General features: G+C 50.7%; 1 protein-coding gene across 1 annotated transcript; it reads right to left on the bottom strand.

Annotated features, from left to right (window-relative positions):
- Positions 1-28,005: 28,005 nt before the first annotated feature.
- CA6 (carbonic anhydrase 6) lies at positions 28,006-58,450 on the bottom strand. Its single transcript, XM_059137382.1, has 10 exons — positions 58,388-58,450; positions 53,047-53,185; positions 50,739-50,918; positions 44,306-44,454; positions 43,546-43,638; positions 39,943-40,012; positions 35,448-35,605; positions 34,464-34,587; positions 28,324-28,386; positions 28,006-28,043 (listed from the first exon to the last, which is right to left on the bottom strand). The coding sequence occupies exons 2-10, from the start codon at positions 53,123-53,125 to the stop codon at positions 28,006-28,008; spliced, it is 954 nt and encodes a 317-aa protein (XP_058993365.1). The 5' UTR covers positions 53,126-53,185; positions 58,388-58,450.
- Between the last annotated feature and the right edge of the window lie 4,000 nt (positions 58,451-62,450).

The following is a 62,450-nucleotide window of genomic DNA, read 5'->3' as shown; positions in this document are numbered from 1 at the left end:
GGAGGTTGGTGTTCAAAGCTTTATTACTGATGGAATAGTCCTGTGGGCAAGGTTTGGAGACCACAGGGGGCCCATCTGGCCACCAAGAGGAGCAAAGATGGAGAAGAAAGGGCCCTTGGGAAAATTGGAAAGTGTCGGGAGGTCGGAGGTTCTTCGGATGCTGACCAAGGTCAGTCAAGGGTAGGGCAATTAGCAAGTGAGAGCGATGGGGGTAAGGAGGGCCTCGGGGCTCACTAAGTGTTTTCTGAGTGGCTCAGTCTTGCTGGGAGGAGTGGAGGTTCTGAAGGAGCAGAGCGAGGCTGAGCTGACTGGGGAAGGAGCATCCTGCGGAGAGGTCACCGGCCCCGGGATGACGAACGCGCTCATGACCCCATCAGGCAGGCGGCAGGTGGCTTTCACCAGCAGGTTCACACTGCTGGATTTCACAGAGTAAAATTTAGCGGACGAAGGGTGCCTGGCCGGTTCAGTCAGCAGAACATGGGACTCTTGGTCTTGGGGTCATAAGTTTGAGTCCCACATTGAGCACAGAGATCACCTAAAAATAAAATCGTTACATGTGCCTGGGTGGCTGGCTCAGTCAGTTAAGCATCGCCTTTGGCTCAGATCATGATCTCAGGGTCCTGAGATCGAGCCCCATGTTGGGCTCTCTGCTTCTCCCTCTCCCTCCTGCTTCCCCGGTTTGTGCTCTCTTTCTCATAAATAAATAAGTAAAATCTTTAAAAGAAAACCCACTCCTGGTAAATAAATAAAATAAAATAAGATCAGTAAAAACAAAATTCAGCTCTCAGCCCACAGGTTCCTCCTCAGAGACACAGTCCCTGTGGGCCCCACTGAAGCCGACCCCTCGCCACCCACTGGCTTCCAGCCCATCGCCTGGTCTCAGTCCTCATGTCCTTATTGTTATTTGCATTTCTCGTATGTGTGCAGTTTGGGGGCGGGGGGACTCCTCTCACTCAAATGCAAGCTCCATGAGGACAGCAGGCTGCTGGACCTTCGTCCTCGAAGCAGCCCCCTGTGGCCCAGGGCCAGGCATGAAGGAGACGCATAGACAGGTGTCCCAGGAGGAAGTGGGTGTGTGGGCAGCGGTCCTCATCCTCCAGTCATCTGCCGCCTCCAGCTGGGCTCGGCCTGGGCTCTGCTGCTCCCCATTTTCAGGGGCCATAGTCGCTGACCATAGCCTCGTCTCCCACAGAGGCTCCAGCTCATGCTGGGGCTAGTGACTCTGAGGACAGCCTTTGGCTTGGCCTTCCAGTATGCTTACAACATCATCATGGTCAACACACCCAACAGGGCGGGCACAGGGCGGGTGGGAGGCAGCTCCCACCTTTCTTCCAGCCGTTCGCCCCTGGATGCCCACCTCTGGAGACCGGGGCTGATTAGGGTTGCTCCTCCCCAGAGTGTCATCCTTTCCAGGCATAGTGGGACAGAGGGGTCGGGGAGAAGATCTGAGTTCGCCATCTGTGGCTTTGAGTCTTCCTCCCAAGTGCCCTTCCTCTGGGAAGGCCACTTGCAGATGGCAAAGAGAAAGGGGTCAAGGAATGAACTACGGAGGTTCAGGTTCCTCCCTGAACCATGGAGCATCAAGGGTTTGGGACCAGGATGAGGGGAAGCAAAGGAAAAGGAGAAGGGTCCATGTCGGGTGGGGAAGATCTGGAGGGCAGTGTCCCCAGAGCCTCGTAAGTAAGACTCGTATGTCAGACATACGAGTCAGGGGGGAGGGAGAGCCCCTGCTGGTGAGCCTAGATGAGGAGCGAGAACTGACTTTGGCTTTGACCTCATGGAGGACATGCATGACCTTGACAAGAGCAGCCGAGATGAGAGCTGGAGGCCAAAGCTTGACTGGAGCGGGCTCGAGGGACCGTGGGCGGGATGGAGGACGGATAGCGAGGACAGGCAGCTATTTGCAGGAGTTTTACTGAATAAGGGGGTGAGGGAGTTGTGTTAGGTTTTATAGGGCAGGAGTCTTGTTTGTGTACTGAGAGGGAGTAGGCAATAAAAAAAAGGAAGGAGCAGTGATACAGGACACATAGGGGACAACTGCAGGGAGAAAGTCATATACCCATTCATTTGGGTATATGAGCTCTGCCCTACTTTTACGATGTCATTCATTTATAGCTGTATTTTATTCACAAATGTTTCATAAGGGGCACTGCCCTAGTGGCTCATGGCGGGTGTTAATACACCCACAGTGATCTTTTCTCGGTCATGAATGCACCATCACCATATCACTCTGTATATGTCATCTCCACAACCGATGAGGAAACTAAGGTTTATAGGGAGGTAGATCCCTTGCCTAGCGTCACACAATTAGTAACAGCATTTCTTGTTTTTTTTTTTTCCTTAAGCATGATTTTTTTTTTTAAAGATTTTATTGAGAGCATGGGGCGCCTGTGTGGCTCAGTGGGTGAAGCCTCTGTCTTCGGCTCAGGTCATGATCTCAGGGTCCTGGGATCGAGCCCCACATCGGGCTCTCTGCTCAGCAGGGAGCCTGCTTCCCTCCCTCTCTCTCTGCCTGCCTCTCTGCCTACTTGTGATCTCTCTATCAAATAAATAAATAAAATCTTTAAAGAAAAAAGATTTTATTGAGAGAGAGAGAGAGAGTGAGTGTACAGGGTAGGAGCAGGGAAGGAGAGGGAGAATCCCAAGCAGACCCTCTGATGAACAGGGAGCCCACTATGGGGCTCGATCTCACAACCCTGAGATCATGACCTGAGCCCAAACCAAGAGTCAGACACTCGAACGACTGAGCCACACAGGCATCACTAACAGTGGCTTTTTAGCAACTTATTGTGCAGTCTGGCTCCTCGTCTCACCCCACATTATAGTAGGCTTTAACAACAGAGAATCCATTGTGTCCTGGGGTACTGGCGGAAACAGCCTTCAGTACAATGACAAGGGACCACTGAGAACATTACATCGTCATCTCTCCTGAGAAGCCCAGTGTTCTTGGCTGCAGAGGGAGCAATGTTTTCCAGGTCTTAAAGTCATTATGAGGTTTCATCATATAAACTACTTGGGGAGACACAGAACATTCAAATCCCGATGCTTCCATGCTCTTACACTGTCCATGTTTCTTCTCGGTAGCTTGCTGGGGTCGTTGATAGTTGGCCTGCCGGTTGACAGGTGTGGCAGGTAGAGATGTGCTGCTGTCACTTAAACCACACTGTTCTCTAGGCAGTTGTGCATTTGGTGGGGAGTTGGTGTGATCTTGGAAACCAAGAAGCCTGAAGCCTAGTCCCTGCTTGGCCTCAGACACCATGTCCTGGAAGCAAGCACTTGAATTTCTCGGGATTTCTCCCCATGTCCCTTGAACAGAACAGCATTCCCTCCATCAGCTGCCCCATGTAGGCAGCGCAGCCTTGGAGAGCAGAGTGCTAGATGGCACTTAGTGCATGCCTTCCCAGCACTTCCAACAGGTGTTCAATAAGTGCTTGACGACGGGGTTGAATTCCTGGCCAGGTGCCCGGGGGCTCCGAGCTGTAACAGCCTCAGCCCCTCCCTGAGCAATCTCAGCAGCATTGTGGTTCCGAGGTTTGGGGTTCAGACTGAGTCACTGCACATGCCCCTGTCTCGTGCCTCATGTGAGAGTGAACAATAGTTCTTTGTACTTTGGTTAATGCAGCTGGGGCTGCTGCAAGGACATGACTCCGCAGATAAGGAGGGATTCCTAGGTCAAGGTTCCCAGAAGGAAGGGCGTGAGCTGAGGTGTCAGGGGAGGCACCAGGGCCTTCCCTTTGGATTCCACTCTTTGTTTTTGTTTTTTCAATACTTTATTTTATTTTTTAAAACATTTTTGAAAGATTTCATTTATTTATTTGACAGAGACACAGTGAGAGAGGGAACACAGGCAGGGGGAGTAGGAGAGGGAGGAGCAGGCTTCCCCCTGAGCAGAGAGCCCGATGCCAGGCTCAATCCCAGGACGCTGGGATCATGACCTCAGCTGAAGGCAGACGCTTAAGGACTGAGCCACATCGGCGCCCCTTAATATTTTATTTTTAAGTAATCTCTACACTCAGTGTGGGGCTCAAACCCACAATGGCAAGATCAAGATCACAGGCTCTCCGGACTGAGCCAGCCAGACATCCCTCCAACCTACTCTTCAAGGTTCACAATCACACTTGGATTTGATGTGCCAAGGTTGGCAGTTCTTAGGAGGGAGTAGAAAACACTAAAGAAAACTATCACTTAACAAATTATGGCCATTCGATTTTCACACATAAAAGAAAATATTGCCAATTGAAAATTAATTCTTTATCATAGCAGGACCATAGGACCTCTTCCTCTAAGCACCTGATTAGCAATCTGCCCGATGTTGTGAACTTGAATGCAGAAAACAGGCAGCATAGTGTAATGATTCCGTAACCAGGATTCTTTGTAATTCAGGCCGTGCTGGTCTCAGCTTCACCAAGAGTGACTGAGCTGCTCTCGAAGCCCAGGCTTGGCCGCCGCTCCCTTGCCTGAAGCCCACGGTCTCAGAACGCGGGATCTCGGTGGCGGTCTCATCACTGCCCTCATTTTACCATTGAGGACCCTGAGCCCCAAAAGGGCGGTGGTGTCAGCCTTGTCCCCGTAAGGTCTGGACAGCCCTGAGCCGAGCTGAGGCTCTCTGGTGCTCGGAAAGGACCCGGGGTGGGGCAGGCATGCGTGGGCTGTTGGTTCTCTTCCGCCCGGTGCTGGCTGGTCACCTACTCTCAGGGTTCAGGCCCTGATGGCAGTTCTTATGGGGGTGTGGCCACCCCAGGTGGTTGAGAAAACCGGTGTGCATACCTGGTGAGCCTTCCGTGCTGCCTAGCAGGTGATTTTCGCAGCAGGAGGGGTTCCTAGGTCTCTGTTTGGAGACACCCACACATACACCCCCACACACACACACACACACTCCTGGCAGCAGAGCACGCCCCTCCACCCTGCTGCTGACTGACTCAGCGCACCTGTGTCCATCAGGGTCCTGACGGTTCTCGAAGGTGGGCAGGGAGTAGGGAGACCACAAAGGTTGGTGCAGAGCCCAGCGCCACCCGAGGCTGGTGCTTTCCCTCCCTTCCTGACCTTTGCAAGACCTTCGTCAAAGCTAGGGGTGTGCGGTAGGCAAGGACACCATTGTTGCGAGTCAGCATGGGGCATGGAACCGTCTGGAAGGGGGCGGTGGATCCTGGGGGCAGCCAGGGAACATCCAGTCCCCAACATTTGTTTTCAGACACTCCCCTTCACACACTCGTGACTTTCTAGCCTTGAAAGGCGTCTTACGGATCCTCTAGTCCAACTCTGCCTCGCATCTGCTGTGGGAGTCCCCTGTTTGGCATTCCTGACGCTCTGCCTCTAGCCTAGTCTCTCTTGAATACCACCAGTGATGGGAAGCTCCTTATCTACCAGAATGGCCATTCCTTTCTCCTTCCCTGCTGTTTCCAGTTAGCACCAGCTGTCACCATGCCCCGACACCCCACTCCACCCCCCAGGTCACCCCAAAGTTCCCTTCATGGGACTTCTGCCCACTGGTTCTTGCCAGCCAGCAGCCTCTGTCGGGCCCATTCCCCACGCATCTGTAGTGGCCGACCTGGAGAACCTCGGGTCAAAGGAGCTTCACCCACCTCAGCCCCCTGCTCTCTGAGCCCTGCTGTCTTTGCAGAAAGGGAGCTCTGCTGCTCAACAACCTCCTGCCATCATCCCTGCCATCCTGATGGGAGTCAGCTCTGTGGCCAAAGCTTTTGAGCTAATCATCTTTTCTCAAGTGATGCTGGGGGTCTATGCAGGCACCGGGGGTAACAGGTGCAGCCCCAAGGCCACGCTCAGGTTCAGCCATGGGAGGAAGGGTCTAAGTCCTACATACCCTGCTCCATTGGCCAAGGCTGGAAGCAGGGGAGCCAAGGGTCTTCTGGTCACTGCAAACCTTGAGCCCTCTCGCTTTCCTTGATGTAACCAGACCTCCTACCAGGGAAGGAGTTCTAAAAATACACTTTGCCTGGAAGCATAAATAATTGATGAGGTTTGACACTGTATCTTCTGAGGTGGTTGTACAGTTTACACTGAGGAGAAAGGGCTTCGAGCAAAAGGAAACCAAATTTGAAGCCTCAGTCAGCAGGGGAGGGAGGTTTCTCTGCTAGAGTGATTTTTTTCTATTTAGAAAAAAAAAATGACACAAGTCATCTGTGCGTTAGAAAAATCAGGAAATAAGTCAGAGCAAAAGTGTTGTCTTCAAGTCCTGCTACCTAGGGACACACTCCTCATGTGCGACAGGTGGCCCAGGCTCTGTTGCTGGGAAGGAGACGTTGCCCTCATGACACCCTGGTCTGAGGATCCTGTGAGGGTTTCCTTATCAGTGCAGGTGACACCGCCCACATGGCCCAGTGCCATCTCCATGGAGGGGAGGTGGGGGGGTCCATGAGCTGCCGGGAAGCCAAGGCTGGCGCCACGGGGAAGATGAGGCTGTAGCAAATGGGAATGAGCCGCAGCCCGGGCTCTGGGTCTCCGGAGGCTGGGACTGCTTTTCCTCTCTGATCTTTGTCTTGCTAGAACCAGGCGTCTCCTACAGTGCCTTCCCAGGCCCCTGGGCGAGGGGGCTGCCAAGACCCTTAGGGGCACTCTGGGAACCTTGACGGATGTTCTTGTCATCTCGGGACTCTTCCTAGCCCGGATCTCCCGGCTGCCGGTTGTCCCGGGCAAGCCCTTGGGTACCGCGACCCGCCAAGGTCAAAGGGGAAGTGGGTGGCCAAAGCGTTCAGCTCTGCCAGGTTACTGGAGGACACCCACGAGGCTGCAAGAGGACGTCTGGTTGTGTGATGAGCAGCTTGGGGGACGGGGGTGAGGAGGGCAGCTTTGGTGAGTGACACGGACAGACGAGGCCTGGCAACGGAAGGGGGAGACTCGGAGACAAGGGACGCACAGCTCCGGGGCAGGCGCGGGCTGGAGGGAAGAGAGTTTCCCGGCAGGACGGAGGCAGGGTGCTCGGCTGCCGGCGAAACAACCCGGGCCGGGCAGGGCCGTGGGTGCAGGAGGAAGCGGCGGTGGAGGCGGCCCTTGGACGTTTCCTTCTGTTTGCTTCTATTTCCTCAGGAAATAGGAGGCAAGGCGTTGTGGGCGGGGTAGGGGGACAAAAAGCGTACAAGAACACAGTGGAGGGAGGCACCGGGGTGGGACAGTGGGTTAGGTATCTGCCTTTGGCTCAGGTCATGATCTTGGGGTCCTGGGATCTTGGGGTCCCGGGATGCAGTCCGGGATAGAGTCCTGGTGTGGGACTCCATCCCAGGACCCCTGGTGAGAGGGGAGCCTGCTTCTCCCTCCTCCTGTCCCCAGTACTCATGTTCTCTCTTGCTGTCAAATAAAGTCTAAAAGAAAAAAAAAAAGAAAAAAGAACACAGTGGGGTTTGTTTCGTGTTGTTCATAAACTTTTCAAATTCCACCCGGTTTCCTGGAAGGGTGGATTCACCCCTAGGGACTTGGAGGAGACTCAGAACCAGTAGGTGCTCAGTTAAAGGTCATTCGTGGTAAGGATCCCAAGCGCTGTGCGTGGAATCTGGGAGGGGGCCATCCCCGACAGGAGTCCCCGCCGCCCTTCTCCTCAACCCCACACCCCCCACCCCCCGCCCCACAGCGGCTCATCTTTGGTCCCAGAGACACAACGCCCAGAGGTTAGCCGGCTGGGCCTGGTCCCCATCCTGGCTCCCAGGGCTTCCCCGATCCCTGGCAGCATCCCGTACCCCAGACCTTCCAGAAGGGGCTCCCACGTGCTGGGTCCGCGCTGCTCCTGACCCCAGCCTCCCGTGAGGTGGAGCATATGCCATCTTTAGTCATAACTTTGGGAACAAGACGCAGCTTTCTTTCTTTTAGGGCTCAACCTTTAAATTGTGTGATTATGAGGAAAAACGATGCTCTTCCTGCAAAGTGAGTTAATAACACCTTTTTTCAACTATAATGATTTTCTACAATTTAAAATGTGGAGCTCCTTTGTGGCTGGGTCTCAGGCAGCCCCATCCTGTCAAGGACTGGGTCCTCGCTGCCCTTGGCTCTCATGGTTGGGGGGGTGCGGAATGCGGGAGTGGGGGACAGTGACTTTGTGAGAGAGGGAGTCCGGACACGGGGAGGTCCGAGGGAGGGCGCCCAGTGCCTCCAGGGGCTGTTCTGAAAGGTGATGAAGAAACAGTTCGGCAAGATGGGGAAGATTCCGGCGGCTCTGGAGGCTCTCCGGCCGCCCCCGAAAGTCGGCAGGCGGCCCTCGACTGCACCCAAGCAGAGGATCTGCTGCTGCTGCGACGGGAGAAGTGCTCCAAGACACAGGCACCTGTGCGGCAGGGTGGAGGGGCCCTGGTACTCGCGCATTTGCGGCAGCTCGGGGGTGTTGCCAGTGGAGATCACGGTCAAGGTCAGAGTCGGCCTCAGGGTTGGTTGGTGTTGAGGGCTGGGAGCTGGGAGCTGGACCCAGGCAGGTGCGGTTGTGGCTGGCGGGCACCATCACAGTGTTGGGGACCCAGCTGGGGTCCAGCGAGCACACCACACCAGGAGAACAGTGGGCTGTGGCCAGAGGTGGACCTGGGGAACAGCCCCTGCGTCCCGAGGGCGGGCGAGCTGCCATCAGTGGTCAGCGACGTGGAGGACCGGGCGAAGGCCAGGGCGGCCTGACTGTGCTCAGCTTCCTCCCGCTTGGGTCTCCGCATCTCTCTGGGATCAAGGCGCTACGTGGGCGGTGAGGGGCGGCAGGCACACCCAGCAGCCGGTGTGGGGGGGTGAGCAGCAGGGGTGAGGCCTGCGGGGGCTGCCTGCCTGTCTGTGCAAGGCTGGCCTGAAAGCCATCTGATTTCATCAGACCCTCCAAACGCTTCCTGCGCCCCGCAGGGCAATATGGTTCTGCGCTCTGGTCCCCTGCAGCTGGGAATCCTGTCCCCTGCTGTATGGGTCCCCACCGCAGGGAGGAAGCCGGAAGGTTCTGTCTCCCAGATCCGCCTCCCCCACAGGCCAGCTTTGCTTTTCTCTGGCGACAGGAACCTTTTCTTTCCTGCTCAGTCCCCAAAAGCCCCCAGTCTCTTACCAATCGTCCTCTCCTGCTTCTGCAGGAGGCCCGCTGGGCTGGAATGAGCTGGGGGTCAAACAGATTTCAGGCTCCCGGGAGACGGTGGTTCGTTGACACAGGTTGGGTCAGGAGCCCACCATGGACTCACGCCATATGGCCAATGGTGGCCGATGGTGGCTGATGGTGGCCGATGGTGGCCTCACCACCAACATGGTTCTTTTGCTAGGACTCCCTCCGTGGTATGGCAGGAAGGATGGAGATCTAGAAAAAAGAGGGAAGAGGGTCGCGTCCAGAAACATCGCAGGCTGTTTGGGTAACCTAGCTGGTGTTCGAGCAGCGAGTCAGGACGAGGTGACATCTGGCCTTCGGGGACTCGGGGATGTTTCCTATGTGACGTTAGGAGCAGTGGACAGCCCGGGCAGGAGCCACCAACAGCACATGTGGCCTTCAGAAGCGCAGTGTGCGCCCATGTCCTGGGGGCTGGGCCGGGGGGCCCTGAGCCCCGGGTTGGGGGACCCCAGACTGAGGGGTGGAGAGTCTGTGGAGAGGCCTGAGATGTAAAGGAACAAAGCGACAGAGTCTGGTTCGGCTCCCATTTCTTTCTTTTCTTCCTCTTTTTAAAATTTTATTTATTTTTATTTTTTAGTTAACATACAATGTATTATTGGTTGCAGGGGTACAGTCAGTGATTCGTCCATCTGATATAACACCCAGTGCTCATTGCATCACGGCCCTCCCTAATGTCCATCCGCTGGTAACCCCCAGCCCCCCGCCATGCCCCTCCCCTGCAGCAGCCTCCAGTTTGTTCCCTATGATTAAGAGTCTCTTAGGGTTTGTCTCTCTCTCTGATTTCATCTTGTTTCATTTTTTCTCTCTTCCCCTATGATCCTCTGCCTTGTTTCTTAAATTCCACAGATCAGGGAGATCATGTGATAATTGTCTTTCTCCGATTGACTTATTTCACTCAGCATAATACCCTCTAGTTCCATCCACGTCGTTGCAAATGGCAAGATTTCACTCTTGTTGATGGCTGCATAGTATTCCATTGTGTATAGACACCACATCTTCTTTATCCATTCATCTGTGGATGGATATCTAGGCTCTTTTCATAGTTTGGCTATCGTGGACATTGCTGCTATAAACATTGGGGTGCAGGTGTCCCTTCAGATAATTACATTTGTGTCTTCAGTAAATACCCAGTAGTGTGATTGCTAGGTCATAAGGTACCTCTGTTTCCAACTTTTTGAACCAGCTCCCATTTTACAGAGTCAGATCTGGGGCTCAGAGGGGTCACTGCTACCACTGGGGGCTGGGCAGAGCCAGGTTCCGCCCCAGGCCTGCAGACTCCAGGTCACAGCTCTTCTTCCTCCCCACCCACCGCCTCCTTCCTATCCAGGCTTTCAAGACTGTTGTCAAGTTGGGAAGGGTAAGCCAGGGACCTAGGCCTTTGGGCCTCTCCTCACGACCCCTGCACCCTTGTGTTAGATCAGCCATGACACAGACGTGATCTACGTGTCTGTGGGCGTAGAGGCCACTCACCCCGGTATGTAACAGTGGGTGTTGCCATGGTCAACGCAGTGATGACCGTCATCTCGGCGAGTGACCGGGAAGTGCCCTTCCTCTTGCAGGTCTCCGAGCAGGGGCCCAGCAGCCACACAGCAGCCCCAGGAGTCCGTGGACAGGTGTGGTCACGCTGGTCCTGAGGTCACTTAAGGGGCGTGGACTCTGGGACCACTCATGTGACCTTGACCAGGCCACTTCACTGTCAGATTCAAGTTCTTCCTTCATAGAGTGGTTGCGCTGTTTCCATGATGTGGGAGTGATTGATTGTTGCAGGAGAACTTATCTGAGTTTTATATGTAACATGTGGACCCCTCACGCCTTGCTGTGCGTGCTGCGTTCGGAAAGCAAGGCAATCAAGGAACGCTCATTCCCAAGGTCAGGTGGCTGTGACCCCAGTGTTCCTCTCTCTAGAACCTCTGCATGGGTCTTATTGTTTTGGTTGCTTTCTTGAGTTCGCTGTGATTAAGTTAAAGGTATTTTAGAAAGTTATTTTTTACTTTCCCGAATTTTCCCCGGAGCGAGTTTAAGTCCCAGTCAGCTTCCAAGGGATGTAAGCAGTGGGAGAGAAAGGGTTATGGGCGGGAGAGAGGAGGGGTCAGGCCGGGCTCCCCACCCTTTCCGGAGTCCTTCCGTCCACCCCTCACCTGCTGACTCCCTGGTGTCCCCTTCCTCTGGGCGGAAAATGCCCTCTCCTCGGAGCCCTCCCCTCTAGGAGATAACCAGAACCCTCTGCCCACCCTCCTGCCCAGGACCCTCGCCTCCTTGGAGTCCCGGGAGCCGGCCTCAACCATGAAGCTGGTTTTCTTTCTCTAACATTTTATGCAAACCAGGGTTGACATTTTGCACCTGCTGGGCCCTCGCTGAAGGACAGTGGTAATCCTTATCTGTTGGGAGGGTTGGAAGTGACCATGAGGGTCTGGCACTGGGTTGACCCTCTGGGGGACACTGCTGTTGATGCAGGGGGCAGGCTTGGGGTAGAACTGGAAGCATTATGGGAACCGGAAGGATGGAGGGAAGGTTAGCTGGAAAGAACAGGGCTCAGGCTTGGACTGTTCAAGAAGGAACGTGCCTATCCTGAAAGTGGAAAGGGGGTGTGTGGGTTGAGTGAGACCAGCACGATGGGAAGCCAGACTCCAATGGCCATGCTGTGAATCGCAGCAGCAGGTAGGAGGGGGCTCTTTTTTAATCCAGGTTTTAGGATCATTCGGGAATGGGACGCCGGCCAATCAGATGACTGTCACAGGTCCCAAGGGAGGGGACCTGTTCTAGTTTCCATATTTGATGCTTTGATCTCCTGGGACCTTACTAACCCCAGAGGGTCGGCCTCTGCCTCCCACAATTAGCCAGTTTCTAGAAAGAGTGTACAGCTTGGCCCACGAGTACAGCTTCTGTAGGAAATCAGTCAATCGGGAGCCCACAGCCCAGGCACCTCTTCCACAGGCTCTCATGCTCTGGGCCACGACCCACCGGACCGAACCAGTCCAGGGCAGGATCCAGATGGGGGGTGGAGGAGGGACAGCCCCTGCACCCCCAGAACCTGGTGAGATGGTTCAGACCAGCCAGTGCTTGACCTGCCTTCCCCTAGAAACCACAAGAAGGGCTCCTGACTACGTTTCTAACCCCTCCCTCGCTCCCCCTGCCTCAGCCTCCTGACCAGCCTGGTGCCTCCCTGTGTGTTCCTACGTGGGGAGGGTGTGGGGGTTGGGGAGAGGAGAGCCGGGGGTCTGTGGATCACAGAACAGGGAGGATGGTGGGGTCGAGTCTGCCCGCACCAACATCACACTCCTGGCACGACAAGCAGGCACGATCCTCTACGGGCCGCAGGGCTTAGGTCGAGTAAGGAGCGGCTGGCGGAACGAGTGGAACCAGAAGCCTCTCGGAGGCCCAAGAATTCCAGGTGCTGGGGCCATGGGGGCGCCTGACTACCTCCCTTCCCCGCAGGCTGGCACTGTGGGGCTGGTCCGCTCTGCGGGGGAGCACGCAGCCGTGGGGGGACCCTGGAGCCCCCTAGACCGGGCAGCCCCCACACCCCTCACATGTGAGTCATCTGTGATGCCCCGACCTGAACCGAGGCTGGGGGGCTTCACCTACACACACGGGCAAACTGGTGGGTAACCAACGCTGCGACCGTGTCATGAAGGCAAAACAAGAAAAGAGGTATTTCTTTTTTCTTTGAGATGTTACTCATTTATTTGCGAGAGAGAGAGCGAGTGCACACGAGCAGGGGCAGAGGGAGAGGGAGAGGCAGACATCCCGTTGAGCAGGGAGCCCAATGCGGGACTCGATCCCAGGACCCCGGGATCATGACCTGAGCCGAAGGCAGACACTTAACTGACCGGGCAGCTCTCTCTCCCTCACCGCCTCCGTCCTGCGGGCTCTGTGGCTCTGTGTCTGGGGGCGCGGCCCCTCCAGCCCTAGCCATCTCCTCTTCTGCTTCTCCTGCTCCCGCTCACAGTTGTCTGTGCAAACGTGAGTCGGAAGCCTCCACTGGCTCTTCATGCCCGTGTCACCAGGCATGTCTCCACCATTCCCGGAGGCTGCCCTCGCAGCCACCTGTCGCCCTGTCTGTGGCGGGGGGGGGGGGGGTGGTCTGCCCGCTCTCTTGGACTGGTGGCTTCTAGAAGGATTCTGTCAGGGAGCATAGAGCCAGGTCCCACCTCCAGCCCCTGCGGATCATCTGACTTGGGACACTGCTTAATCCCTGAGAGGCCCAGTGTCCCTGTGGTCTGTGTTTGGGGTCTCTGTGCTCTGATTCCACATTTGTAGAATCACACAAATGTGTGATTCTGAGCCTCACTCAGGCGTGCCATGAATCGAGTGGCCGGACGTCTGGGAAGGGCAGGCGGCAAAGCCACGGTGGGCGCTCCTACTACCTTATTCTCAATTAGGTGAGGCGTGGGACGCCCTCTCCCCGGACACGAGAATGCTGGGCGTCGCTCCGGGCCCCCATCTTCCTCTCTCTCTTGCCGCAGAGCCCCCGAAGCCCAAGCGGGTGCTCAGAAATGCGGTGCAGCTCCTACTGGTGCCGGGGAAGGGGGACCGGCGGGTGGACTCATCTGCGCGCGGGGTTCTTGGCCTGGAGCTCTCAGCAGTCCCAGGCCAGCCCCGTCAGGCCCAGACAGCCCTGCCTGTCTCCACAGAATACGGTCCCTGCTCCGTCTTACCTTGGCATCTCCTGTGAGTTCACCTACTTCGCGGGATGTTCCCTCGGGCCCGGAGCCCCTGCACACCCCACCCGTCTTCCAGACCTGGCACAGGGCAGGTGTTCGGGAAATTCTTGTTGAATGAAGGAAGTCCTCAGACCGTGGTGCTTGTGACACTGTCTCTGCTTTTCCCTTCGCTCCCACACAAGCCCCGGCCCATACCTGAAGGCTCAGCACAGTTCACTTTTTCCTTGAAGACCGTTCCAATTCAGGCTCGTTCAGTCAACACACATTTACCCGGTGCCAACCTGTGCCACAGCTGGGCCAGAGCTCTCAGGGATGCCAAACCAAGAGATGATCTGCAAAGAAGGAGCTCATGGCAGCCAGATACCCCACCCCTGGGGACACCTCCGTTCACAGCCAAACCCTCTACACGCCTGCCTTAGCCCCCAGCACCTCTCCCAAGTCCCTGTTGTCTTTGGTCCCCTGACCCCCGGCTACAGTCTTCGGTGCCCCCATGTCCACATGCTCACAGCCTCAGACCTTCCCCTCAGGAGCCTCCAGACTCCGGGCTCCCTCTCCCTGTGGGTCAAACCTCCTCTCAAATCCTCTCCTGAGGATCAAACCCGGTTCTCACTGCTGGGGAGAAGGTATTTGACTCCTAAGTCCAGAACATTCCCTGCAGAATCTCGGTTTTGAAGGAGCTGTTGGAACACCAGAACGTGGGACTGATCCTTTCGGCAAACGTGGATGGAGAACCACCTCGATTGCTGCTGCCCCTGGGATACAGCCACGTTCAGGAGAGTTAAGTTGGGTTTTGGGCCAGGAGCCTTTCCGGCGAGGCTCAAATGTGGAGGCGGGGAGCCCAATGGGAAGAACGCTGGTGAGTGTGTCAGGAACCTGCGTTCCGCCCCTTCCTGTCTGTGCTTTCTCTGGGCCTCATGGTCCTGCCTGAAGAGTGGGGGTGATCAGACGCGCCCACGGGCTCAGATCCGACACTGCACAGAGCTGACATGTGAGCCACGTTCTAAAGGACTGCTTGGCTGCCAGACTTCTGGAAGGGAAGAGGGAAACCGGACAGAGTAGGCAGCACAGATAACTGCCCTCACCGTTTTGGGGCACAGAGCCCTGAAGATTGGAAGGGTCTCACACTTGACGTCCTAAGGGCAGCTCATTCTGGGGCTTTGAATTCCCGTCCATCTCTCTCCAGTGAGACTGTGCATTTCACAGTCCCTGTGGCCGTATCACTGTCAAGGGTTGGGTGGTTGAGGGGAGGGACAGAACGTGACTCTTTTTATATGTAAAGCTATAGATAGACATACAGTACATAAAACAGATATACAGCATATCAGCGGCATTAAAATTTCATGAGGAATGGTGATGGGGGGAAAAATGGGTGAGGACATTTTAGACAAAAATTTAAGGAAAGAGCTTTGAGAAACCCCCAAGGCAAGGGACAAGCCACAGGTGCCTGCTGTTCCCCATGCCCACCACAGGGGGGCAGCACTTCCCAGACACAAGCTCCCCTCGAGCTCTGCTCCCCCTTCTCTGAGAATTTCAAGCTGGCACCGACACCAGGGGAGAGTGAACTCAGTGTGACTTTGGGGCCCACCCACTGAGGTTGTCTCCATGCTATGCAGCGGCGGGTGCACCCCGGAGGAGCCTGGAGGCATAGGAAGCAGGGTGAGAGATGTCAGCCTCTTCCCTTGACCATCTGGAACAGACTATGCTCTGGGAGGTCAAGATTTGGGGCCAGAGCCATCAGGTACCACGAGCCCTCGGGGGCCCTTGAGCCCCTCTCTTCTCCACTCGTCCCGGGCCTTCTGCCTCAAGGTCATCGTCTCTGTGGTGAGGACCGAGATCTTCCCGCAGTCCACCTTCGTGGTAGATGGGGCTGTGCGGGGGCTCTCCAACCTCACCGTGGGGTTCTTGTCCTTGCCATCCAGGTGCGTGGGGTTGTCCAGCAGGAAGCACGTGTGGGCAGCCCCTTACCCCCACTCCCAGTACCCCGGCCACCGCCGGAGGCAGAAGGAGCTCCAGGAAAGATGCTACACTTCCCCTTCTGTGAATTCGGTCAGGGTCCAGCTCTCAGACACTTAGGCACGGCTTCAAACTCCGTAAATAAGGCGGTTTCTTACTTACCGAAGGAAGCTCCCTCGTTCAGATAATGAAGGACTAATTCATGGGGCCTCTGGTCCACCATGTTCAAAGGCAATAGAAATCAAGCCGGGGCCAGGGGAACAGGTGTCCCACCCCGACCTCCTTCCCCTGTCCTGAGGGCATGTACATTGTCCCAGAGAACACCACGTCCCTGTTGTTAAAGGGCTAACAAGTCCTTTTTGACATGGGGTGGGACCCAGTTTTCTAGCTGTTTCCCTCCTTCCGAAGTAAAATCAAACTGGCCTCCAAGACCCTCCTCTGTGACTCACAAAGGCCTCGCCCAGAACCATCCCTGTCTCTCCTTTCCTCCTCTCTTCTCCCATTTTCTGGTCTCTTGGTGTGGGAGGCCATTGGTGTCCACAGTCTCATTCTTCACTAGAATCTATTTCCTCACTCCTGTTTACATCGATGTGGTATTCCTGAGACCAAGGGCCAAACATTTCTCGAATTTTTGTCTAGAGAAACAGAGGGGAGGTTCCTGACAAGCAAGAAGAAATCACAGATGTTGGGCTTCACATACTGTCCCTGTCCTCCAAGGAAGCGCGTGTCCCCAGGTGGTGCATTCAAGGCCTCCTTCTCTGAGAAGGACTCTGCCCCTGGCCTTGGGGGAGGGGAAGAGCTCAGACACTTTGGTGCCCACCCCCCAACCTTGGCAACTGGAAGACTTTGGAAACTTGAATCTCTGATCTGGTTGAGAAGTGGTTGGCCAATCAGAGCTCCATTCTCTGATTCTACGTTAGCACCAAATCCCAAATGATGTGTGGATGCACTTCTTTCAAGTAAAACTGTTCAAACTCATGATTGATGTGGAAGCCTGAGTCCTGACTAATGCATTGGTTAGAGAATTGAAAGAGCTCGAGGCCAGGGCTCTGGACTCCACCGCCTTCCTGGGGAGGTGGTGGCCTCCTCTCACCCTGTGACAGGAGGCTGTGTGTCACCATCGAATGCCTGCACGGGCAGCTGGGCAAGAGAGGTAATTCTATGGAGCCAGTGTTACTCTTATACCAACACCGGACGAAGGACGTTACGATAAAACCACAGATCATGATCCTTTGTGAACATAGATACAAAAATATTAACCAAATTTCAGCAAACAGAATCCAATAATATAAGGATCATAAAATATCATGACCAACTTGAAGTTATTCTAGAAATGCAAGGTTGGCTTAATCCTCCCCAACTCGATCTATAAATTCAGCGCAACTCCAACCAAGGTCACAGCAGGCTTTTTTAGGGAAGATAAAAATTGAAAGCTCATTCTACAATTTCCATAGAAATGCAAAGAACCTATAATAACCAAAAGAATTTTGAAAAAGATGCAGTTGGATGATTGTATGATCTAATGTCAAGACTTACTATAAAACTGTAATCAGAACAGTACATGTAGAAAATAGATCAATGGGACACAATAAAGTATCTGGAAACGAACATACATAACAACAGATTTTTGACAAAAACAATTGAATGGTGACAGGATAACAGTTCTTTTTTTTTTTTTTAAAGATTTATTTTTATTTATTTGGGGGAGAGAGAAAGAGAACATGAGCGGGAAAGACAGAGAAAGAGGGAGAAGAAGAGAAACAAAAGAAGACTCTGTGCTTAGTGTGGAGCCCGACTAGGGGCTCGATCTCACAACCCTGAGATCATGACCTGAGCCGAAACCAAGAGTGGGACGCTCAACTCATTTTGCCACCCAGGAGCCCCATGATGGGATAGTATTTCTTTTTGTTTGTTTAAGATTTTATTTATGTCTTTTTTCAAGAGAGAGAGAGCAGGGGAAGAAGCAGAAGAAAGGAGCAGAGGGAGAGGGACAAGCAGACTTTATGCTGAACACAGAGTCCCAGGCAGGCTTGGTCTCCGGACCTTGAGATCACGGCCTGAGCTGAAACCAAGAGTCAGATGCTTAATTGATAAAGCCCACCAGGGTAGTATTTCTAACAAATGGGCAATTATATCCATGTGTAAAAAAATAATATCTTCTATCCCTACCTCACACGATATATAAAGATTAACCCAAATTGGATCATAGGCCAAAGTTAAAACCTTAAACTCTAAAACTTGTAGAGTAGAACATGAGAGATAAATACTTGTGAGTTTGGGTTACACAGAGACAACGCCCAAAGCACAATTCAGAAAAGTAAATATTGATACAAGGAAGTGCTATTATAATGAAAAGACAAGCAGACCAGCAGAAAATATTTGCAGATCATATAGCAAGAAAGACTGGCATCTAGATGGATTAAAATATACAGAATCCTTGAAACTCCGTAATAAGAAAACTTACAATCCAATAAAAAAAAAAATGGGCAAAAGATTTAGATACTTCACCAAAGGAGAAATAGATCATAAATAAGCACGGGAAAAGGAGCTCAGCTTTATTAGTAATTAGAAAAATGCAAATTAAAACCACGCAAAGAACTACTTCAACACACCTGTTAGAATGCTGGAGCTCACCAAAACTGACTACATCAAGTGCCGACTGGATGTGGAGACAGAAGCCCCTGAGCACTGCTGTTAGGATTGTAAAATGGAATGACCCCTTGCAAAACCAGTTTGCTGGTCTCTTACAAATGGAATGGTATGTCTACAAGTGAGCCCGCTTTCCACTCCTAGGTACTTATCCCAAAAAGGTGGAACATTTGTCCATACACAGGCTTGAATGCAACTGTCTGTAGCAGGTTTATTTGTAAGGGCCCCAAACTGGAAACAATGTAAAAGTGTGTCCCTGGAGGAGTGGGATAAACTAGTTGTGGTATATCCATACAACAGAGTACCACTCAGCTATAAAAAGCTATGAATGATGGACAAGTGTTACAAAGGCATGAATCTCAAGGTACTCTGCTGAGTGAAAGAAGCCAGACCCCCCAAAAAAGTATGTGCTGTATTATTTCAATTATATAAAATTGTAGAAAATGCAAACAAATCAGGGCACCTGGGTGGCTCAATCAATTAGTGCCCGATTCTTGATTTCAGTTCAGGTCAGAGATCAAGCCCCTCATCATGCTCCACACTCAGCAGGGAGTCTGCTTGGGATTCTCTCTTCCTCTCCCTCTGCTCCTCTCTCTCTCTCAAATAAAATCTTTCAAAAAATGCAAACTGATCTAAAGTTACAGAAAATAGATCACTCACAGCCTGGGGGTAACTTTTGGAATAATGGAAATGTTCATCATCTTGACTGCGGTAGTAAGATCATAGATGTATGCATATCTCCAAATATCAATTTGTACATTTTAAATAAGAGAAATAATTAATAAAAATATTTTTTAAAATTCACATTGTCAACCACCTGTCTCTCGGCAGTTGTGCATTTGGTGGGGAGTTGGCGTGATTTTGGAAATCAAGAAGCCTGAAGTCTAGTCCCCACTCGGCCACAGACACCATGTCCTGGAAGCAAGCCCTTGAATTTCCTGGGATTTCTCCCCATGTCCCTTGCACAGAACAGCATTCCCTCCATCAGCTACCCCATAGAGGTGGCACAGCTTTGGAGAGCAGAGTGCTAGATGGCACTTAGTGTATGCCTTCCCAGCACTTCCAGCAGGTGTTCAATAAGTGCTTGACAGCGGGGTTGAATTCCTGGCCACGTGCCCAGGGACTTCAAGCTGTAATAGCCCCAGCCCCTCCCTGGGCGGCCTCGGCAGCATTGTGGTTCGGACGTTTGGGGCTCAGACTGAGTCACTGCACATGCCCCTGTCTCGTGCCTCGTGTGAGAACGAACAATAGTTCTTTGTACTTTGCTTGGTTAACACAGCAATCTTTATGCCTAAGCCCCCGTGCCTTAAGAACGTGACTCTGCAGATAAGGAAGGATGCCTAGGTCGAGGTTCCCAGAAGGAGGGGCGTGAGCAGAGATCTCAGGGTTCTAAGTACTTGAGTAACAATCTGCCATATGTTGTGTACCTGAATGAGGTACACAACAGGCAGTATGGTATAATGGTATGGTATAATGATTCCGTAACCAGGTTTCTTTGTCATTCAGGCTGTGCTGGTCTCAGCTTCACCAAGAGTGACCGAGCTGTTCTCCAAGCCCAGGCTTGGCCACCACTCCTTTGCCCGAAGCCCACGGTCCCAGAACTTGGGATCTCGGTGACGGTCTCATCACTGCCCTCATTTTACAGATGAGGACCCTGAGCCCAGAAAGGGCAGTGGAATCAGCTTTGTCCCCATGGGATCTGGACAGCCCTGAGCGTCCCTGAGGCTAACATGGCTCATGGGCATCAGGAAGGGCTGGGGGAGAAGCCTCCAGGCTGGCTGATCACATGGCTAGCCAGGTTCAGACTCCAGTGGGCTGTCCCCCCAGATGTGGAACCAGGTGTCTCCCAGGCAGGCCCTCACTGCTTACTTGGTGGCTAGTCCACTAGAAAACCAGACTGCATGTCAATTAATTGGCCAGCGGGTCCTGTGTGAACTTGGGGAGGGTGTGTATTCATGGAACTCTTGAAGCTCACTCTGGGTTGGGTCTTGTTTTAGCCTCTCCCCAGATCTGCCCATTCAAAAGACCATGGATTTCAATACTGAAATGGACTTTGGATTCCTGGCCGGGATCCCTTGTTCACCATTCCTGCGTTGTCATCAGGCCTCTGCTTGAATGCCTTCACTGACGAGCAGTTCACCACCTCCAAACACATCCCAGTCCATTCCAGCATGGACTCTGGAGCCAGACGGCATGGCTTTGAATCCTGGCTCTGCCACTCGGGAAAGTTACTTCTCTGCCTCATTTTCCAATCTGAAAAATTGGGACAGTAATAGTCTTTATATCCACCTTGTAACATTGTTGAAAGATTCAATCTGCCATCTCAGGCACCTTCTGTCCCAGAGTCTGCCCCCAGGCCATGTCCTGGAGCAAAGGGAGCCCCACGAATGAATAACGTCTTCGCCATGGTTCCCATCATCCGGACAGGAGCCAGAGTGAAAGCCTTTTTTGGGTGATGCAGGGTCTGTACCTACAGAGACCGGTGGGTACCAGTAACCCAGCCCTGTCTTGGGTGACTGGGGAAGGAAGGATCTGAGAGCTTTCTGAGAGGTTTGGGCCAGTGTGGGAAACAGGCATGAGCAGGGATCAGGGCTCCTGTCAATTTACCCGACTTGGCAATTAGCCTGTTTGCGTCCTGTGAGGGGACAGAACAGAATGTGACCAACCATGAGGGTCCCAGGATCCACTTCTTATGTCCCTGTGGTCCCTCATCCTGTTCTCAGTCTAGAAAGGCTCCACACACCTATGACTCCTAGACACATCCTTGTAATGATCCTTTTTACCCCCAGTAATAATTTTTTTTAAAACTTATAAATTTGCCGTATTTCCTCTCTTCCATCTCCTTCTTTGCTGAAATATTTAAGGGTAAATTACAGACATTATAACATTTCATCCTGAAATATATTACAGATCTATAAAAATTAAAGCCTTGTTGGGGCACCTGGTGGCTCAGTCAGTTGAACATAGGACTCTTGATTTCGGCTCAGGTTATGATCTCAGGATCGTAGGATCAAGTCCCATGTCGGGCTCTGCACTGAGCAGAGTCTGCTTGAGATTCTCTCTCCCTCTTCCTATACCCCCGGCTCCAAATAAACAAATAAATCTTTAAAAAAAAAAAAGCCTCATTTTTATATAATACCTCTATTTCACATACCAAAATTTAAAAGAATTTCTTAATGTCACCTAATATTCCCGGTCATTAGTAAATATCTTCACATTTATGCCCCAAATATTTTTGTGCTTTTTCCTGTCAGGCACCTGAAGTTGTTGGCAAACTTTTGGTTTACTTTTTTCTTCCCTTTTGTTTTTATTTTTGTATTCTTTTAACATGCACATCATGTGCATTAGAACCCAAAAGCCAGCAGAGGGCCAATTTGTGTTGAATGCCCAAGGCCCATGTTTTTATGCTTCTCCCAACGTCTGGGACCTGGACCGCCAGGTTTCCTCGCCATTTCCTGTTACCCAGTGGACTTCTTTCCCATCCTCCCTCGTGCTGAAGATCTTCTCTCCAAGGTCCCACTTTGGATAAGGGTCTCCGTTCCAGGTCTCCCCCTTGGCTGCAAGCTGAGAGGAAGAATCCTGCAGCTGCTGGGACCCACCCTGAGGAGAAGGCTTTCGTGAGAACAAGACCAGCAGAGGGCAGAGCAGAGCTGAGGGAGGAGGAGCTCTGTGCTATGACATGGTGTGAGCACAGGGATCAGCAGCGCTTAAAGCCAGATCTCACCTGAGTCTTCCAGGTGGTAAACCAGTAGACTTCCTTTGTAGCTAAAACCGGTTTGATCTGGATTTGCTATCTCGGAAAACAAAGAGTCTCGTATAAAATAGTTCCCTGAAGAGCAAAGCAAGTCAGAGCAATACTTCACTGCCAGCTAGAGATTAGACCTTCTCTATGAGCCTACCCTGTCGTGTTTTCATTTTCAAAGAGAAGCTTGTTGACCATCGAGGACTTTTTTAAAAAGGTTTTATTTATTTACGTGAGAGAATGAGTGAGCGAGAGAGCATGAGCTGGGGGAGGGGGAGACACAGAGGGAGAAGCAGACTCCCCGCTTAGCAGGGAGTCCCAAGTGGGGCTTGATCCTGGGACTCCCAGATCATGACCCGAGCCGAAGGCAGAGGCTTAACCACCGACTAAGCCACCCCTGCAACCCTGAAAGACTTTTTTTTTAACTCACAATCCTGAGATCAAGATGTGAGCTGAAATCAAGAGCCAGGCACCCCAATCATAAAGGATTTTTAATTTCTGATGGTGAACTTCTGACAAGAGCCCTACAGGTTCTGTCCAGATGGAAAATGGAGTAGAGCAATCGCTGTCCTAGATTCTAGATCTTTCCTTGCTGTTTCATATCTAAGACACCTGAAGAAAGTTGCCTAATGTGCCTGCACCTCTGTTCCTTGTTCTTAAATGTGTATGATACAGGTGCCATGACTATCTCAGGGGTGGGGAGAGCATGTCCCGAAGGATGAGGGGAGCTCACCAACTAGACTGGGTTGGGTGGACAGAGTGAGCAGAACATACAGTTCCCTTGTTCTTGTGTCTCCAAGGCCCCTTCCCTGAATGTGGGCCCTTTTATTCTTGACAAGGGCTAGTGGTCCCATCTGGTGTGCTTTCTTTCCTGGCCCAGTGCTCTGTTTGTCCATCTCTGTCTGCTTCTAGGACGGGTGTGCCTCATGGCTGCCTGGCAGGCTCAGTTAGTAGAGTAGAGTGTGCGGCTCTTGATCTCAGGGTTGTGGATTAGAGCCCCACGTTGAGTGTAGAGATCACTTAACAATAAAATCTTTTTAAAAAAGGAAGAAAGAAAAGAAAAGAAAAGAAAAGAAAAGTAGAAGGATGTGCATCAGCAGGCTCTTCGCATGTCTGCACCAAACCAGAGGCTGACATTTGAGTGGCCCACTGTGGACTGGTGGGGATCCCCCTCCCCTCAGCTTCCACCCACAGGCGTCTGTCTGTTACGCTGTCAGGCCGGGGGTCAGGTAACTCTGGAGTTGGGGCCGGGGGGGCATCCAACACGAATTCAGAAGATGCTCAGGTCCCGACACCCAGAAACTCAGCCCAGGGGTTCTCCTTTAGCGAGGCTGCTGGGATGCACCCAATGCACCCCCATTCTTCTTGCTGACTTGTTCCCGAGCCCAGTCCCAGGGGTCCGAAGGGATCTGACTGGAGCACAGGACTTGGAGTTGAGTCCACACTTGTCCACCAAGAGGCTGTGTGTCCAAGCACAGTCTCTGGTCCCAGTGTCCAAACGAGGCCCGCCAGCTCCCCTGGTTGCTTCTGAGGCGCAAACAAAATGAAAGGAGTGTTGCGTCCACGTCGGGGAGTGTGTGCTTGTGAAGCGCAGAAATGCAATAAAATCGGCTCTATGGAGGCCTTGTGGGGAATTTCTGTGGGAGCCGAGGGCAGGAGTCCAGCTGTCCCCAGCAGCCACACTGACCCTCCCTCTCTCTGCCCAGCAGCTGTCCCTGGAAAGACCTGGTGTCTGCAACGCCACAGTCCACTTGGGGGGAGGCCCAGGGCAGCCTGTACCCTCTGAATGGCCTGGGCCCTCAGAAGTCAGCAGGGCTCGACCAGGGCCTCTGAATGACCGGCCTGTCCCTTGCAGCGGGGCGGGGGAGGCAGGCCTGTGGTGACAAAAGGGTGGCTAGGAGGGGCTGGGCCTCTGGGAGGTGTGAAGGTGCTTTGCTATTCAGAAAGCAGGTAGTGGAGGCAAGAGGGACCACAATCCAGGGCAGCCCCACGCCTGCCTTCCTGGGTGAGAAAGAACAGGAGTTCAGGGACACGCACTGTGGTGGTTGTGGCTGATAGGTCTGAACTTACCCTGAGACCTTCATGGGTTCCGTGTTTACCCATGTTTACTTATGGGTTCCTCAGTTTACCAATGTGAAAAATGGGAGGGAAGATCTCCAAGGGGCCCTGCCATCCTTGCTGTAGCCATTGGGGGGCAGCACGTCCTCTGCAAACACCCCCACTGGCTCAGCCCTCAGGTCCTTGGCTTTCCTCGGTTTTCACAAAATGGCACCAACACAGAAAGCTTTGTCGGAGGTTCTGGCACTGGTGAGAGAAACACCCGCTGAGAGCACCCTGGAACAGGTAACAGGCCGTGTCTGATGGATACTGTGTTGCTCACAACTGGTCTCGAGCATCTTGAACACCCAGAACCCCTTGTTGGGACATTGGGATCCAGGGCCCACCAAGGGCGTCTTCCTACTTCTGCTCCCAGACTGACCCCTCTCTCCCCCAGGACTTTCTTCCACCGAACACGAGAGGCTGGTTTGGAGGCTGTGGGAGGGGCAAATTCTCTCTGTTGTCCCTGGGATAGGAGGTGCCCTTTGGAGTCTTGGCCATAGCCAGGAAAACACTTAGGGGGAACAAAATTGACCCCAGCAATTTACTTATAAAAATGTTCACAAGGACACTCTGAGGGAAATAACATCCGCCTGGAATTAATATCGCCTGAAGCCTTTTCAGTTTTTTTCTTGGGCATTTTTGTTTGTTTTCATTTTTCAGCTAAATTCAGCCAGATTCCTCGTCTGTGTTGTTTGTAATAGGGAACAGCTGGAATCCTAAATGAACAGTGAGCAGGAACACAACTAGACTGTAATATTTATAGTTCCCAGAGAAGTTGTAACAATGTCAGTGGATGATTGAAAACTTTCATTTTCAACCTTTCGATACAATTAAAACAGAATATAAGTGACTACGGAAAAGTGGAAGAATTGGTCATGTTGGAAGATTCCAGAGTTTTCTTTCTTTCTTTTGTTGTGCTGCACTTTTTTCTTATCACAGAGGTGATGCTTGTCAATGAGGCGGGAAAATGTCATGCTCCGACCCACCCAAGAAGACTCTATTATTGAAATCCTTGGTGTGGAAACTTCCAGATCTCTTGGTACGTGCGTGTGCGCACACACACATACACGCACGAATCTCATGCCAGCCTGGTCTTCAGATGAATTCTTTAGGGTTAGACATTTATAAAATTCCCAATTTCTTGCTATGTCAAAGCTGAGCTAGCCTGATGAGCTGAAATGCACTGAAGTGTTCAAAAACTTTAATAGAAAATAATAATAATAAATAAATAAATAAATAAATAAAAACCTTGATAGAAGAATTTACACCTGCAAGTGTTGCAGAGTGGACAGACCCCTTCCATGGTCACTTTCTGGTGCCTTTATCTCTCCATCTCATTTCTGCTGCCTCCAAGGGGTCTCCATCAGGCCCAAGGCTTCTGCTACCCCAGGAGCCCCTGGAAGGCGCTGGACAGTGAGGAGGCCAAAGGTCCCAGCTGGGCTGGTGGCAGGTTGGCCAGGCCGGGTGGCGGTGGGCCCCGCCCCAGAAAATCAATTCCTGCCACCCTGCCTGCCCGGGCCTCCCCGCCTTTTCCAGCTCCTACCCTTCCCGCTGCTGTGCCTGTCCCCCGCTACGTGCTCGCTTGGCGGTACCAGGAGTCCCTGCCTCCGGCTGCCCACTGCGACTTCCAGGAGCGTGGCACCTGGCCTGGTAAGGCCTCAGGACACTAGCGCGTGAATGAGTTTCTGGTCATACCAGCGGCTTCTTGGCTAGAGCGCCCTTTCCAGAAAACAGCCAAGCCCTCCGCCCTCGGGGGGAAACCACACTTGAGCGCTCGTGAAGGCCTGGGAACCGGAAAGAGTGGCATTCAGTGTCCTCACGGTGCAGCGGAGGACGTTTGCTCAGGAGCCAGTGTGCCTGAAACTCGGGCTTTCGTCCTCTTGATCGTTTCCCGAGTGCTGAAAGCCGTGATATTTTTGGACCTTTCCCACTCCTGGTGGGAGAACTGCCTGATCTCGCTCCTTGCCCCAGGGAGAGGTATCACAGGGTGGTGGAAAGACACAGAATCCCAATTCCCTGTCTCGAATTTGGGAGTCAGAGTCCCCACCACATGGCACTGCCATGAGGCTCAAGGGGAGGTGACGTCTTTGGGAACTTAAGGTGACTTTTGAAGCACAACATAAATGCAAGCAACCCTTATGACTGAAACCCTTATGGCTGAGCCCCCACCAGCATCCCTCGCTGCACTTGGAGCTGTGCCCTGGGCCATTATGTGATCTGGAGGGGCCCAGGGTGGCTGGAGGGAACCTGTGGCTCATTGGCCCAGGAATCCACTGGAGAGGATTCTAGAGACCTCCATGATTCTACCTGGGATGACAGTCCCTCCCCCCTCCACAACACCTCCTTCCTAGGGCCATTCTTCAAGCTCTTCTCCCAATGCACAGATAACTCTGCCCCGAACAGGATCACACAGTAATGGGCCCAGCCCTGGGATCACTGTTCCAAGCAAAATGGTGAAGAAGCAGCCCACCACAGTGTTACCTGAGATAGCCAGTGTCATCTCAAGCTCATTGTCCATCTCTGGGGCAAAACAGAAGATGGCCTGGTGGCTTTTGTGGTGATGTGGGTGGAAAAAGCATGGCAAGAAAGAACAGAAGCCTGTGCCCTATCTTCAGTGCAGTGAGAACAGTATGTGCAAAGGCCGTGGGGTTGGAATGCATTGGTCTGTCTAAAGAACACTGTAGCCTGAGCTCAGTGAGCAAAAGGGAGAGATGACATCTAGGAAGTAGTCAGGCGCCAAATGGTAGAGACCACAATTAGGGCCTTGGTATTTGGTCGAAGTATAATGGGAAACCATTGGAGGAATTTGAGTAAGAAAGTGATATGATCGGATTTCTGTTTTTAAGGTATTAAATAATAATTAATAAAGAGTAATGAATATCATGTATCCACCACCCACTTTAAACAACACATCATCACAGATGCAAGCGAAGTCCTGTGTTCTCTCTCTCCCTGTAATGAGCAGCACCACTGTTCTGAATTTCATGTTTTTCTCATGAATCCCCTTTACTATGGTTTATGCCACCTCAAGATCACATATGTGCATAATTATTTTGTTATTGTTCCACTTTTTTAAAAAAGCTTTTATTTTTAAGTAATCTCTACACCCAACGTGGGGCTCAAACTCACGACCCTGAGATCAAGCCTGAGCTAGCCAGGCACTCCCTGTGATTATTCAACTTTTTACAAATAATATTGCAGTATGTATTTTTCCTGCTACTTGCTTCTGTGGCTGGCGAATGTCTTCTGCACTGATACGTGTGGTTCTGGTTCATTCATTCTATACTACTCTACTACCTCGATGATTACGGAATGTGATCCCATTCGCAGACATTTAAGATGTTTCCCGTATGTTTCAACCACAAGTAATTCTGATGAAAACATTTTTGTTTCTGATGCACACACGCAAGCTTCTCTAGGGTCAGTACCTACGAGTGGGATTTCTGGGTCATAGGCATAAACATGTTCCATTTAATAGATATCACCAGACTGCTTTCAGAGCATGGGTTCCCGTGGACAGTTCTACCAACAGATGATGAGGACGGTCCCTCGTCCTGAGCCGTGCTTGGTACTGTCAGACTTTTCGAGGTTCGTGCCTGACTGGGGGTGTGAGACGGCATCTTGCTGTGGTTTCCATTTTCGTTACCTTAATTACTAGTGAGAGCGAGTGCTTTCATGCGTTTACTGGCATTCCCATTTCCTGCCCTGTAAATTGTCAGCTTGTCCCTGTTCATGATTTTTCTCATAGGCTGCTAGTCCTTTTCCTCCTGCTTTTTAGGAATTATTTTCCGTGGTCTGGATTCCTTCCTTCGGCCCATCGTCCCCAAGCACCATTAGACGTCAGCTACTCTTCTCTGATACTTGGGGTTTCCTGCAGAGGACAAGTCCTCATGGAGCCTTTGTCTTCCCAGCGAACACCTGTCCTTCTGTCCCCTGCATTTTCTGGACACTGCTCATAGCTATAGACTTAATTAGATCCAGGCTCAAAAAAAAAAAAAAAAATTCTCCTTTGCAGCCCATTTCATTGGCACAGCTGTGTAGTCCAAGAAGCACAGAATGTTAGCTTATTTCACCCGGAGTGATATTAACACTGCTAAGTATCTCCAAAGGTGACCTGCCCAGCCCATCTGTTGGACAAAGACCTTCTCTACCTGCCACCTTCAGGTGCTGGGAGCCGATGAGGGTCATCACCTGCGTCCACCGCTCCACTGTGGCTGCAAAACGAATCCTTTTGAATTTACAAGCTGGAACCGCTCCAGGAGGACCTTCCATTCACCAACTGTAGAGGGTTGAATGGTGCCCCCCCCCAAAAGATACATCCACCCAGAGACTGAGACTGTGACCTTATCTGAAAAAAAAGATCTTTGCAGATGCCGTTAAGGATTTTGTAGGTTAATGAAGGATTCTGAGATGAAATCGTCCTGGATTGTCGGGTGGGCCCTAAAGCTGATGGCGAGTGTTGTGAGAGACAGACAGAGGGACACAGACACAGAGGGAAGAGAAGGTGATGTGAAGCCGGAGGCAGAGATCAGAGGCGCGAAGCCTCGGGCAGGGGCTCCTGGAGACGCTAGAGTTGGCAGAAGCAGGGAAGGGCTCTCTGGTAGAGACCAGAAGGGACCTTGGCCCTGCCAATGCCTTGAGTTTAGATTTATGGTTTCTGGAACTATGGGGAAAAAATACATTTCTGTTCGTTCAAGCCAGGCCGCTTGTGGTCATTATCTACAGCAGTCCGGAACCCACGACGAGATTTCTCCGAGATAGAATTTGGACAGAAAAGGCAAGACAAACACTTGCTTCTTCCCCTCTGTTTGTCAACTTACAGAATAACAAACGGTTCCTCTAGCAACCTCCAAAATTGACCAATGGGTTTTCTTTCATTTTTTAGCACCATATGAGCTCCTATATTTTCTATATATTTGGTATGTTTTGGTCCATTGAGTTTTAGTCTTTCTCTGATATTTTTTTCCGCACTTAGTTTGTCCCAAGAGCCCATTCCAGAAGGCCGCTGCATCTTTTGGGCATGACTTCAGTAGTCTTAGGTAAATTTCTTGTTTTCTGGCCTAAAATGATATCCCAGACACATCCTGTATATCCTTGCCTCAGATCTGGAAGCCGCATCTCTCCAGGGAGCCATGGTTCCCCCATATGCGAAAGAGAGAAACCACTGTCCAGGCCCAAGGTGTCCACTGATGCCCCTGCTTGTGGTTGTCTCCAGGCCTGAGAAGTACACAGGGTTGTAAAGCACAGCCCCCTTAGAAAAGATTTTATCGACTCAACACTGATTATTTCCAATTCGAATTTACGATTACAACATTTTTACTTAGATTTCTCGATTTTATATTTGGATCTCTGTTTTATTATCCTGAAATTATTGTTACTGAGGGCAGAAACCTAACTATTTCTGTACACATAGTAACATAGTGTAGCAATTACACCCACGTGAGTACACACGCAGCTTCAAAGTAACAATACTACTACTGACCAGATACTGACAAGATTCCTGAGTGCCATTTGGATTTCTTTGCAGCCCTTCTTGTCCTTAGGACATACCTACCCCATTAGGTGTGATGGTAAAATCACCATGTTTAAAGATAACCCAGAGGGGAAAGAAATAAATTAAAAATTTTTTAATAAATTAAATTTTAAAAATAAAAAATAAAAATGACTCAGAGGGGGCACCCGCCTGGTTCAGTCAGCGGAGCATGCAGCTCTCGATCTCGGGCATGAGTTCAAGCCCCACGTTAGGTGTAGAGATCACTTAAAAATAAAATCTTTAAAAGAAATAAACCCGGGGCACCTGGGTGGCTCATTCTGTTAAGCATCTGCCTTTGGTTCAGGTCATGATGTCAGGGTCCTGGAATCGAGTCCCACATCCGAGCTCAGTAGGGAGTCTGCTTCTCCCTCCAACCCTTCTCCCTCTGTCTCTGTCTCACTCTCTCAGATAAATAAATAAAATCTTTTAAAAAATAAAATTAATTAAATAACTTGGAAAAAGTTCTCTGTGTATGCTACCAACTCAATGTATTTGATCATTTTACTATGTTTTCACATCTTAAATATTCTGGATTTAAAAAGATGTTTAAAATTTAGTTTTGTTTTAGGGGCACCTGGGTGGCTCAGTGGGTTAAAGCCTCTGCCTTCGGCTCAGGTCATGATCCCAGGGTCCTGGGATCGAGCCCCGCATTGGGCTCTCTGCTCAGCGGGGAGCCTGCTTCCTCCCCTCTCTCTCTGCCTGCCTCTCTGCCTACTTGTGGTCTCTGTCTGTCAAATGAATAAATAAAATCTTTAAAAAAAATAGTAAAATAAAATAAAATTTAGTTTTGTTTTATAACGATGTAAAATGGAAGGTTCCAAGCTTAAAACTACCGAACAGGACGCCCTCAGAGAAGCCCAACTTCCAGCCCCATCCCCCACTCTTCTTCTGCCTCCCCTTTCAGATAACCATTCTTTTTTTTTTTTTTTTTAAGATTTTATTTATTTATTTGACAGAGAGAAATCACAAGTAGATGGAGAGGCAGGCAGAGAGAGAGAGGGAAGCAGGCTCTCTGCTGAGCAGAGAGCCCGATGCGGGACTCGATCCCAGGACCCTGAGATCATGACCTGAGCCGAAGGCAGCGGCCTAATCCACTGAGCCACCCAGGCGCCCTCAGATAACCATTCTAATTAATTTTCGGTTCCTTCTCCCCTCGTTTTGGAGCACAAACAGCCATGACCCCTGTCCCTGCCGGCTCGCAGTGCCCCGAGCCTGCCCACTGGGCTCCCCATGTGAAATCCTTCAATGCAGGCCGAGCACCAGTGCCTCTGAGGAGGTCACAAACCGTGGTACTCCAGGGAGAGGGTGATGGCTTAGGTCAATGTCTGTCCTGCTCATGGAGCTTGAGTGCCCACCGTAGAAACCATCCCTCCTGCCCCATCTCTGCACCCCAGGCCTCAGCCCCATGCCTGGCACGCGGCAGGTGCTTTAGGAAGCTTGGATAAATGAAAAGGAAGACTTCTTCTTCTTCTTTTTTTTTTCTTAAGATTTTATTTATTTATTTGAGAGAGAGAATGCACACAAGCAGGGGGGAGGGCAGAGGGAGAGGCAGGCTCCCTGCTGAGCAGGAGCCCCATGCGGGACAGATTCCAGGACCCTGAGATCATGGCCTGAGCTGAAGGCAGACGCTTAACGACTGAGCCGCCCAGGCATCCTGAAAGGGAAGACTTCTGTAGCTAAAACAGCTTGGATACCAAAGACCTAGCTTCAGATCCTGGCTCCACCGTCTTCTACCCTGGAAATGGTGGGCGCGTCACCCGGCTGTCCCCCATCTTGGCTTCCGTTTCAATAAACTGGGGGAAATGCAGCTTCTCTGAGGACGGGCCCCGAGCGGTGAATGAAGTCAGAGGTGATGGATGACAGCGTGGGGGAACAAAGCCAGTAAAGAGCAGACAAAGGAACTGGGAAGAACATGGTGGGGGGCTGGGCCGGAGAGGGGGGAAGCGAAGCGGCCGGTGGCGAGAAAGGGCCTCCGTCAGAAACGTGCATCGGTGCACTCAGACCATGGCGATCATGGCGGTGACCGATTGTGACCGTGAGCCGCAGAACTGGACCTTGAACCCGGCTCTAGTGACAAGGCCCAGCCACCATCTGACCCACGAGGATGAGACGTGCAGGGAGGTCCTCTCTGCTCTCCTGCCCTCTCCTCCTGGTCTGTCCTGCGAGCCCGGGGGTCCTACTCCTCTGTTCTTCCTTTGCTCGCCCAGCCCGGCCCAGGCTCCAGACCTCGCCACCAGCAAGTTGCAAGGTAAGACTCTCTTTCCTTCTTCCTAAACTTGGTTCTGGAACCCTTCCCACCTCGATCCCTGTCCCATCCCCGGTGTCCCTGGGCGGAGGACAAAGAAGGCATATTTGAAGTGGTACAGAAGAAACAGAAAAGAGAAATTTTCAAATGACCAATTCCCAAAGACATTTTATTTCACCTAAATCCCACAGGGCAGTCCGGGCTGCTTTGTAATTTACACAGATCAACACGCATGATTCGATAGGAAGATACTTAGGGCTCCATTTCCTTTACATTTCTATTCCAATCAATTCCCATTGGTGTCTTCTAACAAACCCCTTCTCATACCCTTAAACCACCGCATTTCCGCTCAGGGACAGTGGTTTACACAGTCTTACAGAAACGGGAACAGGAGCCTCGGGGAGGCTGCAATCCCGGCACCGGATTTCTCGGAGGAGCCGGGGTGGGGGAGGAGCCGGGCAGGGCGTGGGCTCAGAGGAGGGCCCTTTTGTCCTGCACACCTTCCGCTTCAAGCTCGCCATCTCTAGAATTTGTCTTTCTTGTTCCTCTTTTCAGTAAGTCTTCTCGAGAATTCGAACCATTTGTTGAGCTTTTTTATGTAAAGCTGGAACTCCTAGATTATACACTATGAAAAGAAGAGTTCGTGTGGGAAGGTCAGAAGTTTGGTGGTCCTTGTGGGACAGCCAGACACATTCCCCACACCTGTACTAAAGGCGGGGATTTTAGGTTCCTTAGAATGCCCTCCATGTCCTGTCCCACCAGCTTCAAGCACCTTCCCGCTTTCTGAATTTAGGCGTGGAAGCTGCCTTAATCCAAGGGCTGACACATCGGTGGTGGTTCTGCCGCTGGACCTTGGTTTCTCGTGCGATGCTCAGTAGCCCTTACCTTAAGGGGACATGCATGTTTTCTAATAAATGAATTGCAAGACATCTATATTTGGTCATTATCTTGCTTTTGTAATCTTGCTTCTTTGCCAGGTCATTTCTTATTGCTGGGGTGACCATATTAACCCAGTGGGGATGGGTTCAATGGAACTAGGAGGCATCAGGTGCGTGACACAACCGGGCTGGCCAGAGACCAGCGCTGCTACCTAGAAGGCTGGGTCTGAGGGCAGGGGGAGCAAAATGGTGCTCAGTTCTCTTAGCAGCAAAGGGAGGCTGTCGCTCCGGTCCCCTGACTGCAAGTGGGGGACGAGGTCTTCTTCTTATCTCCTGGGAGCTGAAGTAATAACCCTAATCGGTGAGTCTCAGAAGGGTGGGCACAGAGGACACCCAGGTGAACTGCAGCATGGGGCATCTGGGTCGGAGAGGCGGAAATCTAGACCATCTCTGTGTTTCCTCCTGAGGGTGAATTGAAGCGACACTCCCCCCCCCCCTTGTGGAAGGAGCATTTGGGGTGTGGCATAGGGGAAACTATGCAATCTGTACCTGTCTACTGCAAGAGCCATGGGACATTTCATCAGGGAAAAGGGAACATGGCAGGATTAGAACAAGGAGGTAGATCAGGGGGTCTGTGTCCCTTCAGCCAGGCTGCTAGCATTTGGACCTAGTTAAGAGGATGTCGTCCTTTGGGGAAGGAATTGGTACTGTTATTATGGTATATAATGTAATACGGGGAAATGATCATTATGACAGGTGTCCTTTTTCCTCTGTTGGTATTGCTGGAGGAGCAAACAAATGCAAGAGGAAATAATCAATTAGCCAGGAAGGAAGGATGGGGAGAGAATCACAAATGGGCCTTTGTTGATGGGGAGGCGGGGAGCCTGTCTGGAGATTTAAAGGTTTTGAAAGATATGTATAATCAGTGGGGGTCATACTGAGTGGGCAATATTGACTGGAATCAATTCTATCGTATTCGAGGATGTTAAGGTCTCAGGAATGTTTAGCAGAAACAGACTGTAAAGACAATGAATTCAGGGAATGTGTATAGCTCACCCTAATTTTACAGAGAAACGGGCAAAATAAAGATGGGGAAATTGCAGAATATCTGCATTCTTGCAACCACATTAATAAGGTGAGCCAAGAAGCCTGACCCAGTGTGTTAGAGGGTCCCGGGGAGGCTGGACTGGTCATACCTACTTCCAGCACCCTGGTGTCTGGGGCATGATCCCCAAGAAAATGTAGTAAACAATACATGCTCTAGTTAACACCACCTTGAGGAGATGTGTGGAAATTGGGGATGGGCTTGCCTGCACTCTTATGGGAGCGTCAGGATGTTGTTAAGCATCTTGCTCTCCTACTGGGTGTCTCTGGCCAAGACCAAGTAGGTAATAAATCATGTAACTGTCCATCCTCGTGGTCTCCTCTGTTCTACTCACTGGCATCACTGCCTGGACTGGGAAGATGAGCCACCTCCTTTGCCCACACATCCGCTGTACGGATTGGCCCATCTGAGCCTCCTGCCCTTTAGATGACTGTCCCTCCCCTACTATTGCCAGAAGACAGGCATCCACCCAGAGAAGGAAGAAAACAGGACTCAAAGAATCGCAAAGGATAAATAAGAGTTGATCTTACGTAGGTGAGGGAAATTCATGAGGTTGGTTTCCACCACTCTGTTGTTCAGGGGCTGGATGCTCCGGTAGTCATTGTGGAGGGTCTTGTTGTGGTGATCCAATATGGAGTTTTCTAGCTTCCAAATCTACAGGCCACATGAAGTGGATTATGGAGGGGAAGAGGTACTGGGTGGTTTTAAGGAGCATAGTTTATTGGGTTTATTTCTATAACCCTGATAAAGTGAGTATGAGAAGATCTCAAGTTCTGCTCCATGGCAACAGAGCATCCACCCACCCACCCAGCCACCCCGCCATCCACCCAGCCACTCATTCATTCTTCCAACCATCTCTTGGTCACCAGTAGAAAGGAGAAAAAGAAGCAAATAGATTTGTGGGTGGGTATCTTTGAATAGGGTTCTTTCCACCTTTTCCTGCATTGGGGAAATGGAAATTTAAAGAAAAAGATCTACTTGTTCCTGAGGAAGAACATGACCCAGAAGGAAATGCCAGCTTTTCCTCTGCCACCTCAGTTACGTTTGTCCTTTCCCTAAGGCAACAAATATTTACTGTGCACCCATGCTATGCTGGGGAACCAAAGGTGGCTGACACAGCTCTTCTCCTCAAAGGACTGCAGGCCGGCTAGCATATTAAAGAGCTAACAATGTCAGCTCTCCATCAAGGGCCTAGAACGTTACCTGGAGGGAGCATCCGCTCAGCAAATGTTTGCCTTCGCGATGCAGCCCTTCTTCTCTGACCCGGGTCAGGTCCCAGTCCTTTGGCTGCATCCAAGGTCCCAGGGTTCCCTGGATTCCCTGATGCCTCAACTTGCCCATCTCTGTCCAAGCACTAGTAAGGTCACCCAGGCCAGGAGGGGTGAGGCAGAGCAGTCCCGGGGCAGGAAAGCAGCTGGGAGCCCGGGTGCTGGCACTAAGGTGAGAGGTAGTGAAGCGCTCTCGTCAGGCAGGCAGTCAGAAGGGGACCTGCGGAGGCAGGGCGGGGGCCTTACCTGTGCTCTGGAGAGCGGCACGTGATGGGCCAGCACAAACCAGTGGACGTTCTCAGTGCAGGGAGGAGTGGTGAGTGACCCATTGTAGCTGTAGTAGTGCTGGATGTCCCCGGGGAGCATGTGCAGAATGTCAAGGTCACTCAGAACCGTGCTTTGTCCTAACAGAGGGGACAAAGGATAAAGGAATGTGAGGGGCCACTGGTGCCCCTTGGGGGACAGCTCAGGCTCAGACCGCCCCAAGTTTGAATCTTCTGAGTCACCGGAACACAGAGGCTGATCGTTTGAAGCATTTCCCCAGTCTGCTGCTTCCTAGAAGGGGGTAAGAGCAAACACTCTGGGGAGAGACCCACTCAGATACCTCCTCCTGGCTGTCACCTCCTCCTGGCTGTCACCCTCAAGGGAATGTTCAATAGGATTCCTACAAGGATAAGGGGGGAGGGGTGTGCTTATAAAGTCTGGTCATTGAACTTGAGCTTGGAAAGTCCTCGTGAGCCTAACTGTCATCACAACTGTTGGGCAGAAGATATGCTTTATGTTAAATGAGAGAAGAGAATTATGACTGCTAGGGGCTTCCGGATAAGAAATCTCAAAAAAGAACAAAATGTCTTGGTTTTGGCTCACTTAGAAATGAGTGGATAGAGACCTGGGTGGCTCAGTCAGTTAAGGATCTGCCTTTGTCTCAGGTCATGATCCGGGGGTCCTGGGATGGAGCCCCGCATCCGGGCTCCCTGCTCAGCAGGAAGTCTGCTTCTCCTCTGCCCTTCCCCCTTCTTGTGCTCTCTCTTTCTCAAATGAATAAATCTAAAAGAAAGAAAGAAGGGAGGGAGGAAGGAAGGAAGAAAAAAAAAGAAAGAAAGAAATGGCTGTATAGAGATGAGAAAGGCAGACTCAGAACCAAGTGGGGGTTCAGGCACCTGGTCCTGAGCATTTCCTGCCATGGTTCCCGAGAAACCAGGCTCAGCCCCCGGGGGTGGGGGCTCGCGTGGGGAGAGGAGTTTCCACAGGGTGTCCGGAGACTCCCAGCTCAAGTACCCATCACTGCATCTCGAGAATCCCTCTTCCATTCATGTCATGATTCTGAGCTCCTGAGCTCAGCATGACACCAACGAAGAAACACAGAGTTGAGTTGAATTTTTTTGCTTTCCCAAAAATGCACTTTGCATTCTTTTGATGGCAAAGAGGTTACAGCTTTTACGTAGACATAAATAGACTCGCTAAACCAAGGTGTCAGAGTCTGGTAGTGGAAAATCCCATGAATAGGCTAAAAAAAAATTCTAAATTTTAGTGTTATTGGAAGAGCTTCCAGATACAACCTTCTAAAGGGCTCTCGAGCGTAGATTTAGCTTCATCCCTGTAATATAGTTAAGTGAGTCAAGAATTCCAGGACCATGGTGCAGCCACTAGGGAAAGCAATGTGATGGCAGCTTTAAGAATTAACCCTTGAGGGGCGCCTGGGTGGCTCAGTGGGTTAAGCCGCTGCCTTCGGCTCAGGTCATGATCTCAGGGTCCTGGGATCGAGTCCCGCATCGGGCTCTCTGCTCAGCAGAGAGCCTGCTTCCCTCTCTCTCTCTGCCTGCCTCTCCATCTACTTGTGATTTCTCTCTGTCAAATAAATAAATAAAATCTTTAAAAAAAAAAAAAAAGAATTAACCCTTGAATTACCATATGACCCAGCAATCCTGCTTCTCAGCTTGCACACAAGAGGACTGAAATCAGGGAGGTGAAAACAGTAAGACGCGCTGACGGTTTGGATGTGAGGGATAATGGAAAGTGGAAAACCGAGAATGATTCTGGGAGGGGCGCCTGGCTGGCTCAGTTTGTAGAACACGCAACTCTTGATCTCAGGGTCATGAGTTCAAACCCCACACTGGGGGTGGAGGCCACTTTAAAAGGAATTTTTTTAAGTTAAAAAAAGAAACAAACAAACAGGGATCCTGGGGTATGGGGCTTCAACAGTGGGATGGCTTATGATGCTCTTTGCTGAGATGAGGAAGTCAGTTTAGGGACGAGCCTGGGGGCTGGGTGGTAGGGAAGGTTCGGGCCATATTAAATTTTAGATCTGCAGGGCAGTATCAAGCAAGCTGTTGGATAGAGGAATCCAGAGTTGAGAGGGAGGCCAGTGCGGCGAGCAGTATTGACCAGAAGCATCATTTATTGAATTGGAAAAGGAAATGGCTCTGCATCAGTTCGTAGAAACGGAAGGTCTAAGGTCCATGCATTCAAGGAGACGCCTCAGACCACAGGCCTGTGGTTTCTCCTGCTGGCCTTGCTGAGGGTCCGCAAAATAGCCAGCTGGTTCTTGCATCTGCTTTGCCTCCCCTGCCCCGTGGTCCTGTCACTGCATGGAGGACCTCAGATTTTAGGAGTCCACAGCGCAGAGAGGGCAACAGAGGCCATGGGACGGAATGAGGCCCCCTGGAGAAGGCCGAGCCGGCGCCCCCCACTGTGAGAGCAGGAGCAGAAAGAGAGCGCAGCTGGGGGTGAGCCGGAGAGTGGGCAGGAGAGCGAGGTGGGATGGATCGTGGTCTCCAGGTCAACCAAGAGAAAAGAGAAGTGGCCAGGAGATCTAACAGGGCTGACCTTAAAGGGACGGTGGCTGTCAGGGTCAGCCGAGGGTGAGTGAGAAAACGGAACAGGACTACGAGGCAACACATTCAAGGGCGCGTCGGAGTAGGAAGGAAGAGGGGAGGACAGCAAGGGGCCGGCTGGGTCCGTGAGACTCGTGGGGTGTTAGCAAGGGGCCGGCTGGGTCCGTGAGACTCGTGGGGTGTTAGCAAGGGGCCGGCTGGGTCCGTGAGACTCGTGGGGTGTTAGCAAGGGGCCGGCTGGGTCCGTGAGACTCGTGGGGTGTTAGCAAGGGGCCGGCTGGGTCCGTGAGACTCGTGGGGTGTTAGCAAGGGGCCGGCTGGGTCCGTGAGACTCGTGGGGTGTTAGCAAGGGGCCGGCTGGGTCCGTGAGACTCGTGGGGTGTTAGCAAGGGGCCGGCTGGGTCCGTGAGACTCGTGGGGTGTTAGCAAGGGGCCGGCTGGGTCCGTGAGACTCGTGGGGTGTTAGCAAGGGGCCGGCTGGGTCCGTGAGACTCGTGGGGTGTTAGCAAGGGGCCGGCTGGGTCCGTGAGACTCGTGGGGTGTTAGCAAGGGGCCGGCTGGGTCCGTGAGACTCGTGGGGTGTTAGCAAGGGGCCGGCTGGGTCCGTGAGACTCGTGGGGTGTTAGCAAGGGGCCGGCTGGGTCCGTGAGACTCGTGGGGTGTTAGCAAGGGGCCGGCTGGGTCCGTGAGACTCGTGGGGTGTTAGCAAGGGGCCGGCTGGGTCCGTGAGACTCGTGGGGTGTTAGAGCACGGATCTGTGTGCCGAGCCAGCAGCAGGTGAACAGTAAGAAATGGGGCTGCGGGACAGCAGAGGCGAGCAGGTGGAGGGACCCTAAGCGGGAGGGCCAGTGCGCGCGTGTGGAGGGCCGGGCTCGGTCGGGAGCAGGGACTCTCGCCCACGGCGACAGAGGCGGGGACGTGGAGCTAGGCCGGGGCAGATGGGTTAAGAAGATGAGTGAGGGTCTGACCGCCTTTTAGATAAAGTGGGAATAAGGCATCCGATCCACTCAAGGGGGATGCTGGGGCGGGGGGCAGAGGGGCTTCGAGGGAGGGGAGGAAACGCGAAATAAGCGTTCTGGAGCGGGGGGAAGCAAAGGCCCAGATGAGTGTTTGAGGACTTTCAGGCCGTGTTAATACATGCTCATATTTGTAGCTATGAATAAAAATAACAGTAGTTGGGGGCGCCTGGGTGGCTCAGTGGGTGAAGCGTCTGCCTTCAGCTCAGGTCATGAGCCCTGGGTCCTGGGACTGAGTCCCAAGTCATCAGGCTCCACACTCAGAGGGGAGTCTGCTTCTGCCCCTGCCTCTCCCCCATCCCCACTCATGCGCTGGGGAGAACAGAAGGCCCACAGGTCGGAGGTCAAGGGACCCCCTGGATGGGCGGGACTGGAAGTCAGGGACCTGCTGTCTGGGAGGGGTGGCCAAAGTCAGAAGCACAAGCCCAGGGTGTCAAAGCTGATGTGGCTGTGGCTCAGGTCACAGGCCGTAGGGATCGGTGGCCACTCGGACATGAATCCTGCCTTCTGGAGGCAGAGGAGAGGGAGACCAGCCCTGTCCAGGCACAATGATGGGAGGGCGTTCCTTAGCCTGAAGCTAAGGAGGACATCTTTCTCTCTCTCCCCTCCCCCCACCCAGCGCCCAGAGTCATCACTACTCACTGGAGCTAGAGGGGAAGCGAAGATATCCCCTGTCCGTGGTCCCCTGGCTTCCAACCGTGGGAATCAACACATGGGGTTTGTGAACAGGTTTCTCAACGGTGTTTGCAGCCTGAGCCGACAGCAGGAGCCGCTGGCATGAGAGCCCTGGCCCCCCGGCGGGGCCCGTGTGCCCTGCCCCTTGCCGATGTCCCCCTTCCAGGCCCCCCGTTCCTGCCACACGCTCCTGCCGCCGCGGCGGACTTTCCTCACCTGGATACTGGATGTTGTTCAGGTGGGCAATGAAGTTGCTGTAGTAAGTGTTTTCACCGTGATCCTTGACCTGGAGGAAAAACAGCAGTGCATCGAGTGGAAAGGGGACCTCCGTCTGGTAATCGCGTGCTTTGGTGTCCCTGTTGACTGGGCAGAGCCCGGGGGCAGGGCGGAGGCAGCTGGTTGGAGTCCCAGCTGTGTGGGGAGAGACTGTCTGGCATTCTTTGCCACCGACTGCCTGGCCTCACTGGTCTCTTCCAGGGAGACAGGACGGAAGCATTGGGACAGCTTCCAGGGAAAGAGCCTTCTCAGGGGTGACCGGTGAGGCCCTCAGGGCATGGCCCAAAGTCACTGTCACCATACCCCCCAGGGACTCTGTTTGGGTGGGGTTCACCTCAGGCCAGGTCCCTGTGATGAGGGGGGCTTGGTCCCCTGTGCTCGGTTCCTCATCCTCGGGACTCCTGCCGGAGCGGGGGACAGCCTCTGTCCAAGCCAAAACTGCTCCAATTCTGCTCCCTGCCAGGTCACCACTGTTTTGTGTGAACCTTGACTCTTCAGAAGTCAGAAAAATTACTTTGGTGAAAAAGGTGAATTTCAATGGCTCTTTTCAGTCGGTGGTGTTGGTCTAATTCTTCTTCCACTGTGTATGAATTCCGATTTCTTGGATCTATGAATGCCACTCGCTATTTGTTTTGCTAGGTCCCTCGTGGATTTTTGTTCCTCTGTTCAGCCTTTTGAGTGAAACAAATACCTTCCATGCACGATTTAACCATTTTTAAGTATTAATGGTTGTTCTAGTGATTACAGCTGTTCCCCCTTATCTGAAGGGACCCGCAGTGGGTGCCTAAAGCCATGGGTAGCGCCAAACCCTGTAAATACTACATGTTTTCCTATACATACCTGTAGTAAAGTTTAGTGTATGAATTAGACGCAGTCAGAGACCAACAACAATAAACTAATAATCAAATAGAACAATGATAACAATATACTGAATTAAAAGTTACATGAATGTGGTCTCTCCCCAAATCTCTTGTTGTACTTCACTCACTCTTCTTGGGATGATGCACTTGATCAAATGCCTGCATGACAAGGTCACGGGGGTGAATGACGCAGGCACTGTGACCTAGCATTAGGCTCCTGGAGTAAACATCACTAGAAGGAACATCTCCTTCTGGGCTGCATGTGACCACGGGTAACTATCACCTGGGAAAGGGAAACCAGGGGTAAGGGGGGACTACTGTTCAATATACAACTTATCACAGCCTACCTCCGGTTAGTACTAACTTAATTCCTATAAAATATGGGGACTTTGTTCCAAGCTAGCTCTATTTCTTTCTATTTTCCTCACTTTTGTCATTGACATTACATCTACCTACATCGTAAACCCAACAATTAGTGGTGTAATGATTCCTTTCAACAATCTGATGGGTTTTTTAAAAGAAATCTTTTAAAGACAAGACAAAAACATTTTTAGACGGTCTTTTATAGTTACCATTTCTAGCATTCTTCATTTCTTTCTGCAGATTTGAGTTACTGTTTGATGTCATTGCCTCTCAGCCAGAAGGGTTTTGGGTAATATTTCTTGTAAGACAGATCTGTTAGCAATTATCTCAGTTTTTCTGTATCTGGGAATGCCTTTGTTTCGCCTCATTGTTGAAGGGTGTTAGTTGGATTAGGATTCCTGGTTGACATTCCATGGCTTTCTGATGACTTGTTTCTTTCTTTCTTTCTTTCTTTTTTTTAAGATTTTATTTATTTATTTGACAGAGATCACAAGTAGTCAGAGAGGCAGGCAGGGAGAGAGGAGGAAGCAGGCTCCCTGCCGAGCAGCAAGCCTGATACAGGACTCGATCCCAGGACCCTGGGATTACGACCTGAGCCGAAAGCAGAGGCCCTAACCCACTAAGCCACCCAGGGGCCCTGATGACTTGTTTCTAATGAGAAGTTGGCTGTTAGTTGTACGTCAGTATCCTATTTATAAAAAGTCCTTTTGTCTTGTTGATTTCAACAGTTTGACTCTGATCAGACAAGGGCTTTGTTCAGTTTCCCAGTTTGTAAATTATTTTTTTTCCCACCAAATTTGAGGGAAAATGGGAACATTATTTCTTCCATTTTTTTTCTTTCACTTTCTTTCTCCTCTCCCAGATTGCCACTATGTATATGTTGGGCTGTGTGATCTTGTTCCCATGAATCTCTAAGGCTTTGTTCATTTTTCTTCAGTCTTTTTCCTTTGTTCCTCTTTGATTTATCTGCAAATGTACTGACTCCTTCTGCTGTCTCATCTCTGCTTTGAGACCATGTCGTGAATTTTTCATTTTATTTATTATATTTTTCAACTCCAGACTTTCCACTTGTGCATTTTTGTCATTTCTGTTTCCCTTTTTTGAGTCATTGTCATTATACTTTCCTTTAATTCTTTGAACACAATTTCTTTTAAGTCCTTAAACATGTTTATGATGGTTGTTGGGAAAATCCTATCTGATAAGTCCCTGAGTCCACCAGAGTCATTACCTGTTGGCTGTTGTTTTTTCCTCTTAAATGTGGATCATATTTTCCTATTTCTTTGCATGTCCAACTTTTTTTTTTTTTTGAAAACTGGACATTTAAGTAATATAGGATGTAAATATGATTTCTGATTTTTAAAAAATTCTTTTGTTGGTTTGTGTATCCGTTTAGGAATTTCTTCCACTTCATCTGCAAGATGGGTCTCCCCAGCCACACACAGCAGCTGATGTCTTGGCTCTGTTCTTAAATCTTATTCCTAGGGCCCTCTAGGAACTACCTATATGGTCAACATAGCTTTGTGGTCAGTCAACGATTTTAGCAGAAGTTCTTGTTACCCCTCAAGCCCATCATGTTTGCACCCTCTGCTGCTGGATCTGGATGAGCTGCAAAACACATCCAGAGGTCAGCCACTTAGCAGGTCAGCCACAACTTTCACTTTCTATTACCTTTACTGATAGATCCTGGGGCATGGGCTTTCAACTCACACTCCAAATCAAGTGAGTCATCCACCTCTAGGCAGTAAGATTGCTGGGTTCCCTGTCCAGCCTGCTCCAGGAAAAAGACCTTGCTGACGAAGCTGGAGGTTGGGGCTAGGAAGAGCCCCACTGTTCTAACTCAAAATTCTAGCCACTTTTCACAAACAAATGCCTCGATTTGTTGTTTGACTTTGGTCCAGTTCCAGAACAGAGATATGGTTGGTTTTGGCCATTTTATCCAACTTAGCACTTGTTTGGGGAGACTGAACTCATGACCATTTCCCGCCACCTAGCTGCAGGTCCCACCCTCCAGACCTTCTGAGAAAAGCAGAAAAGCAGGTGTTGATTTACCTGGCAGGTGGCCAGCTTCCCCTTCCCCTCCGGCCAGTTTATGTTTGGCCAACCACGCTGTGATCCCAGCTCCTTTAAATCAGTTGTCGGCACTCACCCAAGATCCCCGGGGCTGGGGACACAGAGGGAACACAGTGTCTGTGAACAGGGGCTTCACTGAGTCAGAGTTGTTTAAGGACGGTGAGCTCAGTAGCAGATGAGGAGGGAAGACCCTTTGTCTACACCTGATGCGACACCAGTCTCTAATGTCACATGTGTCACTTCAGCCTACCTCAATGAGGGCTGCCAGCACAGCCAAGCCGTCTGGTTCACTCTGCGCTCTGTCGTAGCTCTCGTATTTGGAATTGTAGTGAACAATGTGAATCTGTGGGAGCAAGAAAGGTTAAGTCAAGGGCGGTCCCTACAGACTTCATGAGCTTCAGGTGTTCAGGGAAGAATGAAGAGAAAGGTGCTCTCTACCCAAAGCCTCAGCTTGTCCCTCCTAAACAACTCTGACCTCCTTCCCTCTGGGTCTGAGATCCATCAAGACCAGGAAGTTCTCCAATGAGTGGGATTCTGGGGAGATGGCAATTCAAGGACATTTCCCTGACCCCACCCTCCAGGCAGATGAGCTGGCAGTGTCCGGAGGGCTCGTCTGAGGTCACTGGGTTCTCCTGTGATCTCCCAGGGGTGGGCATGAGATACCTTGCTCTGGAGGACACTGTAAACCATGGTCATCTTAAGGACAGATCTATGCAAGAGAGAGAACCCTGAAAATCTAACACAAAGACATTCAGCTGAAACCAAGAGGGCTTGCCCCGTTCTGTGGGCTGTAAACTCCTGCCTTGCACTGTGCTTTCTGTGAGAGCGGGGACCCTGCTTGAATCCCTGACACATATCAGAGATCACTAAATGGTTGTGAATGAATGAAAAAAAAAATCAACTTAGGGTGACTGGACGGTCACCATGCAGTCTCTTTGGCTGTTTTCATAAGGAAAGTGACTGTGGGATTGGAAAGAAGAAAGAGGACCTGGCTGGGGTCCCCAGAGTACCTCCGCCACAAATCGGGTGCCGTCGATGGTGTGCTCAGAGCCCCTGATCTCTGAGGACGCTCCACCCCAGTGGAAATGCATCTGCTCGGCTGTGTACTGGGTGCCGTCGGGGGCCGTCATGCGCATGGTCGGAGGCAGGCTGATCTGCACTGGGAGAGAAGACGAGAGAGGGCTGCGGCCGGTGCACACAGACACGAGGGGTCGGGTCTACCGGCCAGGCAGCTCCCCCGCTCCCCTGCACACTCATGGAGCAAGCCAAGACCACGCCGGCTTAGGATGCCCTGAGCAGGGTCGCTCACGGGGAGGAGGTGACCGGCACACAGGGCAGGCTGGGAGAGCCCGGCTGGGCAGGCACCCACATCAGGGTCCTCACCCTTCTACCCAGACTCGGGGGTCAGGGGCAGGACCACCAGGGGAGGGGGTGACAAGGCCAGCTTGTCAGCCCTAGGGAAGGAGGATGCCCTAGAAAATATGACCAGTGGGTGTGGAAACCAGAATCCCGCTCTCGGCTTCTGACCAGTTTTGTGATTTGCCCACAGCATAGGAATAGGAAGGGGGGTTGGGGGACCTCCGGGGACTAGTGTGATGACTTTTATTCCCAGAGCACTGTTTGCGAGGCCAAGTTGAGGTGTTAAATATCATCATCCTGGGTAGCTTTTTAAGAATAGCCCAACTGAGCTCCTTGCTCAGTGGGGAGCTGCTTCTCCCTCTGCCCCTCCCCCGGCTCGTGCGCACGCTCTCTCTCTCTCTCTCTCTCTCAAATAAATGAATAAATAAAATGAATGAATGAATAAATAAATAAATAAAAGAACAGCCGACTCCACTCCATAAAACCCCTGTAAGCTTCAGTGCTTTTATGGACAAGGAGGCCAACCTGGGGAGGGGGAAAGCCTTCCTTGCTCAGAGGCACAAGATCACACGGTGGGTGGGGGAGGCAGACCAGGCCAAGAATGGGTCATGGTGGGGACAGGATATCACCTACAGGCTTCCACTTCTCTTTGGAAGACAAGAGATCACATTCTGCAGCAAGTCAGGAAACACACGGACCCCTGGCCTGGGGCTTAACTTGTTCTGATCAGTGGATGCGTTCAAGTGTTAAGTTCTTGCCGCCGAAAACGGGCTACTCTTCCCACTTCCTCCTCCTGCCCGGTGCCCTACAGATTGGCCCCAGGGAGGTCCCTCTGGTCAGCTAGCTGCTGTTTGCTTCAACGGTTCAGGCCTCAGAGACATTTGAACATTCTGAAATGAGCCAGGGAAAAGGGAGACTCCAGAGGGCGAGAGAAGAGAGTGACCTAGGAAAAGATCTATGAGGATGTACATAATTTAGGTCTGGGAAAGGACAAGCAGCATCTATTCTGTTAGCCGGGTCTTCCCGCTGAAAGTCATCGAAGAGAGGCGCCTGGGCGCCTCAGTCATTAGGCATCTGCCTTCGGCTCGAGTCATGATCGCAGGGCCCTGGGGTCGAGCCCACGTCAGGCTCCCTGCTCAGCGGTGAGTCTGTTTCTCCTGCTGCTGCTCCACCTGCTTGTGCTCTCCCCCCCCTCTCTCTTTCTCAAGTAAATAAGTAAAATCTTTAAAAAAATAAATAAAAACTTCTATCTTGTAAAAGACACTATGAGGAGACTTAGAAGATAAGCTTCAGACTAGGAGAAGATATTTGCAAAAGATGCATCTGATGAAGGACTCCTAGCCGAAATGTACAAAGAACCCTTTAACACTCAACAATAAGAAAACAACCAACCTGATTTTAAAAAAAAATGGGCTGGGGACGCCTGGGTGGCTCAGTTGGTTAAGCAGCTGCCTTCGGCTCAGGTCATGATCCCAGCGTCCTGGGATCAAGTCCCACATCGGGCTCCTTGCTCCGCAGGGAGCCTGCTTCTCCCTCTGACTCTGCCTTCCACTCTGCCTATGCTTGCTCTCACTTGCTCTCCCTCTGACAAATAAATAATAAATAAAATCTTTAAAAAAAAAAAAAATGGGCTGGAAACCTTAGCAAACACCTCACCAAAGACACACAGACTGCAAATAAGCAGGTTCAGGGAGACTCCACGTTGTAGGTCATCAGGGAAATACAAATGAGCAACAGTGAGATACACGTGCACTTATCAGAACAGCCCAAATCCAGGACACTGACTACAGCAAATGCTGGGAGGGCGCGGCGGGCAGGAGCTCGCGCAGGGCGTGTGGGGGCGCGACATGGTGCGGTCCCTTTGGAAGACAAAGCTAAACGCAGCCGTACCATCACGTTCATTGGTCTTTACCCAGTGGTAAAACCAAATTCTGCACCTGGATGTCTATGACAGCTTTATTCATAATTACTGAATGATGAACTTGAAAGTGGCCAAGATGCCCGTTCAGTATGTGAATGGATAAACTGTGGTCTATCCAGACAACGGAATATTATTCAATGCTAAAAAGAAACGAGCTATTGGGTGCCTGGGTGGCTCAGTGGGTTAAGCCTCTGCCTTCAGCTCAGGTCATGATCCCAGGGTCCTGGGATCGAGCCCCGCATCGGGCTCTCTGCTCAGCAGGGAGCCCTCTTCCCCTCTCTCTCTCTGCCTGTTTCTCTGCCTACTTGTGATCTCTCTCTCTCTGTCAAATGAATAAATAATCTTAAAAAAAAAAAAAGAAAGAAATCAGTTATCAAGCCATGAAGAGACATGGAGGAACCTTAAATGCATTACTAAATGAAAGAAGCCAATCTGAGAAGGCCACCTACTATGTAATTCCAACTCTGTGACATTCTGGAAAAGTCCAAACTACAGAGACAATCAAAAGGTCTGTGGCTGCTGGGGTAGAGGGGGAGATAAACAGGCAGAGCACAGGGGACAATTAGGACCATGAAAACACTGTGTATGATTCTGTAACAATGGATACTGTCATTCTCATTGGTTCAAACCCATAGAATGTGTAAGTTAAGAACGACCGGGGCACCTGGGTGACTCAGTGGGTTAAAGCCTCTGCCTTCAGCTCGGGTCATGATCCTGGGATCCTGAGATCGAGCCCCACATCAGGCTTTCTGCTTGGTGGGGAGCCTGCTTCCCCCCATCTCTCTGTCTGCCTCTCTGTCCACTTGTGATCTCTTTCTGTCAAATAAATAAACAAAATCTTTTAAAAAAAAAAAAAAAAGAAAGAAAGAAAGAAGAAAGAAAAGAATGACCCCTAAGGCAAACTCTGGACCAAATTATACTGTGTCAAGGTAGAGTCATCCTTGATTTAAAAAAAAAAAAAAGTATTTTTCTGGGGGACCTGCATGGCTCAGTTGGTTAAGCAACTGACTTTTGATTTTGGCTCTGGTCATGATCTTGGGGTTGTGAGATGGAGCCCCATATGGGGCTCCATGCTCAGCCCTGAGTCTGCTTGAGATTCTTTCTCCCTCTCCCTCTGCCCCTCCTTCTGCTCACTCTCTAAATAAATAAAGAAATAAAATCTTTTAAAAATATATCATTCGGGGCGCCTGGGTGGCTCAGTAGTTTAAGCCTCTGCTTTCAGCTCAGGTCATGATCCCAGGGTCCTGGGATCGAGCCCCACATCGGGCTCTCTGCTTCAGCAGGGAGCCTGCTTCCCCCCCTCTCTCTCTCTGCCTGCCTCTCTGCCTAGTTGTGATCTCTGTCAAATAAATAAATAAAATCTTTAAAAAAAAAAAAAATATATATATATATATCATTCGGGCACCTGGGTGGCTCAGTTGGTTGAGCAGCTGCCTTTGGCTCAGGTCATGATCCTGGACTTCCGGGATCGAGTCCCGCATCGGGCTCCCAGCTCCTTGGGGAGTCTGCTTCTCCCTCTGATCTTCTCCTCTCTCATGCTCTCTCTCACTCATTCTCTTTCAAATAAATATATAAAATCTTTAAAAATAAATAAATAAAAATAAAAATATATCATTCTGGTAAGTAATATGGATAATGTATGTGGAGGCAGAGGGTATATGAGAAGTCTCTGCATTTTCCTCTTCATTTTGCTATGCACCTAAGACTGCTCAAAAAAAAAATGAAGTCAATTAAAAATACATGTATACAAGTCCGTATATATGTACATATATAAGTGTGTATGTATATCCGTATATATGTACATATATAAGTGTGTACATGTATAAGTGTGTGTATGTATATGCATATATGTATATTAGGTTCTAAGATCTAAAAGGTAATAAATGTTTAATCAAAATCAAAAGTAATAAATGTTTAATTATATCGTATCAACTTTCTTGTTAAACTTACTCAACAAAATGTTATCAGATTTGAAAATTGGTTGAGTGGGGTGGTGTTGTTGCCTTTTTCCTTCAGGAGAATTCTTGAAGCTTGGAGCTTGCTGACAATGTAAAGCCAATTGTAAAGAATTCTAAAAATCTTGCAAAATACTTGACATAAAAAAACGTTAAGTAATGGGAGCTGTTTGAGTGCTTTCCCATAGGTTTGACATGATGTCAGGTGGACTGGGGACCCTACAGGCTACCAGCCTCTAGAGAACCCAGTACAGCCCATAGGAGGAAGTTCCAGGGTTTTCTCCAAACTGGGAGGAGGGAGCCACTGGGACCCCCTGGGAAGCTAGGACCTTCCTAACACTTCCCCTCTCCTGGGTCCTCAGCACAAAGCCCTACCCGGCAGGTCCATGTCACCAGTGGGGGTTTTCAGTCGTTCGATACTTCCGGCTGCCTGTCCTGGTGGGGTCAACCCAGCTTCCTCCCTGCCTTCAGTTGCTACCTGTAGCCCCTCTTCATCGAGGGCAAGGACTGGACGAAGGGCAATTTCAGCGATTGACAATGTTATTTAATTATTACTGTTTTAACAAAGAAAAGGAGTCCTTAAGAAAAAGCCTGAGGTCAAATTCTTAGATTTCAAATACTGAGAACTGCGGGTCTAATTATCCTCTCTTGGAAGAGCCATGACTTAAGGTTCCCCTAATCTGGCCCAACCATTACTGTAATTATTAATGTTCATGTTGGTATGAACCAAAATAAATGTTTATTGAACCAAAAAAACGGGGGAGGGGGTTTGCAATCTGCCAATTTGCTGGAGGCTTCAGAGAGAAACTTTGGAAGTAGGAGCTTGACATTAAAGATAAAATCAGGCTTTCATGAATTATTTGTGGAGTTCAGGGATCCAGGCCACATGTGCCTGAGGGCTTTTATAGCTCTTCACTCTCCTGGGTCTACCAACCCATCAAGGGCAACTGCTTTTATCTTCTCAATTGTGCAAATAGGAGATCTAAATCCTGTGACCCCAGGCACCTATGTGGGTGGGCAGTAAGTCGGCCTAGCCCAGGAGGAAGTGGGGAGGGGGGTGTCCGAGGAGGAAGACAGGGTTGAGGAATCAGACATCCAGGGGCAGGGAGTGGCCTGGGTGCAGCTCAGCCGCCAGAGACCAGGTGACCTTAAGTCCTTCAGCCTCCCAATGTCCTCACCTCCAGCCCTAACAATGACCCCTGCCATGGGTGGGGGTATCATGAGGCTCAGAGGAGAGGGGCCCACTTGGAAAATCAAAAGTATGTTCAGGGGCGCCTGGGTGGCTCCGTGGGTTAAGCCGCTTCTCAGGTCATGATCTCAGGGTCCTGGGATCAGGCTCTCTGCTCAGCAGGGAGCCTGCTTCCCTCTCTCTCTCTCTGCCTGCCTCTCCGTCTACTTGTGATTTCTCTCTGTCAAATAAATAAATAAAATCTTAAAAAAAAAAAAAAAAAAAAGTATGTTCAGTAAACACAAAGCAAGGGTTTTCCAGTTGTCCAGTCCAGGCTTCTGAACTGGGGGTGGTCTACAAGACCCAAGTCAGCCTTTTCCTGTCTGACCTCTACCTCCTCCCTAGAAGAGGACCCATTCAAGGCCCCAAGAGTCTCTTTTTAAAACCTTTGAAGGATGCCTGGGTGGCTCAGTCGATTAAGCATCTGCCTTTGGCTCAGGTCACGATCCCAGAGTCTTGGGATCCAGATCAGGCTCCCTGCTCATCAGGGAGCCTGCTTCTCCCTCTCCCACTCCCCCTGCTTGTGTTCTTGCTCTCTCTGATAAATAAATAAATCTATCTCTAGAAAAATAAATAAAACCTTTGAGAAATCCTGGGCCCTCCTGTCAGGCATTTTGAGCCAATCAGACTCAATGCAGAAAATATGGAAAAATCAGACGAGGGCACAGATCCCCGAGGACAAGCGGGTCCCTGGCGTCAGCGGCACAGACTCCGTGGGCTGCATTTCCCACTGGCGGGGTTGGAGTGAGCTGGGGGAGAGGTCAGCCCGCGGAAGGAAGGATCCAGCCAGGAATTGAGGCCAAAGACTGAGCACCAAACCCCCCCTCCACCCCGTGCAAAGCTTGGCGTGGGGGCCACCACCCGCCTGTGGCCTGCAGCGCCCAGCCTGCGCTCTGCATCTCCCTCAGGCCGCTCCGGCATCTGGCACCTGCTGCTGGGGCTGAGTGTGAGGGGACAGCGTCCTGCCACCTGCTCCTTACCTGTGTGGCCGTTGTTGATCATGCGGAACTCGCCCTCCTGGACCCCGTAGCCTGTCAGGTTCAGAGCCTTCAGGGAGGGGTTGTACTGAACTTTTCTCCTCTCCAGGTTGATGGGGGACTGTCTCCTCCCGCCGCAGGTGGGGTACTCCCTTGGCCAATGCAGTTCATCCAGCGCCCCCTCTGTGATAGGAGAGAGCCAAGGGGGTCAGAGTTGGAGGGACTCAGCGCACAGCAGGGCCTGCCCAGCAGGAGGCCAGGATCAAGGTTAGAGGTCTACCTTCTAGAAAGCAGAGCCTGACCCCTAGAAGTCAGAATCTGCTTCGTAGAACCTGGTGTCTCGGGGACGTGACCCGGATTCCAAACTCCCCTGTTGTCACTGGCACCAAGAACAGTTGGTGTTTGGAAAACAATAAAGGTCTTTAATATATAAATTTTAATATATTTTTATGTTTATATTTTTATATGTATGTTTATAGTAAATATATTGTATATATTATATTAAATCTATTAAATCTATATTTAATATATATAACATATGTTGTATGATTCATATTTTTATATTATATATATTTTATGTAATATATATATTTATATTTTTTAATATTTATATTTATGTAGCTTGGTTTTCCCCTGGAATGGGGATAAATGCACTAGAAGGCTCCTCAGGGCTTGGTGTTACTGAATTACTCTTAGGGGTCCAGTCCCCATGTTCTTCTAATGGCACAGCTTTCCTTCCCCTCTCCCAACAATCATGCAGCGCCCGCTCCCTCTGCAGCACCCCCCCAACTGTTTCCTTGCTCCAGCCCCATGCGCTGGGTCTCAGTAGGGTAGAGACCCCCAGGTTGCCTACACCTATGGATTCAGGACAAGAAGGTAAAGCATCAGGTTCAAAGATGACCAAAGTGATTAGTTGAAAAAAACCAAAGTAAGGAAATGTCTCATTTTAGAGTGCGTGATCATTCCAGGGAGGAAAGGAAGAAAGCTCGTCGCTATAATGGGCCCACACCTTCGCAGTCGGGAATCCAAGCTCTCCCCCCGTTAGGGAGTAGCTGTATGGCAAATGCCTGGCTTGTTTTAAGGAAGGTGTTTGTTTGGGGACCCCTCACAGTTGCTTGGTTTTGCAATCAACAGAAAAGTCAATTTTTTATTTCTCTGCTCTTCTCGATTTAATCCTACAAACCAGTATTTAAACAATTCTTTCCCAGAGGTGGGATGCCAGGATCAAGGCCGGTGGCCCCAAGCACAGCCCCTGCATGGATCAAGAGGCTTTGGCCTGTGTCCCTAGCTGTGCTGCAGATTTCCCGAGGATTCCTAAAAGGCCTTTGAAGTAGCCTCCCCAAGTGTTGCTGGGCCCCTGACGGCTTTCAGGAAGGCCTGCGGTCTCGTGGGCTGGGCTGAGCCCGAGAAGGACAAGACCTGCCTGTTGGAATCTTTCTCTTGCTTATCCTTCTGAACCACCCTTCGTACCAACGAGCCGCACAAAGCTGAACTCCAGGGCCTCCACGGCTCTGGCCACGTGTGGCCTCCTCTGCTCCAGAGCGGAGCCATAGGCCACAGCTGACGCCCTGCCCTCTGACGCCGGACTCTCTGAGCCACCCATGATCTCCCTAATTCTGCTGCCCTTAACTCAACAAGACACGCATCCACCATGAATATATGCTTCCCTTGGGGTCCAAAGCTGGTGGGGGCACCGTGGGGAGAGTAAGTCAGTCAGCAGCCCTGAGAGTCCTCCAGAGCCCGATCCCTGGGTGCAGTGTAGGGAAAGGGGGGCAGGGCAGGAGCTCTCTTCACCACCCCATGGGGGGGGTGACTCGGGTCCAGATGTGCACCTGTGGACCTTAGCAAGGTCATGGCTACTGGGAGGCGGCAGCCCCGGAGGCTGTGCAAAGGTGTTGGGTTCTCAGGAAGTCAGGATGTTCTGGGTAAACTTCCAGAGAGACCATGAACTCTCCAAGAAGAAAACTCCACAAACCCGCGCGACCTCTGTGAGATGGCAGGGAGCCTGTTCTAGCAACTTCCTCCTCCACTGCAGAGCCCGAGAAAGCAGAGGGCTTTGCAGTCAGTGGCGGCAAGCGGGCTTCCAACCAGGAGCATGGCCAGGAAAGGTTCTAAGGCAAAAACACCTGCCGGGGAATCTTGGGCATCCCCGACCAAGACCTGGTTGTCCACGAAGGGAGAGCAAGCTCCCCTTGTCCCCGATTGGAGGTCTGAGTTCTGCACACTCTCTGTAGGCGGACAGGGCAGCTCCCGCAGGGGTGAGGGTGACAAGGAAAGGCACAAACCCAGCGGGTGTAAGGGGGGCGCTTACCTGAGTAGCTCCACTCAGACCCGTGCTGGGCCTGGGCCCCCAGGAAGAGCAGAGCCACCAGAGCCACCAGAGCCATCATGGTGCCACGGGTCTGGAATCGCGCTGATCCTGGGGCGCTCTTCTTTTAAAAGCTCAGAAACTGTAAATAACAATTTACCCAGTCTCGCTGACTGACCCACCCTCCGCTGCGCCCACTAAAACAATAACACCTTCCCACAATGGTCCTTGTGACTCTGGTGACGGGCCAGGTGACGTGCGCTCGCCCAGGCCCGCTGGTGTCATCGCCACGTGTGCTGAGCCCACGCTTGGGGTTGTTCCATGTCCTAACTTATGAAAACTCCCTTGAAGGACCACACAGTGCACCCTTTGTAGATGAGTGCCCACAGGACAGGGGAAAGGCCCAAGGCAGAGAGAGGCAGGATGGGAAGGATTTCCCGGGACAATGACATTTCCTGTGCCCTTGATCCTGGCAAGCGGGGACTCTGGGAATGGGTGAGGGCTGTCCCTGAAAGCCCTCGCCAGATTCGGCTTGGCATCTCCTGCCCATCTCAGCAGTGCCCAGAGGCTGCCCCTGCAGACCTGGGCTGTCTCGGCCAGCTGTCCTTGGAAATGGCGTGCCTGGCCCTCACCCCCCAGGCTTGGGCATGGACCAGAGAGTCCCACCTGGAGGCCCTGTTCTTGGCCTCGCTCTTGAATCACCTGTGGACCCTGGGGCCCCAGCTCGGGACCCACATCCCAGGGCATTCCTCGGGGCCATGGAGCCTGTGTGGGCATCCTGTTTCTCCAGGGGAAGCCTTTGTTCTGACAGCTGCCATGGGCCCAGTCACACCCAGACGGGTTGGATGGGCGGTGTGCCTAATCCTTCCGTGTCTCCTTGGGTAAACAGTCCTTGAAACCCGCTGAGGGAGAAACTTTTGAGTTTATACCTGCTGACAGGTCAGCATTTCCCATGCCCTTCCGAGAGGGCAAAGGCACAGGGCAAGCAGCATCCCCCAGGGCGCACGGGGCTCTGCCCGGACACAGAGGACATCCTGTTCTGGAGAGCAGCGCTACCCCGTCCCCCTCCCCGAGCTCGTCACATGCCCCCTCCCTGGAGCCCAGAGGATGCTGGACCCACTCCGCGCCAGCGCGAAAGGATTCTGGCCAAGAGCAAGGGTTCTTCCGATCCCCGCTCTGCCACTGATGAGCTGTGTGGGACCCCGAGCAAGTTACTCACCCCCTCTATGCCTCAGTTTCCCCACCTTGAATAAGCGTTCACGAGAGGACCTCCCTCCTTGTGTGTGGCCACTGGCAGCACCTTCTACCCAGATCCCTCACTTTACGAAGAAAGGAAGCCAGCCCGTTAGTGAGGGGCTGGAGGGAAAATGAAGGACTCATCCCCCCCCTGCTGGAACTCTCTTACACGTTTTCAGAAATTAGAAGCTTGCTCTCCAGTCTTTGCAAAGAGAGTCACGTCCTGCCTGCTGGGCTCCAGCCCTGGGTGAGACCCCACTTCTCCTGAGGACAGCAAGGACGCCGGGGACCTTCCCCAAGGCCAGGGACCCCTGACATCGAGCGGGCAGGGAAACACGAACCAGGCGTGTAAGCGTTTTTCTTGGGAATCTGAGGTGGGACTCGAGGAAAGAGGGAGCACAGAGGGAGCCTGAAAGTCACAGGGGGCGGCGGCTGCTGGTGCAGAGCCCGAGCGGGGGAGGCAGGAGGGAAAGGGAGGCTGAGTGAGGGGTAGGGGCAGCCCGCAGAGAGAGGGAGGGAGTGGGGGGCACAGGGCAGTGTGAGGAGACAGGACCCATCCTCACAGGAAGGAGGGCTCAGGGAGCAGGTGTCCACAGCCACTGCCCAGGAATGGGAGGGCGTCGGTTACTCCCCATGACTCCATTTCCCACGGGTTCCCCTGTCCTGCACTCAGAGTTTGGGGGACGCCCAGGGAGCCCCGGCCCTTTTGCTGCCCCACGGAGGCCTCCAGTAAGCACACGTGAGTCTGTCGTTTTAGCAACCTCACCAAGCAGCCATCCTTCTCTGAATCCTTGGCTCGGGCAAGAACCGGGGAGGGCTGGGAATCTGTGCCGCTGGCTAACGTGGACAACAGGCGGTTAGAGTGAGTAATTGGGTTAATCGAGTGGTCCGACCAGCCGGGACCCACCTGCTAATGAGCGCATCTTACTAGAGAAAGAGGGTCCCTCCCTCTTCTCGGTGGCAGACTCTAATGACATCGTCAACACCGTCAAGCAGGGTCCCTTTCTTTGCCTACACTCTAACTCACTGTCTTCTTCTTCTTCTTTTTTTTTTTTTTTTAGACATTTTTTTCTCTTTAGAATTTATTTATTTATTTGGCAGACAGAGATCACAAGTAGGCAGAGAGGCAGGCAGAGAGAGGAGGAAGCGGGCTCCCCGTCAAACAGAGAACCCGATGCGGGGCTCGATCCCAGGACCCTGGGATCATGACCTGAGCGGAAGGCAGAGGCTTAACCCGCTGAGCCACCCAGGCGTCCCCTGACTCACTGTCTTCTTCAACCACAAAATTTTCCATTCACTTTGAACATGAGTTTCCTCCTTGTATTTGCGAAGCATGCTGCTTGTTTTGGTTCGAGATTTGTTTCATTTTAACTTGTTTTTTTAGGGTGTCACATTCGACTCTGAACTCGCTTCTGCCATCATCAGACCACATCTCTGGCTCATCAAAGCTGTGTCTAATTCTAAACTCCTGTTTTTCTAGCCCTATGGCTTGAGGGACTGGCTGAGACGAACTGACAAGTATGCCATTTTCAAAGTAATACCATATCAAAAATGAGAAGGGAGCTTTGTTCTTCCTCAGTGCCACCACAGCGCCGTGACGGAGGCCCACGGAGGCAAAGGAAAGGAAGAAGCAAGGATGTGTGATCAGCCCAGGTAAACAGGGAAGCACCATCAGCCCAGGTGAGCTGGGAGGGGTGGTCAACCCAGGGGAGCAGGGAGAAGAGGTCAACCCAGGTGAGCGGAGAGACAAGGTCAACCCTGGTGAGCAGGGAGGGTGATCACCCCAGGTGAGCAGGGAGGAGTGGTCAGCCCAGGTGAGCAGGGAGGGGTGGTCAAGTCAGCCCAGGTGAGCCAATGCTCAGGTTTGCATAAGACTAGCCTAGAAGAATGGGTCTGTCTACCCAAGAATATGCACATTCTGGTTATAGTAATACAGATGGGCCACCATTTCATTCAGGAGAGCTAGCTCAGGAATCCTAAAGAATGAGTCATGCTCAACAAGTGAACTTTCTAGCTGGTTAAAGGCTCCATTCTACATAAGTACCAACACACAGTCTCTTTTGGATTAAAACTTCTCAAATGTATTACAATCATGCCTATTTTCTTAAACAGATTTAGCTAAACATAATTAAACTTTTCCTAATGACTGAGACTCACTGAGAGGAAAATCAATTATCTTGCATCATCACCTATTAAATGTCCCCTGGGCCTATAACTATATAAGACTGTTCTCCCTACATGAAACAACCCCTGGTATATTTTTTGATTTCTTAGATGTTGAGGGCGGGGATTGGCTAGCTTAGTTATTAAAGCAATATAAGCTGATGTTCCTGAGAGGTATTCTAATTATTAACATTGAGAAGGCCAGCGCGTGACCAATCAGGACAGAAGTGAGACTTGGTGCCTTGGCAGGTCTGGAAGCCCCGTGCTTTGCCAGGAGCTAACCCTTTTGTTGGAGGACTGTATGGAGACTGCCAGGCCGGAGCCGCGCTGGGCAGCACGAGTGTCTGGAGGTACCCGTGTGTTTCTGCTTAATTTTTGCAGATAGCACTGGTCACATGGGCAGCCAATTGTTTCCTCTTAGGGTCATCTGTTTGCCTGCGCTCATCTCCTGCCTTTTTGTGTACTGGTTTTTACCAGTTTGGCTAGAAATCAGTTGACTACACATCTTAGAATTACATGCACAAGAAGAATGAATGGAGCTGAACTGAGAGCCCACACAGGTTGTACTAAAGCCAAAATATGCAAACTCTGAAGCACCTTTTTTTTTTTTGCATATCTTTTATTTTCTTTTAGATTTTTTTTTTTAAGATTTTGTTTATTTATTTGAGAGAGAGAGAGAGAGATCATAAGTAGGCAGAGAGTCAGGCAGAGAGAGGGGGGGAAGCAGGCTCCCTGACAAGCAGAGAGCCCCATGTGGGGCTCGATCCCAAGACCCTGAGATCATGACCTGAGCCGAAGGCCGAGGCTTAACCCACCGAGCCACCCAGGTGCTCCTTTTTTAGATTTTTAAAAAATTTATTTATTTGGGGCGCCTGGGTGGCTCAGTGGGTTAAAGCCTCTGCTCAGCAGAGATCCTGCTTCCTTCTCTCTGCCTGCCCCTCTGCCTACTTGTGATCTCTCTCTCTCTCTGTCAAATAAATAAAATATTTTTTAAAAATTTTATTTATTTGACAGAGAGAGAGGGAGATCACAAGTAGGCAGAGGGGCAGGCAGAGCGCGGGATGGGGGAGCAAGCAGGCTCCCTGCTGAGCAGAAAGCCTGATGCAGGCCTAGATCCCAGGACCCTGGGATCATGACGGGAGCCAAAGGCAGAGGATTTAACCCACTGAACCACCCAGGTACCCCTTATTTTATTTTTTTAAGTAAGCTCTACACCCAGCATGGGACTTGAACTCACAACCTAGATCAAGAGTCGTATGCTCTTACCAAGTGAGCCAGCTAGGCAACCTTGAATCATCTTTTTTGACTTATATAAAAAGTATTTATTTCCTTTCTGACTTGCAACTATGTCCCTATATGTAAGTATTAATGTAACTAAATTGTCATATTAAATAATCTGCTGGGGGCGCCTGAGTGGCTCAGTGGGTTAAAGCCTCTGCATTCTGCTCAGGTCATGATCTCAGGGTCCTGGGATCGAGCCCCGCATTGGGCTCTCTGCTCAGTAGGGAGCCTGCTTCCCTCTCTCTCTGCCTGCCTCTCTGCCTGCTTGTGATCTCTGTCAAATAAATAAATAAAATCTTTAAATAATCTGCTGGCAGACTATTCAGCCATATCCACCTGCATCAGTGGGATGCCCATGTTTCCTCCACCAACCTCTCTGGGAAGATACCCAGTCTTATAGGATATCTTCCAACTCATCCATCCCCCCAGAATTCAGTATTTAGGGTGTCTACCAGCAGGCAGATCCCTCCATCATATCTACCCTTGGTCCAGTAACATCTCCCCACACATTCACACACAAAAATACCACCCAGACCAAAACCCTGGTGGAAATTCTTTTCTCCATTATTAGTTTAGGTATTAACAAAACCGGAACCAACTCCTAACAACATTTACAGCCCAGCCTGCCATTAACATTCAGAGCACCTTATCTGTGTAAACTCACCATAAGACCTGGCGTTGGAACCGGTCCTCTCTTTTGCACCTGCTGGCTGGACCATCTGCTGCTTCTTCTTCATCTGTAGACCAGAGTCTTGCTTATATCCCTTTCATGCACTCCACACCCACCTGCCTTCTGGAGGACAGTCCATGCCTGTCAGCTCCACCCTGAAACCAGTCAGTAAACAATTCCAAATCTATACTGAGTTCTGACTCTCCCCCTTACACTCAAGCGAATGGTTGTGAAAGTAGACTGTATCAGTTTCCTGTTGCTGCTATAACAAACCACAGCAAACTCAGGGCTGAAAACAACATAATGTATTCTCTTCCAGATTCAGGGGTCAGAAATCCAAAAAGCAGTTTCACTGGGCTCAAGTCAGGCTGTTGGCAAGGCTGGTTCCTTCTGGAGACTTTGAGGGGGAAAATCCATTCCTTAACGCTTTCAAGCTTCTGCAGTCACTAGCCTCCCTCCCAGAATCCCTCCCAGCTCGTTTCAACCGCCACGCCTCCTACTCCTTGCGTCTTCTTGCTTCCCTCTTACGAGGATGCTTGAGACCGGATGTAGGACCCACCCCAAAAATCCAGGATAATCTCCCCCATCTCAAGGTCCTTAATCATATCTGCAAGTCTCTTGTGACATTCACAGGTTCCAGGGACCAGGACATGGACATTTGGGGCCAGGGGAAATATACAGCCTAACACAAAGAATGAGGTAGGGACCCAAAGCTAAATGAAACTTTAAGCCACTGAAAACTGGGTTTAGATTCAATGTCACCAAACACGCCAGGGATGGTGCGGGCTGTGAGGGAACAACTTGGAGAAGGGCTGATCTGTGGGGAGAAGACCTACAGCTGGGCAATTTTCTGAGTTCTTAACAGTCATACCACGGTATGACCCAGGTCAGCTGGTTGGACCAGCAGAGCAACCCAGTAACCTGAAAATGTGTCAGTAGCACTTTAGGAAAGGGTGTCAAAGACCCAGTGTGGTCAGTCTCCCAGGAGCAGGTGGTATGCTGCTCCTTGGTATGCTTCAAGGGGGGCAGAGGAGTCACCTTTTGGCCCAAGTTACAGTCTGACATGGAAGGACAGTCTCTGCATCAGAAATATAAAACCCTTTGCCTTGTGCCCATACATACCTCTGTGATCTTGATCTAAGACTGAAAAGGAAAAGATAACAGATACACCAAAATTTTAAATCTTTAAGGTTTTTCCTCCTCAGCAAAGGAAGCCTAACTCACTTTTTTACCAACACTTTCAACAAGAAAATTAGAAATGCCGGACAAATTATTTTTTAAAATATTTTATTTATTTATTTGAGAGAGAGGAAAGAGAGAGAACACGAGTTAGGGGGAGGGGCAGAGAGAGAAGCAGACTCCCCGCTGAGCAGGGAGCCTGACGTGGGACTCAATCACAGCACCCTGGGATCATGACCTGAGCTGAAGGGAGACGCTTCACCGAGTGAGCCACCCAGGCGCCCATTTTTTTTTTAAAGATTTTATTTTTAAGTAATGTCTGCACCCAGTGAGGGGCTGGAACTCACAACCCAGAGATTAAGAGTCTCACACTCCTGTGACTGAGCCAGCCAGGTGCCCCAAGGACAAATTAGTTTTTTGAAAAGTCTCTTGGAAAACATTAGAGCTCACCAAGGCAGGGATATATAAGTGGAATAATATGTCACCAGAGGTTGGGAATGCAAGGTTAGTTTAACATCCGAAAATCAATGTAACAAAAAAATAGGAGAAAAGGATATTAAAAGCATTTCCGCATGTGAAGAGAATATCAATCAATAAAATTCACCAAGCAAAAGAAAAAATCAAAATCCACTTACGATTTAAAAAAAAAAAAAAAAAAAGCCACGGGGCGCCTGGATGGCTCAGTGGGTTAAGCCTCCGTCTTTGACTCAGGTCACGATCGCAGGGTCCTGGGATCCAGCCCCAAACTAGGGTTTCTGCTCAGCAGGGAGTCTGCTTCCCCACCCCCTCTGCCTGCTTCTCTGCCTACTTGTGATCTCTGTCTGTCAAATAAATAAATAAAATCTTTAAAAAAATAAAAAATAAATTTTTTAAAAGCCTCTTCAGAAATTAGGGGAAAGAGGGAATTTTCTCAATTTGACAGAGAATATCTACAAAAAATTCTAATTCTACAATAAATGGTGAAATACTGGAAGTTTCCCTCTGACATCATAATGGTGAAATACTGGAAGTTTCCCTCTGACATCAGGAAAGAGACTTGCTACCCCAATTTAAAATTTAAAATTTACCTGGAGGTCCAGGCCAGAGCAATAAAGAAGGGAAAGTTTTCCAGATTAGAAATTTTTTTTAGAGAATTTTTTTTAAAGATTTTATTTATTTATTTGACAGACAGAGATCACGAGTAGGCAGAGAGGCAGGCAGAGAGAGAGAGGAGGAAGCAGGCTCCCTGCTGAGCAGAGTGCCTGATGTGGGACTCAATCCCAGGACCCTGAGATCATGACCTGAGTCGAAGGCAGCGGCTTAACCCACTGAGCCACCCAGGTGCCCCCAGATTAGAAATTTTAAATCAATTTCACACCCAATATGGGGCTCAAACTCACAGCCCTGAGATCAAGAGTAGCACTCTGCCCAGTGAGCCAGCCAGACGCCCCCATGGTGGTGTATTTGCACAGAGGAATGAATTAGCTACTTTTACAGGGAACTACACGGAGGATTCTCATGATATGTTAAATGAACAAAAGCAATCACCGAAGAACAAAAAATGATTCTATTTGTATAAAGTTCCAAAGCCAGCAAAACTAGTCTCTGGGGGGAGGAGGGTGACTGGAGGGGAACACAAGGGGCCTCCTGGAGAGCCAGTGAGGATTCTGATCTGGGCGTTGATCTGAGATGATTAAGTGAAATGCTCATGTATGATTTATGCCCTCACCGATGCGTGAAACGTCAATTAAACAGTTAATAATGAAGGAAAACTGTTTGACAATTCCTCAAAAAACTAAATACAGAATTACTGTATTAGGGGTCTCTGGGTGGCTCAGTTGGTTGGGCAGCTGCCTTCGGCTCAGGTCATGATCCAAAGGTCCTGGGATCAAGTTCCACATCAGGCTCCCTGCTTGGTGGAGACCTTACTTTTCTTCTCCGTCTGCCTGCCACTCTGCCTGCTTGTGCTCTCTGTCTGTCAAATAAATAAATAGAATCTTAAAAAAAAAAAAAAAAAGAATTACCGTATCATTCAACAATTCCACTTTTTTTTAAAAGTCTTTATTTATTTATTCATTTAAGTAATCTCTACACCCAACATGGGGCTCCAACTCACCACCCAGATACCAAGCATCTCATGCTCTTCTGACAGAGCCAGGAGTCTCTTCACTTCTTGATCCACACTCAAAAGAATCGAAAGCTGCAACTCAGACACTTGCACATGCATGTTCATAGCAGCATTGTTCCTCATAACCAAAAAGTGCAAACAGCCCGCATGCCCTTCGACAGATGCATGGATAAACCAAATGTGGTATGTGTATACAGCGCCGTTTTATTCAACCTTTAAAAAGAAGGGAAGCATTTTTATTTATTTCTTTTCCAGCTTTATTGAGATAAAATGGACAGCTAACCTTGTGTTAAGTTTAAGGTGAACAGTGTATTAACATGATACATGTCTATATCACAAAACCACTACCACCACAGTGTGAGCTAGGAATGAAATTCTGACAGACACACACTACGACCAGGATGACCCCGGAAAACATGCCAAGTGAGAGAAGCCAGACAAAAAAAGACACACACTGCATGATTCCACTTACAAGAGGTACTTGGAGTGGGCAGAGTCATAGACACAGAAAGGGGAATAGAAGTTACCAGGACCCTGGGGACAGGGCACTGCTGTTGAGTGGGTCCTGTTTCTATTTGGGAAGATGGAAAACTTCTGGAGAAAAAAACTTCTGGAGATGGGTGGTAGTGGTAGTCGCACGACATCATAAATGTGCTTAATGACGCCAAATTGTGCACTTAAAAATGTTCAGTGTTCAGGGGCGCCTGGGTGGCTCAGTGAGTTAAGCCGCTGCCTTCGGCTCAGGTCATGATCTCAGGGTCCTGGGATCGA

This window comes from Mustela lutreola, chromosome 10, assembly GCF_030435805.1.
Source record: "Mustela lutreola isolate mMusLut2 chromosome 10, mMusLut2.pri, whole genome shotgun sequence".
NCBI lineage: Eukaryota > Metazoa > Chordata > Mammalia > Carnivora > Mustelidae > Mustela > Mustela lutreola.
The sequence above is the reverse complement of the archived record's forward strand: the minus strand, read 5'-3'. Positions and strand labels throughout refer to the sequence as shown.

Excerpts from the sequence above, each read along its gene's own strand:
- CA6 (XM_059137382.1), bottom strand. The coding sequence starts at position 53,125 with ATGATGGCTCTGGTGGCTCTGGTGGCTCTGCTCTTCCTGGGGGCCCAG. Across the intron at positions 28,387-34,463 it reads CATGAATTTCCCTCACCTAC|CCACAGTGGAGCGGTGGACG; the intron begins GTAAGATCAACT and ends TTCGTTTTGCAG. Across the intron at positions 28,044-28,323 it reads CCAGCACCTGAAGGTGGCAG|GAAACCCCAAGTATCAGAGA; the intron begins GTAGAGAAGGTC and ends TGTCCTCTGCAG.